The sequence below is a fragment of the Zeus faber genome (genome assembly GCF_960531495.2).
Source record: "Zeus faber genome assembly, chromosome: 15".
Taxonomy (NCBI): domain Eukaryota; kingdom Metazoa; phylum Chordata; class Actinopteri; order Zeiformes; family Zeidae; genus Zeus; species Zeus faber.
The window spans coordinates 3,316,514-3,371,620 of NC_137194.1; the positions used below are offsets into that span (position 1 = coordinate 3,316,514).

The window sequence follows — 55,107 nt, forward strand, 5'->3', positions numbered from 1 at the left end:
GAGGAACCTGGAGGATCCTGGAGGAACCTGAAGGATCCTGGAGGAACCTGGAGCAACCTGGAGGATCCTGGAAGACCCTGGAGGAACCTGGAGGATCCTGGAGGAAACTGGAGGACCCCAGAGGAACCTGGAGGAACCCAAGGATCCTGGAGGAACCTGGAGGAACCTGGAGGATCCTGGAGGATCTTGGAGGATCCTGGAAGAACCTGAAGGATCCTGGACAAAAGTGGAGGATCCTGGAGGATCCTGGAGGAACCTGGAGGGTCCTGGAGGAAACTGGAGGAACCTGGAGGAACATGGAAGACCTGGAGCATCCTGGAGGAACCTGGAGGATCCTGGAGGAAACTGGAGGAACCTGGAGGATCCTGGAGGAACATGGAAGATCCTGGAGGAAACTGGAGGAAACTGGAGGAACCTGAAGGTTGGATGGATGGATTGGATGTAGGATGGAAGGATGGATGGATGGAGAAAGGGATAGATGGAGGCAAAGAGGGGGAAATGGAGGAATGGAGGGATGGATGATGGATGGATGGACAGAGGGATGGACGGATGGATGGATGGATGGATGGAGAAAGGGATGGATGGATGGATGGAGAAAGGGATGGATGGATGGATGGAGAAAGGGATGGATGGATTGCTGGAGGGAGGGATGACAGGGCTCCTCTCCTGAGTGAGTGTGGGGGCGGGGCTTTTACCTGCTGCTCATTACACCCACCAATGAGCAACAGGTATGCAGCCACCCTGATCCCAATCACCTGGATCCAGGTCAGCTGTGACTGCTCAACCACACCATCCCCACACCACACCTTCCATCTATCCCTACCTCCATCCCTTCCTCCATCCCCCTATCCCTCTATCCTTCCCTCCCTAATCCATCGTTCCATCCCTCCCTCCCTCTCTCCCTCCATCCATCCCTCCCCTTCTCTCCCCATCACTCAATTTCTCCCTCTATCCCTCCATCTATCCCTAACTCCATCCCTCCATCCCTCTTTCCTTCCATCCCTCATCCATCCCTCCCTCTCTCTGCCAATCTATCCCCTCATTTCTCTCTCCATCACTCCATTTCTTCCTCTATCCCTCATCTATCCCTACCTCTATCTGTCCCTCCCTCCCTCCCTTCCTCTCTCAGACAGTAGTGACTAAGGTTAGTGCAGCGACCTGCAGTTTATTATTTAACACTCATGCATCATGAATGAGTTGCTCCGACAGAACGGAGAGAATTCAAACACAAACCAAAGTCTTTAAAAGGAAGAAAGAGAAGAAAGCAAAGGAGAAGGAGGAGAAGAACGGACGGACGGAATGAATAAACAAGAGGAGAGGAGAGGAATGTGACAGAGAAACTGTTAAAATATCGCTGATGTCCTGAATTTTAGTATTCATATTAATATGAATATGAATGTTTATGTAAATATTCATGCTCATATTGATGTTTACATTTATTTAGATCAGATCTGAAGATAAAACCCTTTTCTATTAAGTGTTGTAATTATTAGTTTTATTATCACTTATGTCAACTCTCTGAAACTGGTTTCAACTGGATTTACACTGGATTTACACTGGGTATAAACCTTACCTGTCAACCTGTCCATTTTACCCAGTTTCTCCCATAATTTTACCCTTCTCTCCCAATGCTTTCCCATTTAAACATTTGTCGTAAATCTCCCAAATTTTTATCGCAGAGATCGCTCCAGGAAACCAAAACAGATGCCAAACACAACAGATAAAACGTTGTTTTTATTGTAAACAGTGTTTGTATTGTAAATAGCGTGTTTTTATTGTGGACAGCGTGTTTTTATTGTAAAAATTGTGTTCATATTGTAAACAGTGTTTTTATTGTAAACAGTGTATTTATATTGTAAAATTTGTGTTTTTATTGTAAAACTGTGATTTTATTGTAAACAGTGTTTTTATTGTAAAAATAGTTTTTATTGAAAACAGTGGGTTTATATTATAAATTGTGTGTTTTATTGTAAACAGCGTGTTTTGATTGTAAACTCTGTGTTTTTACTGTAAACAGTGTGGCAGTGATGGCAGATTGGAGCTGGAGCCGATAAATACCTGTGATGACTGGAGTTAAAACCCGGGGGTTGACCATTCTCACTGAAGGTGTTTGCAGGTGTTAGTCGGTTTTTGGTGGAGTGGGAAAGGGCCTTGAGAGAGAGAGAGAGAGAAAGAGAGAAAGAGAGTTTGCGTGATAAGAAACTGCGAGACTGCTGAAGGTAGATCACTGACCTAATAGAGGTGTGTGTGTGTGTGTGTCCATGCATATGATTGTTTGAATGCATGTGTTTGCTGAAAGGCCTCCTTTTGAAAGTCAATGCGTGTGTGTGTGTGTGTATGTGTGTATATGTGTGTATGTGTGTGTGCGTGTGTGTGTGTGTGTGTATATGTGTGTGTGTGTGTGTGTGTGCGCGAGAGAGAGGGGGGGGGGGGTGGAGCTGTCAAGATACAGAACTGATCTGTAACCTCAACTGGTTTGGATTCAGTTGCACTAGTTATAACTGGTTTGGGTGGAGATAGATCACTTAACATAGAAGAGAGAGATGGAGGGTCTTCTTTATTTTTTTACCATGTACTGTCAGCGTGCAGGACGTACAACACAGAGTATTTGTTCCATTGCATCCAGGACAGAGTTAGTTGCAGGTGGAGTTCAACTTCTCCACCTGCAATGAAACTCTTTATTCATTCTTTAATCATCAACCACTGCTGCAATTACTCTTTCCTGTGTGCGACCTGTGGGAGGAGCAGAGCACACCACCACCACCACCACCAACCCCCTCTTTGGAAAACCATCTTACCATGTTTTGATCTTTAAACAACTGATCATCATTACTAATCCAAGAGGGAGAAGCACCACGGTGAGACAAAAAAACATAGAAACAAACAACAACGTGTACATGGAAAAACATAAACATAGAAACAAACAACATGTACATGGAAAAACATAAACAGAGAAACAAACAACAACGTGTAGATGGAAAAACATAAACATAGAAACAAACAACAACATGTACATGGAAAAACATAAACATAGAAACAAACAACAACATGTACATGGAAAAACATAAACAGAGAAACAAACAACGTGTACATGGAAAAACATAAACATAGAAACAAACAACAACATGTACATGGTAAAACATGTACTGTACATGTTTTACCCCCCCATGGGACGCAAAAGGACACACAAGCCCCACCACCCGTCACGCATTTCTAAAATTGCCAGGAGCAGCCAAATGAAAAACCTTTCTTGAAGGAAAAGGAAGAATGTTAAACCACAGAGTTAAATATTGCCGTTGGATTACATGGGGAGACAAGCTGAACAACGCAGCGCGATGGTTTCCTTTAAAGGGAGCGCCCAGGTGAAGATCATTCCTCCATATTCCATGTGATGTGAAGTCACAATGTGAAACCTTTTTGACAGTAATATTACTACTTTTATACACATGGAGACGTGGAGGGGGCATGTACCAACATATACGATAAAAGAAGAAATCCTGACGTGACTGATGTCACTTCCGTAAACATCTCCTTGTTGTTATGGATGAGGAGAAGCGGGTGGCGGAAGATCTAAATCATATCGCGGACCTTACTTAATGTGACCAGTGCGATAGATCCAAATCAGTGTAAGTAGCACGTACTGGACATTTTCTGCGATGATAGTCAGTTCTCCGACAGCGACGATGAATCTGATATTCTCCCGGACTTGGAGAACATTTCAAACAGCGGATTTCAACTTGAATGTGACGATGAAACAGAATATTTTCGAGAACCACCGGAGGAGACCCACGATACGCCCGCTGTTACAACGGAAGAAGCTGATGACGTGATGAAGTCCATTGAGGTTGGTGACAGATTTTCAGATTTTCTGAGACTGATGTTATTGATAGACTCTACATTATGTTGTGTTGTCCGCACTTTTAAAGTCCAAAATAATTCCACCTTTATAAAACATGTATGTACAGTTGGAGGAACTTCAGCTGGAGGGTCTTCAGTTGGAGGGTATTCAACTGGAGGCTCTTCAGTTGGAGGGTCTTCAGCTGGAGGGTTTTCAGCTGGAGGATCTTCAGTTGGAGGGTCTTTAGTTGGAGGATCTTCAGCCCACACAACATCAGTGTGCCTCCACAGAAGCCTGACATCCAACAAGTTGAGCTACAGTTTGTCATCATCATCATCATCGTCATCGTCATCTTCATCATCATTATCGTCATCATTGTCATTGCCTTCATCATCGTCATTATCGTTGACGTCGTCATGATCATCGTCATCATCCTTGTGAGAGTCCAAGGACTTCATGCTGAAGAATCTTCTTGAACATCCCACAGTTTGAGTTTCAGGTTTTTGAATTGCAACCCAAGGTGGGCGTGGCATCTAGATCCCAGTATCTCTTTCCTTTTTCACCCACCTGCCCATCAAGCCACGTGCACGTCAGACTCCAACGCAAGTGATCTGGAGTGGTCATGCGTGGTGGTGGACGGGGCACAAACAGCTGAAACATTGCTAACATTGTTCACTACCAAGTTCACCAGCTTGCTGGGCCTTCTTTGGGCAAATCTCCACCTCCTCTCTGGGCGGAGGATCAGCTGACTGACCCCTGGTCACATCTTCGGAGCAGAGGAAACCTCTGTAGTTGTCTGCAGGTCTGTGCCAACAGAGTCAAGACTTCCTGTTTCCTGGTGATTAGCAGAGATAAAGTCCTGCTCCCAGTTAATAGTTAAAAAACAAACTAAGTAAACTCCTTCATCTGTCATGGAGACCAGCTGAAACCAGACCTGGACCCTGCCACCCATACTGGGGGGTTTCACCAAGCAGCCAAGGAACTGGCTGCTTAGGGAAGTGAAGCGGACCACCGGGTGAAGAGCTGCCCACTGGGTCGAGCGCTGACCCTCAGGTGCAGCAATAACCACTGGGTGGAGAGCTGACCACTGGGGAGAGAGCTGACCACCTGGTGGAGCAGCTGACCAGTAGTGCAGGAATTAAACAAACATATTAAGAGAAGAACTGGTCAACATTGTCCTGATGAAGCAACGATGAACAAACCTCTTAAAAGTCGGGGGTCCGGAGTCACGAAGGAAGTGTTGGTTCAGTACGACTCGGCATGAAGGGTGTGTAGCTCCCTCGCTAACCGTTCGTTTCACCAAACGAATCAAACAAACCCAGCGTCAGAAATGGAATGACTCCGCGTGACCTGTCAAGAGACGGATCTCAAAAAAGAGCTGAACATCTCATCACTGGTCTGGGGCCCCGAACCACCACAACCACACCCTAACAATACTGGAGACAAACTGGACAGAGAGCGAGAACCTTCCTGACCGTCTCAAGTAATGAGACTGAAGCTGCAGCTTCTAGGATCGGCCTCCGGACATGTTTGTGTGTGGACGCTGTCAGTGTTGGACACCCATGCTTACTGTTAAATAATTGTATAAATTGTGTAATATAAGTTTTATAACTTATGTGTTGCTGCAGGCTTTCAACTCTGACGTGAACAAAACAATTCATTGGCCCCTGAGCTGACGACAACCTCCGCTGGAACCCTGGAGCAGCCAATTACATGATAGGGAGCGACAAGAGCCTCGGGGCTTCAGCAAACATGTCGTTCTGAAAAGCACCTTCGTAATCAGGTCGACGAACTTGAACAGAGAAAATGAGTTTCCTTCTCCACCTCTGACCTCCATCTCCCTGATTCCACTTCCTACCACTACGCTCTCTGCCATCACAGCAACATCCTGTTTTTCTACAAGACATTCACCTCGTAGATTTTAACCACTGACCACTCTGTTGGGATGACTTTCTTTCTGTCAATGGTGGTTTACAACATCTTGGATCAATCTTGAAAAAAAACAACTTTTAGAGGTTTTGCATGTAGAAGCAGTATAAATATATGAAAGAGTACTCCCACAGTACCGGTGCCGATGTATCACAGTACTCCTGAAACACACGTACACGAGCAAGGTATCTGGTGACCGTACACAGTCGTCCTGCAGGTGGATACACTGTATGTACCCTCTGTCTACCAGGAAACCAAACCCAGTCTTGTCACTGAAACCAATCAGATCACATGACAGAACGACAGGAATTACAAAACAATAAATAGAGAGCGGGAGGGAGAAGGAGGGAGGGAGGGAGGGAGGGAGAAGGAGGGAGGGAGGGAGGGAGGGAGGGAGAAGGAGAGGTAGACAGAAATCAACAGTAACCTGAGCTTGATGTTTGGTCAGGCCTGGTGTCACAATAACACTCACATACCAAGCCACGTGCACGGGACACCAAGCGCTCCAAAACGCGTGACACTTACACAACAGGGATAACCAATCAGGGCAACCACACCCTCCGACACCCAACCACAAACTGCTACCGAAGATGTTTATCTACTGCGGGAAGATGTGTAGAAGACACCAGCAATACATCAATGTCAAAGATGTAATAAGTAGCTCCGCCTCCACCTCGGCGACACCTGGCTTCTTCTCAAAATGCCGCACTACATCCTGAACTGGGACCTTGGAGAAGAAAAGCCTCCCGTTCTTGAAGGGATGGAGGAGGTAGAAGCCTTCTTCACCTTTTTCCCTGCAGAACTTCCATGAAGGTGTAGTGATGTTCAGAGCAGGTGACTAGGAGGTCCAGGTATCCTGGAGAATATGGAACATCATGAGGGAACCGGGTTTGCACACTAGGGTTCACATTGTCAGGTCAAATGGCTTCATAAGTCCTTGGCTGTTATACGACCATGCAGAGAAAATACTGGTCCCAAAGACTCCAACTCATACCATGTTGGCATCAGACATCGAGTTGAATGAATCCTTTGGTGTTCTGTAAATGAAAACCTGTCTGGATGTAGGGAACAGGGTGATGTTCAGCAGATCACATCTCTTTGTACCATTTGCTCAGGGCTCCGGGTTGATGTGTCTCCACTTGGACACCACAGGTTTCCAAACGACAGGCCCCATTGGGCCCCATCACGTCCAGTTTGAGCTGGGACTTCACAGAGGTCTCTGTCCGTCCATCGCTGTTGCGGAGCTTCTGATGCAGTTTGTCCGTCATGGTTTCCGGCAGCAGTGACGGCTGCTCCTTGGGTTCAGGCACCTCCTCTATTTGACCTCTTTCTGAATCTCTCAGTTGACAACTGTTCTGTCATTTGGAATCCCACATATTTAATGAGCTAAACGTCTCTTTTTGTCTCTTGTGGTATTTCCTCGTCCTCACTGTGAAACCTTTAAACTCTGATTGATTCCAACAATGTAATTCACTGGAGGGAAAATAATAGCACATTAAAAAAAATCTCAAAGTCATGACTGAAAACATGCATATATTATACCATGTACACACTGACTTCCTGTTTAAAGAGCTGACCTGACGTTAGCAGCACCTGGACTGATGTTTGATGATGAATTATAGAGCAGAGTGTTCAAACATGGTCCTACCAGGGTTAGGGTTCTTTAGGCCTAGACGCTCAGAGTAACATGTGGAGAGGATGAACACGCATACGAGCAGAAGGGAACACGCGCCAGCGGCTACTTCCTGTTAGAGTGGAGGACACAGCTGTGACACGAACACCAGACTCAGCTCCTGGACGACCAGAGGGACGGAGGAGCAGAGCAGATGGGGAGACTCAAGATGTTTATTTGGCAAATACGAGCAGAGACGCATGTAGTGAAATGACATCAGAACGGAGGGAGAGGAAGACGAGGAACGTCCTGCAGGAGGCGAGATCACTAGAGCCTGGTGCGAGCACAGTTGTGAGTGGACAGATCCGATGGCTGGTGGACAGCGGACAGCGCCTCCTGCAGGAGTCTGAAGGCAACCGCTTGGCAGGACGCAGCTGCTTGCAGATCTGACTTCATGGGAACGTGGCGGAACACATCGGCAACCGAACAACGTCTCGTTTGGCTCTAAACCGTGAGGATACCGTACGTTTTGCAGTTTGTACAATTGAGGTTGGCTGCCGGCGGCCACGTTTTCCTAAACAGCCCTAACCCCAGCCCAACCCCAGCCCATCCCTACCCAACCCTAACGCAGCATGAAGCCAGAGAACTGGGAACAGCTGGACTGACACAGGAGGGAACTCTGAAGACACCAGCTGACCAGGTGAGGAACTGCAGGTGGAGATGAAGACATGGCTGCCACACGCCAACAGAGTAAGAAGTAGAAGATGAAAGATGGAACGAGGAAAGGAGAGTGATCACTTCTCCTCCTACACGGAAACATGCGAGTGTGTTAATCAGTGTGTGTGTGTGTGTGTGTTACTGTGTGTGTGTGTTACTGTGTGTGTGTGTGTGTGTGTGTGTGTGTTACTGTGTGTGTGTGTTACTGTGTGTGTGTGTGTGTGTGTTACTGTGTGTGTGTGTGTCCTCCCACTCTGAAGCTAAAAACAAACACAGGAGGAGAGAGTTTGGTTTTCTCAGTTCACACTAGTTTGACTCCGTGCTGATCCAGTGATTAAGAAAAAACTAAAATTATTTCAGCGAAAGAGAGAATAGAAGGAGAGGAGAGGAGGAGAGGAGGAGAGGAGGGGGAGAGGAGAGGAGGAGAGGAGGAGAGGAGGGGGAGAGGAGGAGGAGGAGGAGAGGAGGAGAGGAGGGGGAGAGGTCTCCAGGTCTTTTACTCCTCTTCTCTTCTTTCAGTTGTCATGTTCTCTCCTCTCCTTTTTCTCTCTTCTTCATTTCATCCTCACCCTCCTCTCACCCTCCTCCACTTTCATCCTCCATCTCTCTCTCCACCTTGTTTTGACCCCTCCTTTCATTTCATCTCCTCTCCTCTTTCCTCCATCGAGGCAAAGCAACTTCAACCGACGTTGAGTGAACCCACAAAGTCAGTTTAAAGGTAAGTTAGTCCAACAACTATAACAGACAGGTAGACAGACAGACAGGGAGGCAGGCAGACAGACAGGCAGTTTCCTGGGGGAACTGACTTTTAATTAACTGACACTTTGAAAGACTCTGGGCCAGTTCACCTGCGGTTCAGCCAATCAGCTGCTATCTCGTTAGCGCGCTGCTCGTTAAAAGGCTGCGGAGCCCTCCGCGACCTGCAGCTTCCTGTGGGACAGGAAATAGCGACCTGCTAATTGGTGTGACCTGCCGGAGCGCTCCCCGGTGGACCCAGCCAGGACCGCCGCCCGTCCGTCACCACCAGCTGGAGCTAACGTGCTAACGCATGGGCACGAGCGCGAAGCAACATGTGACACACACACACACACACACTAACACTTACACAGTCACACACACACACACACACACTCACACTTGCAGTCACAGTCACACACACGCCCCACCCAAGCGGTGTGTTCAGGCACCTCCAGCACAGAGGAGGACGGGTTGTAAACAGCAGTTGATTGTAGACAGTGGCTCGGTGGAACAAGCCAGGAGCTGATGGAACATGTCATGACAGGGCTCCTCTCCTGAGTGAGTGTGGGGGCGGGGCTTTTACCTGCTGCTCATTACACCCACCAATGAGCAACAGGTATGCAGCCACCCTGATCCCAATCACCTGGATCCAGGTCAGGTGTAATGAGCAGCAGAACACCACATACAAACACGCACACATACACACACACACACAAACACACACTCCTTTCTGTTTGTGTTTTTACCTTCATAAAACATTGAACACTCTGCACCTCCATATTTCATATCACCATGCCCTACTTCTCCTTTCTCCTCCTCCACCTCCTTTCCTCTCCTTCGCCTCCACCTCCTTTCTTCTCCTTCTCCTTTCTTCTCCTCCTCCACCTCCTTTCTTCTCCTTCACCTCCTTTGTCCTCCTCCTCCAGTCTGAGCAGTAGGACCCTCGTGGCACCAGGGGGCCTCCACACCTTCACGTCGGGGCTCAGGGCCCCAACGCCGACAGGGACGCCGAACCCGGAGCCCTGACGTCCAGGTCCGGGGGGAGGAGGGACTTCCTTTATTTGGACCAATCAAAACATCAAAGTAAACAGGAACCCGCCCACATCTCAACGTGAGCCCCCCTGCTGGTCAGAGAACAACCTCCTCGAGGAGGAAGCAGAGAGAGGGAGGGAGGGAGGGAGGGATAGATGGACAGACGGACAGATAGACTGAGAAAAAAAAGACAGACAGACAGATAGATGGATAGACAGACAGGCGCTGTAGGAAGGACACGTTCAGTGTTTGAACATCATGTTTTATCTTGTTCCATAAATAAATCCGTTGCAGTGTTGATGTCCAGTATTTTACAGGATGAAAGCTTCTCCAGCACGTAGCCAGAGCCCACACGCTGCTTCTTCACCACCAGCAGCACAAACACTTTGCAGGTGCAAATTCTGGTTCCGGCTTTGGTTCCTTTTGGTTCCTTTTGGTTCCTTCTGGTTCCGCTCGTAGAGATGCACCGATACCACGACCTGCTCTGATGCTGCGTTCAAGTTCTAGTAAAAAAAACTCACGACACAAGAACCCTAAAGCAACAGAACGAAGCAGAGTGGAGAGCGCAGAGGAACCTGCAGAACCTGAAGGAACCTGCAGAACCCAGAGAACCTGAAGGAACCTGCAGAACACAGAGAACCTGAAGGAAAATGCAGAGTCCAGAGGAACCTGCAGAACCCAAAGGAACCCTGGGAGTCCCAGGTTCTGTTTTACGGAAACTCACTGAGTTCCATGCTCTGACCGGGAAATAAATCAGTTTATGAAAAATAATAAAAACAGTGTGAACATCGCAGTTCTATCCAAAGTACTGGTACTGGATGAAGTAGTAGTGCTACCCAAAGTACTGGTACTGGATGAAGTAGTAGTGCTACCCAAAGTACTGGTACTGGATGAAGTAGTAGTGCTACCCAAAGTACTGGTACTGGATGAAGTAACAACACAAAAATGACTTGAGTTGCAAGTCGTCGATACATACGGGTCCTGTCTATACATGGTTGATGTACTAGCTCTGTATTCCAGCACATAGCCAGGACTGGGTGAAGTAAAGAATGATCATTAAGCTAAAACACGACAAACTGCTTTTACAGGTGTGTATGTTCCAGGACATAGTCAGGACCACAGAGACGTGTCAGATTTAACTTTAAAATTTACATCTCTCTGCTGCAGCAAATAGCCACAGCCCAGCCTCAGACTCCCCTGTAACCCAAGATTTAGTCACGTTCCAACAGACAATACAAACATAAGTACGAGCAGAGCAAACGGACGCAGGCAGCGTTAGTTCAGTTAACGTGAAAGTGTCTTCCAAGATGTAGCCATGGCCCAAACACAAGAGAAGGTTTACATGTCACCCATTAAAATACAACAAGTCAGTCCATTACAACAGAAACCCAGAGTCAGATGAGTGTGCATTCCGGGATGTAGCTAGGGCCCGGTGGCCAGATAGAGTTTTACAATTTCAATAAATGACAGAAGTCTATGAGAGGCATGTGTTCCAGGATGTAGCCAGGACCCCACAGGTAAGAGACATTTAGTTTAAATAATGCAGATCGGTGCAGTCTAATTTCAGTACATTCAGTAGCAAGACAAATCTGGATCCAGGATCCAGCGTTTAGCCTGAGCCAAAATCAAAGCCATGAGTTGTGGAATGGTGGTGGCTCCAGACCATAGCCTGAGCCCAGAACAGGAGGGACGGAGGGTTCCAGGTGATACACCTATCCCGACCCAGAGACACCGTCCCCTGGACCGCCCTCCTTACTGAGACGGACTAATTCTTGGGACAAGACCTCCAAGTCCTGGAGACAGAGACAGAGAGAGAGAGAGAGAGAGAGAGAGAGACAGAGAGAGAGAGACAGAGAGAGAGAGAGAGAGAGAGACAGAGAGAGAGAGAGAGAGAGATAGAGAGCGTTACAACACCGTCATGCAGCAGAATTGCATGCCGGTAAATTCTATGAGAAGATGGAATTCATGTGAAGAGTGTGTACTGCGTGTACTTCCTGTGTGTACATCCTGGGTTCGTACCTTGTGCAGGTGCATGTTCTTGGTGTACTTTCTGTGTACTGTGTGTACTTCCTGGGTTCGTACCTTGTGCAGGTGCATGTTCTTGGTGAGCTGCTCCTCCAACATGTTCTGCAGCTTCTTGTTCATCTCCCTCAGGTTTTCGTCTCCTGGTTTCACCAGATCCCTGAGAACCGAACCCAGGCCTCCATGAGCGCCCAGACCACCTGCCGAGACATCTGAGGGAGAGGAGGTGCTTCACGTCAACACATTAAATAGTCTGTTAATCATATGCAAGGTTAATATTCCATAATAACACTATAATTACATCACTTACAGGCGTCCAGCTGACCCTGCACAGGAAGTTGTATAAGTCTGCCATCTAGGGGCCAAGCGGTCGCCATATTCAGAACTTTTATAGTGGAGCGCCCCCATCCGGCCAAACTGATGTGGCGGTTTTCGCAAAAATGTGTGCACCAGCGGCCGCCATATTGTGAGAACTTTCAGAGCTCTTAGCGAGTCCAGGGAATCGAACACCGCTGGGTGGGTTGAAATTGGACAAATTGCCGAGGAGAAGAAAGTTTGTTTTTCCAGAAAACTCTAAACGGCGGAAAATCTGGAGGTGGACGTCAGTGTCGGGCTTTGGCCTGACGGTGGACACAAGACACATTGGTCCAATCCAAAAAATTAGATTTTGGCTATTCAAATCAACATCCATCAATATGCCAAATGATGAAAAGATCGACCAGAGAGCATGGTGACAGAATAATAATAATAATGATAATAATCGTAATAAAAATAATAATAGTAATAACACACAGGGTCAAGTTTAGTTGTGTTAGGTATGTATTACAATTTTCGGGGTTCTCTGAAACGCAGCACAATTTAGCGCTAGAACATCGGTTCATGCCGTCACAAATCGCCCCGCTTCACAAACCAACCAAGGTAGATGGTAAATGCATCTTACACAGCGCTTTTCCGGTCTTGCGACCACTCAAGGAGCTTTGCAGTACACGCCACACGTTCACCCTTTCACACACACATTCATACGTCGATGGCAGCGCCAGCCGTGCGAGGTGCACAGCAGCTCATCGAGAGCACTTTAGGGTTCGGTGTCTTGCTCAAGGACACTTCGACGTGCCGCCAGGGGAAACGGATGATCGAACCAGGAACCCTCTGATTACTGGGCGACCCGCTCTACCTCCTGCGCCACCCTCGCCCCACGGTATGTAGATCGATATGGTTCAAACTTGAACCATGAGATGTCCGAGACGTCCAGGCTCTAACAAACCTCAACCGTGTCCGTGGGTTCAGAGATGGTCGTGTACCAGACACCTCGTGTACCAGACACCCGAAAAATGCCAAGGAGAATTACAATAAATATATTTGCAGGCAGCAATACACATGGTCCATTCAGTCCTGTTAGGTATGTATTACAGTTTTCCGAGGTTCCGTAAAGCACATGGTATTGCACTTATGTCACTGAATGTTCCCCATGTGTTAGTTTAAATATCCCTGAAGAACAGTGTTTTACCAATTACCATCGCTCCTGGATGATGCAGTGCAGACACAAAAGAAAAGGTCACTTCCTCCAAAGGTTCTTAGAACTTCCTGTGGTGTGAAAACGTCTCCTTTGAACATTTTTAGTTTTCATGGTTTTGTGAAACGCAGCGCGAGTTACAGTTTTCCCAGTTTCCTTAGAACGCAGCGCCGGCTCAAGCTGTCTGTCTGCGCGGGTTGTCTGCGATCGCTTTGCAGTCCGCAGGGCGCAAGTCGCCGGAGGGGGATGAGTTCCGAGAGACGAAGCTTGACTTATAGAACTGGGGATGATGATGATGATGATGTCACAAAGCTCCCCGCCCCTCAAACTCATCAGGTTGCGCCAACGTAAAATTGCAACAGTTTTTCACAAATTCCTGTTCCAAATGTACATCGATATTGATCAAACTCGAACGGCAAGACGTCTGAAATTTCCTGGTTCCGATGAGACCTCAATCATGTCTGTGGTGACCACTAAAAATAATAATTATATATTCATTCAGATTTGTACTTTTGGTGGTTCTCTAGATTAAATAAATGAAGAGGAGGGGCGGAGCCTAAACTGGAGAAACTGGATCCTAGAACCAGAGCAGCTTCACACACACACACACACACACACACACACACACACACACACACACACACACACACACACACACACACACACACACACACACACACACACACACACACACACACACACACGGCAGATGGTGCAGTGGGTTTTACTGCCCATTAGATTCACCATTATCACACTGTTAATGGTACTGCAATGCAATCTGACAGAGAGGGGGAGAGAGAGGGAGGGAAAATGAGAGCGAGAGAGACAGTATGTTTGTGGGTGTGTAAAAGCAGTCACACATGAAATTTAAGACGGCAAGAGAGGAGAGGGGTGGAGGAGAGGAGAGGGGTGGAGGAGAGGAGAGGGGTGGAGGAGAGGAGAGGGGTGGAGGAGAGGAAAGGAAAGCGGAGAAGAGGAGAGGAGAGGGGTGGAGGGGAGTCTCTTTCTCTCCGTGCTGCAGAAACAGTGAAGCTAAATATAGCAGAGGGAATATTTGAGATGGAGGTGGTTGTAAAAATAATAAAGAGAGAGGGAGAGCGAGAGAATGAGAGAGAGGGAGAGAGAGAGAGAATGAGAGAGAGGGAGAGAGGGAGAGAGAGAGGGAGAGGGAGAGGGAGAGAGAGAGAGGGAGAGGGAGAGGGAGAGGGAGAGGGAGAGAGAGAGAGGGAGAGAGAGAGAGAGAGAGAGAGGGATGGAGAGGGAGAGGGAGAGGGAGAGAGAGAGAGAGAGGGATGGAGAGGGAGAGGGAGAGGGAGAGAGAGAGGGATGGAGAGAGAGAGAGAGAGAGGGATGGAGAGAGAGGGAGAGAGAGAGAGAATGAAAGAGAGGGAGAGAGAGGGAGATAGAGAATGAGAGAGAGGGAGAGAAAGAGAATGAGAGAGAGGGAGAGAGAGAGAGAATGAGAGAGAATGAGAGAGAGGGAGGGAGAGGGAGAGAGAGAGAGAGAGAGAGAGAGGGAGAGGGAGAGAGAGAGAGGGAGAGAGAGAGAGAGAATGAGAGGGAGAGAGAGGGAGGGAGAGGGAGAGAGAGAGAGAGAGAGAGAGGGATAGGGATGGAGAGGGAGAGGGAGAGGGAGAGAGAGGGATAGGGATGGAGAGGGAGAGGGAGAGGGAGAGAGAGGGATAGGGATGGAGAGGGAGAGAGAGAGTATTTTGGTCTCTTGAGGTTGTGATGTCATGGTTTTTGGGTTTGTTCTGTCGTTTACTTCCTGGTGAAATCACACAAGCTGCAGCTGTTGCACACTCAGCCAATCAGAAGCTCCATGATTACCAGTCCACCAATCAGAGGAGAGATTGTTTGACCCATTCAATCAGCTTAAGGCCATGTGCAGCTTTCTACAGCAGGTGGAGATGGAGGTTGGAGACGTTCTATACCAGGTTTGGATGGAAGTTGGAAACATTCTACACCAGGTGGAGGTGGAGGTTGGAGACATTCCAAACCAGGTGGAGATGAAGACTTTCTACACCAGCGTTTAAAGGTGGAGATTGATGGGAGCCCGATCAGTGAGAACGGTTCATAAAACACACAAACAGATGTAGATCTGACAGTGCAAGGAACATGACAATGACGCATCACCCCCACCCAATTCTGAATATTAAAACTTGAACAGTGTATAGTGTGTAGTAGGGTGTGTACAGTGTGTAGAGTGTGTAGTAGAGGGTGTAGTACAGTTTGGATTATAGTGTGAACAGTGTGTAGTAGAGTGTGTAGTATAGTGTGTACATTGCATAGTACAGTGCATAGTACAGTGTGTAGTACAGTGCATAGTACAGTGCATAGTACAGTGTTTAGTTCAGTGTGTAGTACAGTGTGTGTACAGTGTGTAGTACAGCGTGTGTACAGGGTGTAGTACAATGCATAGTAGCGTGTAGTTCAGTGTGTGTACAGTGTGTAGTACAGTACATAGTAAAGTGTGTAGAACGGTCTATAGTACAATGTGCAGTGTGTAGTACAGTGGTTACACTGTGTGGTACAGTGTTTACCGTATGGAGTACATTGTGTAGTAGTGTTTTGAAAAGTGTGTAGTACAGTGTGTAGTACAGTGTGTAGTGCAGTGTAGTACAGTGAGTAGTACAGTGGGTACAGTGTGTAGTACAGTGTGTAGTAGTGTGTAGAACAGTGTGTAGTACAGTCTATAGTACAATGTGCAGTGTGTAGTACAGTGGTTACACTGTGTAGTACAGTGTTTACAGTATGCTGTACAGTGCATAGTACAGTGTGTAGTACAGTGTGTAGTACAGTGTGTAGTACAGTGTGTAGTGCAGTGTGTAGTACAGTGAGTACAGTGTGTAGTAGAGTGTGTACCTATCCTGCTGTCCATCACGTAGGTCTCTATGATGGAACTCTTCCTGCAGATGTCTTCAGCCATGGAGGAGCAGCTCACCTCCAGGTGTTTCACCTGAGGACACACCTAGTGTTACCATGACGACGCCTCAGTCAAAGCATTTTGACAGCTTTGTCATGACATCATCACAACAGGAACATGGCCATGACATCACCGTATTACAATGACATCACCGTATTATCGTGGACAATACGATACGTTGTTTTGTACTGTCCATGACGATACGGTGGGACATGGAGGGACCTGGAAGGACCCTAAAGGACCTGGAAGGACCTTGAGGGACATGGAGTGACCTGGAAGGACCTTGAGGGAGCTGAGGAGCTCACCTTCTCCTCCAGCATCCACTTCTCCTGCTGCACGACCGCCAGCCTCTGGAACAGCTCGCCCACCTCGTCATCCGACAGCTCAGCAGGACGCTGGGACTGAGGGCTCCCCCCGCTGGACTGGAGGACACAACACACACACACACACACACACACACACACACACACACACACACACACACACACACACACACACACACACAGTGTTTATTTTGAGGGACACACTACAATAGAAAGACTATTTTTAAAAACAGAGGGTTATTTCTAACCAGACAGGAGACACATTTCAGATCGTTGTAGAAAACTCTAATTCTGGTTGGTCATGAGTCTGAAAGGAGGCTGGAGGTGCCGTCTCTGGATGAACGCACCGTTAGAAATCCAGGTTCAGGCTTTTGAACACCACTCGGCACCTTGTTGAGGTGGTTTAATTTGACTTCTTAAGAGACCTGGACCTTCCACCTTGCGGGTTACTGCAGAGCCTCCCCTCCAGTCGTGTGTGGGAGGTTTCCTCCGCCCGTAAGCGCGCGTTAGGGGCGCGGCCCCTGTACTTCCTGGATGTCGTGCTTATCTTATTTATGCTGACACGGCAATGCTCCAACCCTGACAGAGACGCATTCCTTCAGTGTGAAAATGTAGTCCTTCAAACCCGCTCCACAGGGGGCCCCATGCTCCACCACACGCCTTCCATTAATTAAACTAGTTAGACAGGGTACGGGGCACAGGAAGGTCCGAGAGACCTCGCTCTAACTCCCAGCATGCATTGCACAGAGAGGGGGTGAGAGAGGGTGTATGTGCATTTATTTGTATTTTCTTGTTTTTAGTTTCATTCCACACTTGCTATGACATGTAAACGCCTGTTCCCCATGCCAATAAAGCCCCTGTGAACTGAATTAAATAGAATTGGGAGAGAGAGCGAGGGAGAGAGCGAGAGAGAGAGAGAGAAAGAGAGAGCGAGCGAGCGAGGGGTTATAAGAAGGTTTTGGAGTCCTGCCTGCCGTCCGCGTATCAGAATTTTAAAGTGGTAAACGCTGTCGAGGACTAGAGCCCAACTCCCCCGAGAGGTCACAACCCCATACTGAGAGGGGGGAGGGGGGGTGAGGGAGAAGGGGGAGGGCGAGAGAGGGCGGGAGGGAGGACTGGGCAGTAATTCTCAGTCATTGTGTATCAGATGGCCTCTGATGTCATACCTCTCGGAGATCTGAGCTCATTGTAGAAACTGTAGTTCATACTTTACATTATAATAAATACATATAATAGTACATTTAAATATATTTATACACATATATACTGTACATACACTAAATAACCAAACTGAGTTCATTATTAAGAGGAGAAACACACAACACATAACAACGTGAAGCCGTCATGAACACACACTCGTCTGAGCTTTCAGTTATTGTCTTTTAAAAATAGCAGAAGAAGTAGTAACAAGTAGTAATATGACCATCCAATAATTAAGACTATTATGAATGCAATTTAAGATCTATTCCCCTCTTTACTGGCGGCACAAAGGATGTGAAGGAAAATCAGAGTCCCACAGGTCTGACATACAGTTGTGGTGGTAGCCCCACCGGGGGGGAACTGCCACTATTAACAGTTTTCTGAGTTCCCGTGAACCCAGCATCACTTCCTGTTTGGGAGCCCTTCCCGCTGGAGAGCCGTGGCCATGTTTTCTAACCTAGTACCAGGAGTCCAGCTCTCTCGGATAAAAATAACTCTTCGGAGTCGGACGATTCACAAAAAACCAACGTGAAAAAAGCCAATGCATCCCTGAATTTCATAACACAATGGATTTTTAAGATCTGTCAGAATTGTATTTAAAACACTTTAAGACATTTTGAGACCTTAAATTGTGATCACGGGATTTTAGACTTATTGGGGCCCCGTGGAAACCCTTGACTGTTTGATTTTAAATGTACTTCCTTGGTGATGATTCTACATTAGTTTGGTGGTTTAGTCGTTTACTGATTTTATTTAAAATATCTATGATCACAAGCCTCAGCCCTAAAAAAACCCTGATCAATCACGATTAATCGGCAAAGTGAGCGATTGACCGTGTACTCCCCCCGTTGTCTCCAGCCTCAACAGTAAAACAAACGCACCCTGGAGTCCTTGGGCGGGGGCGTGTCCTTCACCGTGTCCCGGAAGGAGAACGAGGACACGGAGGAGGAATCTCCGCTCTGCTGGAAACGACTGGGACTGCTGATCTCTGAGAGGACCAGCTCCTCCAGACCTGCACACACACACACACACACACACACACACACACACACACACACACACACACACACACACACACACACACACACACACACACACACACACACACACACACACACACACACACACACACGTGTGGAAAATAGCAGAGAAAATGACTAAACTAACCTATGAATATACCAACACAAGCATAAATCAATAACAACAGTAAAATAAATAATCTTATAAAATAAATTGTACATTTAGAAACAATGAGCGAGACCAGAGCTACGAAATGCTCTGCTGCAACTACAGGACCCAGGGAGGTCCTCTTAAGAGCTCGGTCCCCGTCAGGACGCAGGGAGGGCCTCTTAAGAGCTCGGTTGGTCCGCGTAAGGACGCAGGGAGGGCCTCTTACCGGTCCTGGTCTTGCTGTTGGTCAGGATCTCCTGCAGTCGTTCTTGCAGTTTATCTGCTCGTTTCCTTTCCAACTGGAGCTGACGCTTCAGGTCCTTCAGCTGCACGCACACACACACATACACACACACACACACACTAATTGTGAGGACTGTGGTAAAATACTAAAATGTGCACTAAAACTCTCCTTCCAGTTCAACACTGTGCAGCACGTTGGACAGTTTCCATAATTATCAAATCCCAAATGGGCGCTCCGGGGGGGCTCGGTGGTGCTGTAGTGCTTGCATTGTGCACAGCAGCGGTGCAGCCCCTCCAAGGCTTTAAAAAGTGTGACAACTTTATTTTTTCAGTAAACACATAACATCAAAATAACTACTGTCTGACTCTTAAGACGGATCATTTGTGAAACAGGTGTAGAGCGGTGGTGTAGTAAGTGCTTCATGGAGCGTGCCCGTCCCTCCAAATGAAACACGTAAAAACAGTGTTTTCATTATTTCAGACGTACAGTGGTACCTTGATGTACGAGCGCACCAACGTAAGAGTTTTCCGAGTTACGAGCCGTCGTTCCGTTGATTTTTTTGTATTGATTTGCGAGCAAAAATGTGAGTCGGGAGGAGCGCGCTTCAGGTGCCGCCGCTGGTGGGCGTGGCCAGCGAATGCGGCCAAATCCCGCGTCTCACTCCTCCGCTTCACGTGGTGAGCTGAGCGTGGAAACATCGCTTTTGTGTTTAGTGCTTTTTGTGCAGTTATTTTGCCCCAAAAAAAAATTCTAACCGTGGGTCCTAAGAAAGTAAGTGCTGAGAAGAAGAAGCGCATGATGTCGACTGAATTAAAGCATGAAATCATAGAAAAAAAAAATCTTTACATTCTCTTTAATTATGTTTTTATACTAATTTGTTATTCATAAATACATTTTTCTCATTTAAAAACACGTAACAAAAAAAAACTGGGGCGTTTTTTAGGAGGTTTGAAGGGATTCATGCATTTCAATTAATTTCAATGGGGAAAATTGATTTGCTTTATGAGCAGATTGAATTACGAGCTCTGTCACGGAGTCAACTCAACTCGTAAGTCAAAGTACCACCGTACTTATTTGAAAAAGAGTGTGTGTCTGTGTGTGTGTGCCCCCCCCTCCTCCCCCCACTGGTGGTGGATTATTGCCTTCTCCACAGGGATCATTGAGATCAGACGCAAAACAGGAGCAGATTGCACTCAGACGCAAAACCTTATGACCGTGTTTGCTCCGTCATGTCATTAGTGGACGAGACGCCGAGACGGTGCAGATTGGGGACACAACCGACGAGCAATTCATGTTGCCATGAGCGACCGCAATCCGTCCTTTGGGAGTTCGCCCCTGTGTGCGTGGAGGAAGTGACGTGGAGTTACCGCGGTAACAGGCAGACTCACCGCTGCACTGCCTTTCTTCTCCAGGATCCTCTGACCGTCAACTGTGTCCTTTATCTCCTACAGACAGACAGACAGACAGGCAGGCAGGCAGGGAGACAGGGAGACAGACAGACAGGCAGGAAAGTTTTGTTGTCAAAACAATATAACCTTTCATATAGCTACAGACAGACAGAGCTACAGATAGAGCTAGACAGACAGAGCTACAGATAGAGCTACTGACAGAGATACAGACAGAGATACACAGATAGAGCTACAGACAGAGCTAGACAGACTGAACTACCGACAGAGCAACAGACAGATAGAGCTACAGACAGAGTGACAGACACAGCTACAGACAGACAGAGCTACAGACAGAGCTGCAGCCAGATAGAGCGACAGAGCTAGACAGACAGAGCTATAGATAGAGCTACAGACGGAGCAACAGACACAGATACAGACAGACAGAGCTAGAGACAGAGCTGCAGCCAGATAGAGCTACAGACAGAGCTAGACAGACAGAACTACAGAAAGAGCTACAGACAGAACAACAGACAGAGCTACAGACAGAGATACAGACAGATAGGGCTACAGACAGAGCTACAGACAGAGCTGCAGATAGAGTTACAGACAGAACGACAGATAGAGCTACAAACAGAGATACAGACAGAGCTGCAGCCAGATAGATCTACAGACAGAGCTAGACAAACAGAACTACAGATAGAGCTACAGACAGAGGGACAGGCAGAGCTACAGACAGATGAAGCTGCAGACAGAGCAACAGACACAGATACAGACAGAGCTACAGACAGAGATAGACACATAGAGCCATAGACAGACAGACAGAATTACAGAAGGAGCTACAGACAGTCACCTGTTTGAGTTTCTCGATGGTGTCGCTGTTTACATCTCTCTGTTTCTCTACCTCCATCAGCTGCTTCCTCACTCCCTCCATCTCTGACTCCTTCACCTGGAGAGGGAGGGGGGGAGGGAGGGAGAGAGGGGGGGGGCAGGGAGGAGAGAGATAGAGGGAGGGAGAGGGGAGAGGGAGAGGGGGGGTGAGAGAGACAGGGGGAGGGACGGAGAGAGAGAGTCATCCACTTGGTATGAAGTTGTTTGAGGGTCGTGCTTTGACCTTGTGTCCTCTCATTCCATTGATTCATCAGATCAGCAGCAACTGTCTCTCTGCATTAGAACATCCTGCATCACTCCAAACAGACAGGCAGACAGGCAGACAGGCAGACAGGGAACAGTCGACCTGCTGCCCAATGTGACACTTTAATTAACTTCATTAAATTAGTTTAACTTGCACACACAGACGGTAACAGTTAAAAAAAAGAATGTGCGTGTGTGTGTGTGTGTGTGTGTGTGTGTACCTCCAAGTGCAGTGTGTGTTCCTTGCCGAGTTTCTTCATTTCTTCCTGATGTTCCAGAACGTTCCTCTCAATGTTCTCCTACACGCACAGACGCACGCACGCACGCACACACACACACACACACACACACACACACACACACACACACACACACACACACACACACACACACACACACACACACACACACACACACACACACACACACACACACACACACACACACACACACACACACATCAATGGCAGCAGTGCCCTCTGGTGTTCATGAGACTTAACTTGCTCAAATAAACAATTATAAAATATATATAAAATATACTGTAGATATGATTTATTTTATATTAAAACTCGTTAAATAACAACATGACATGGGCCCAAATAATACTATCAATAATGATTTTTAAGAGCACTCAGGGATGAGCCGTGGATTGATAAAGCGTTGCTTCATGATGTCACAAAGTGACTGTCCTCAACGTGTTATTCAGTGTTATTCAGTTTTCTGTGAGTTTGTAAAGTTTGGGCGACAACGCGTATGAAACGTTCCTGTTGCTGTTTGGGAAAAGAAGGTGGAAACATTCAGCTTCATTGGTTTCATCTGCAGTAACACTGCAGGGTTGGTCCTTCTGCTGGTGATGTCATCAAAGTGCTGCGCTAACACTTCCTGTACGATATCAACTGATGGAAACACGTTGATAAACATTCCATCTTGTTGTTGATCACTTCATGTTTCATCAACATCTTCATCTTCTCAACTTAAATCTGCATTTTAAACATGATCAGTGCACATCCATTCATCACTGTTGTTTGTGGTTTTTGGAAAGAGGATTATTCTGGTCACTGTTTAATTCTACGTCCTTATAACACTTGTTATGGATTCTCAAATGCGCCACGCCCACTTTCGGCTATTTCTCAGCGAAGGAACAATAACAAAAACAAACTTTGGAATTACTTAACAGAACAATAATAATAAATACATTATATTTGAGAAATAAATACATGTTCATTTTAATTAGTACTTCATTGTATTATTTCTGTGAATTGTAAAATCCAGTTGAATAGATGACTTGTCTATATTTTTAACCTTAACATTTAACATTTATTATAATTATGATGGAAAAACTTGTCAATACTTAAAATTGTGTCTTTCCATTAAAATCTGCTACATTTATCTGTAGGAAACTGTTTATTCATGATGTTTCTTTCAAACAACCGTTTATTTGTTACTTTAAAGCAAACCTTGTCATTGTTATAACTTACCTTGTGTGTAAGTACATGTACAGCCTCAGTGACGGGAGGTGACGTTGGGTCTGGGGTGCCTCTATGAGGACGTATCTACGTAGGTTTACTTATTTACGTGGATTTATGATAGTATTATTAACATAACATTCAATTGTTGACTTTTTTTACCTGAATTACATTTTAAATAAGTTACGTTTCCATGAAATACGCTTCTATATTTCCAACACCTCGCTGGATCTTGAACACATCACTCAGTGGTACATTTGAGTGGATTCGACTTGACGTGGTAACGAGTTTTTGTAGGTTGATGTTTAACTTATATTTCATGAATCCACCAAAGTAATGGAACCAAAGAGATCAAATAAATGGAACAGATCCACAGACATCTACCAGGTAATAAAGTACATAAATATACACGTAAACGTATAGTTTGTGATCTCTAACCACTACAGAGTGACGAGTCTACACCGTACACTGGACATAGTCCAATGGACATTCTGAACCAGAACCTGTACATTTATAGTAAATAATATGATGACATCATAAAGCATCTTACTGTAAATATCATTTCTATTAAATAATATGATGACATCATAAAGCGTCTAACTGTAAATATCATTTATATTAAATAATATGATGACAAGCGTCTTACTCTAAATATCATTTATAGTAAATAATGATGTCATCAAGCGTCTTACTGTAAATAACATTTATAGTAAATGATATGATGACGTCATAGAGCGTCTTACTGTAAATATCATTAATAGTAAATAAAATGATGATATCATAAAGCGTCTTGCTGTGAATATCATCTCCTTCATTTTGTTTGTGAATAGTTAAGTGTCAGTCAAGCAGGACCAGCTGAATATTTGGGGTCAAAGTTGTTTGGTTTTTCACTCATTTCTGCTCCGTACGTGGATCCATTTGGATAAAACTCCGAATGTTTTCCCGAACAATATCAATAAAGTTGGGGTTAGGGGCTGGATCCCTAATTATCTTCATTATTAAACAGAAGTTCATATATTCATGTGTGAGAGTTTACAGATCCAGCTTCATTAAAAAACATCAATGAATATTGTAGTAATTAATATTAGTAGAGTCCTCTCCCTCTCACCTCCGTCTCCTTCAGTCGTCTCTCGTACCATCCCTTCGTTCCCTCCATCGCCTGAACCTGAGCCTGAAGATCCAGAACGTTCTGCTGGAAGCTGTCCACCTGCTGGCTGCGCACCTACACACAGTACACACACACTGCTGTAGTACTACTGTAGTACACACACACTGCTGTAGTACTACTGCAGTACACTCTAGACAGACCAGGTGGCCTCATCAGCATGTTGGTTGAAAAAGTATTTCATCTAATGAGGTTTGGAGGATTTTGTTGTTTTGTTGTTGTTTCATGTAGTTTCTTGTTGTTGTTTTCTTGTTGTTTCATGTTATTGTTGTCGTTTCATGTTAATGTTATCATGTCGCTGTTTGGTTGTTGGTTTGTTTTATGTTGTTGTGTTGTTTTCCTGTTGTGTAGTTGTGTTGTTTTCTTGTTTTGTGTTGTTTTTGTTGTTGTTTCATGTTATTGTTGTGTTGTTGTCGTTTCATGTTAAAGTTATCATGTTGCTGTTTGGTTGTTGTTTCATGTTGTTGTTTTGTCTTGTTGTGTAATTGTTTTGTTTTCTTTTTGTTTTGTGTTGTTTTTGTTGTTTTCTGGTTGTTTCATGTTGTTGTGGTGTTGTTTCATGTTGTTGTTGTCATTGTGTTCTTGTTGTTTCATGTTGTCATGTTTTCTCATTTCATATTGTGTTATTTTTGTTGTTTCATGTTATTGTTGTCGCTTCATGTTATTGTTATTATGTTGCTGTTTGGTTGTTGTTTCATGTTGTTGTTGTGTTCTTGTTTCACGCTGTTTTCTTGTAGTGTAGTTGTTGTGTTGTTTTCTTGTTGTTTCATGTTGCTTTCTTGTTGTTTCATGTTGTGTTTCTTGTTGTTTCATGTTGTTTTCTTGTTGTTTCATGTTGTTTTCTTGTTGTTTCATGTTGTTTTGTGTTGCTTTCTTGTTGTTTCATGTTGCTGTGTTTTCTTGTTTCATGTTGCTGTTGTGTTCTTTCTTGTTTCACGCTGTTTTCTTGTAGTGTAGTTGTTGTGTTGTTTTCTTGTTGTTTCATGTTGCTTTCTTGTTGTTTCATGTTGTGTTTCTTGTTGTTTCATGTTGTTTTCTTGTTGTTTCATGTTGTTTTCTTGTTGTTTCATGTTGTTTTCTTGTTGTTTCATGTTGTTTTGTGTTGCTTTCTTGTTGTTTCTTGTTGCTGTGTTTTCTTGTTGTTTCATGTTGCTGTTGTGTTCTTTCTTGTTTCACGCTGTTTTCTTGTAGTGTAGTTGTTGTGTTGTTTTCTTGTTGTTTCATGTTGTTTTGTGTTGCTTTCTTGTTGTTTCATGTTGCTGTGTTTTCTTGTTGTTTCATGTTGTTGTGTTCTTTCTTGCTTCACGCTTTTGTTGAGTTGTTTTCTTGTTGTTTCATGTTGTTGTGTTCTTTCTTGCTTCACGCTTTTGTTGAGTTGTTTTCTTGTAGTGTAGTTGTTGTGTTGTTTTCTTGTTGTTTCATGTTGTTTTCTTGTTGTTTCATGTTGCTTTCTTGTTGTTTCATGTTGTTTCATGTTGTTTTCTTGTTGTTTCATGTTGTTTTCTTGTTGTTTCATGTTGTTTTGTGTTGCTTTCTTGTTGTTTCATGTTGCTGTGTTTTCTTGTTGTTTCATGTTGTTGTGTGTTGCTTTCTTGTTGTTTCATGTTGTTTCATGTTGTTTTCTTGTTGTTTCATGTTGTTTTCTTGTTGTTTCATGTTGTTTTGTGTTGCTTTCTTGTTGTTTCATGTTGCTGTGTTTTCTTGTTGTTTCACGTTGTTGTGTGTTGCTTTCTTGCTGTTTCATGTTGTTGTGTTGTTACCTTCTCCTCTCTGAGCTGCTGCCTCAGCTCTTCCTCAGATCGGTTCTTCTCCTCGTGGAGGCCACGCAGCTCCTTCTCATAGCGAGCCCTGACACCCAGAACCTGAGGAGACGTTCTGAGTCAGACTACTTCCTGGGTCAGACTACATCCAGGGGAAGACTACTTCCTGGTTCTACTTCGCAGTTCTACAACATGGTGTATTGTGTGGTTCTACAGGCTGCAGCGCAGTCTAAGGCTTGGTTCTACAATCTACCTCCTGGATCCGTAATCTACTTCCTTCCTTCTGTAGTCTACTTCCAGCTTCTATAGTCTACTTCCTGGATCTGTAGTCTATTTCCAGCTTCTACAGTCTACCTCCTGGATCTGTAGTCTACTTCCAGTGTACTTCCTGGTTATACAATATACTTCCTGACTTCTTGGTTCTGCAATCTACTTCCTGGATCTGTAGTCTACTTCCAGCTTCTATAGTCTACCTCCTGGATCTGTAGTCTACTTCCAGCTTCTATAGTCTACCTCCTGGATCTGTAGTCTACTTCCAGGATCTGTAGTGTACTTCCTGGTTATACAATATACTTCCTGACTTCTTGGTTCTGCAATCTACTTCCTGGATCTGTAGTCTACTTCCACGTTCTACAATCTACGGCCGTTTCTCAATACCAAGTACGCAAAGTCCGGACTTGCGGACTTGGTAGTTCAGACTTGGTAGTTCAGACTCGGGAGTACAGACTCCCGGGAGGACAGGAGGACGCAGGACGGTCATTCTCCAAAATGCATTGTGGGATACTTGGCTGTCCCAAGTCCACACAAGTCACCACCGATGCATCCTCCATAAAATGAGCGGAGCAAGTCCACACCCGGGCATTTGGACTGGACTTGGCTTGATGCGGACTTTGAATTGGAACAGTACTTGGGCTGCGACTGATGACGTTTCAGAAGTACACAAGAACGCAGATTGAGAAAGGGCCTACTTCCTGGATCTGTATTCTACTTCCTGGTTCTGTAGCCTACTTCCTGGATCTGTAGTCTACATCCTGGTTCTACAATCTACGTGCTGGTTCAGAAGTCTATTTCCAGGTTCGGTAGGCAACTTCCTGGATCTGTAGTCTACTTCCTGGATTTGTAGTTTACTTTGTGGATCTGTAGTCTACTTCCTAGATCTGAAGTATACTTCCTGGATCTGTAGTCTACTTCCTGGATCTGTAGTCTACTTCCTGGATCTGCAGTCTATGTTGTGGATCTGTAGTCTACTTCCTGGTTCTACAATCTACTTCCTGGATCTGAAGTGTACTTCATGGATCTGAAGTGTACTTCCTTGTTCTACAATCTACTTCCTAGTTCGACTTCCTGGTTACCTCCTTCTCGTGCTGCAGTTTGAGGTCGGACAGCGCCTCCTTGTGTTCAGACTTTTCCTGGTTCAGCTGCGTGGCCATTTCATCCAGCATGGCTTTACGCTTCTCAGCCGTCTACACACACACACACACACACACACACACACACGCACACGCACACGCACACGCGCACACACACACACACACACACACACACACACACCACACACACACACAGTTAAATTGTCCTAAATGTATTAGTGTGTGTGTGTGTGTGTGTGTGTGTGTGTGTGTGTGTGTGTGTGTGTGTGTACCTTCTTGCTCTCCTCCAGCTCTTTCAGGATTGTCTCTCTCTCCCGACCTTCCTCTGAAAGCTGCTCCAACAACTTCCTGTTAGCGAAGCTGGACTCCTTCAGAGAGAGACAGGTAGAGAGAGAGACATGTAGAGAGAGAGACATGTAGAGAGAGAGACATGTAAAGAGAGAGGTAGAGAGAGACCAGGAAGTTTAAATGTGAGTCAACATGGGGTCTCAATTGTTTGTGTACACCAGTAGTTCTCAATGTGTGTGTGTACAACTACAGTGTGTAGTACAGTGTGCAGTACAGTGTGTACTGTGTGTACAGTGTGTAGTACAACGTGCAGTACAGTGTATAGTGCAGTGTGTACAGTGTATGTGCACAGTGTGTGTAGTGTGTAGTACAGTGTGTAGTATAGTGTGTGAACAGTGTGTAGTACAGTGTGTGTAGTACAGTGTGTGTACAATGTGTAGTACAGTGTGTGTACAGTGTGTATGTACAGTACAGTATGTGTGTACACTGTACACACAGTGTGTGTGTACAGTGTTTAGTACAGTGTGTGTACTGTGTGTACCTGCAGCTGGGAGTCCAGGTCGTCTCTCTGTGCCAGCAGACTCTCCTGTTCACTGCGTGTGTGTTGCAGTTCGGCAGACAGCGCCACCTGCTGCTCACGGAACAAACTGAACTCCTGTGTCTTCACTGTCTGAATCTACACACGCGCGCGCGCACACATACAGACAGACAGAGAGACACACAGACAGACAGACACATGTAGAGGACAGAACGTGATACTTTTTAACAGTGATTACGCATATTTTAGTATTTTTTGTATTTTTAGAGGTTATTGTGTGTAACCACCGGGTGTCGTGACATTTCACTGTATATATGTATGACCCTATCTATATGTATGTGTCTAAAAAACCTCTCATACTTGAACTTGATGTCAGTAGATCACAGCAGACGCCAGCAGGGGGCAGTATAATACAGGGGTATGACGACGCACTCAGCGCACGGTTCGCTACGATTTACCATACTTTCAACAACTTTTTTTTTAATGTTCGTAGGAGATTTCATCATCTTTCCCCCGTTGAAAGGAACTATTATGAAAAAGTCACCACACATGTCCTGAAACCAGCCCTTCAAATTTGTGTCTCAGCACCACGTAGCTTTGAAACACAAAGACAGTAGAATTAGAACCGCCTCCATCTGAGAAAAGGTACACTTAATAGGACGCAAGGACATAAGACATTAGAACCACCAGAGAATATGTCCCAGAACACCGTCAGCAGGATACTCAATGAAAGCTCGGTAAGAACTAAACAGGAACTCAATAAGAACACAGTAAGAACACAATAAGAACCAAATGAGAACCAAATAAGAATCCAATAAGAACTCGCTAAGAACTCAATAAGAACTACATACGAACACAATAAAAACTCTGTAAGAACTCAATAATAACTTCATAAGAACTCAATAAGAACCCAGTATATAACTCAGTAAGAATTCCGTAGCCACTCAATAAGAACTCAATAAGAATTTGACAGCGAGAGGAAGTGGGAATGGTTTTGTTTTATATTTTTAAAAAAAAGTCCTGTTCAATAGATGGAACAATAGATGTAAAATAAAAAACACAGTAGAACTGGAACAGGAAGTGCAGGGGACGGAACAATAGATGTAAAATAAAAACACAGTAGAACTGGAACAGGAAGTGCAGGCGATGGAACAATAGACATAAAATAAAAACACAGTAGAACAGGAAGCGCAGGGGATGGAACAATAGATGTAAAATAAAAACACAGTAGAACCGGAACAGGAAGTGCAGGGGATAGAACACACGCTGATCAGATCCTGCCTTGTTTACCGCTTTATATTTGAGGAGATACGGTTTCTGTAAAACAGGATTCAAGGCTGTTGACCCGGGAAAAGGAGGAGGTTGAATGACCCGGAAAGGGAGGTGGAAGTCCGTCCCCTGACGTGATGCAACAGCATTTGGACCAATCACGACAAGGGGAGGAGCTCTCAGAGCGAGCGAAAGACCAAAGGCAAAGTTCTGCTCTGGGGCTTGTACAGAGAACACGGCAAGAACCCGGATCACCGCGTCACGTTGTTCTGGTCTTGTTCTGAACACGTCTTTTTGGTCCAAAACGTCTACTTCTTTTTCAGCGTACCTCCACCTTTACTCCGCCCACGGCTGGAGTGCCACTGCATCGGAGCTAAGAGCCCCGCCCCACCCTGTTTAACGCTGCTTGGGAGCTCAGTGACCTGTTTAACTTGTTGAAAAGGAACATTATAAGTCAGTTTTAAATAGGCAAAAACAATAAATTCAATTGTAACAAGTTCTTATACGTTTATCGATATGTTTTTCCTTCCTTATACAGTTTTAATAAATAAAAAACGGTGTTCTAACTTTTCCTGCTGATTCTCAGGAAGCTGCAAATGCGTCTCCATATTTGTTTGGTCTGTTCATATATTTCAGTCTGACAGCGGCTGCTTTCATATTCTACAGTTACGTAAATAATAATACGACAGAACTCTGCTGCTCTGTGGAACACCCGGGCCCTGAGTGTTGGCCCCACCCACGGCTGGTGGTGGCCATGGGCGCGGGACGGCTCAGCCTCCCCCAGAAACCCGACCAATCAAAGGTCAAGAAAAAATAAAACAATTTCTGAAGTGATGTGCGCGTCCCAGCGTGTCCAAACAAAACAAATAAAAACGTGTTTATATTACAGACGATTTTCTTTTGGAGACCAGAAGGGGGCGTCGCCTCCTGCTTTCAGGTTCTACGTCTACAGCGTCGACGGCCATCAAGTCGAGCCGAGCTGGTGGTTGCGCCACCCCAAGTAGACTACAGCAGAGGATTCTGGGTAATGGTACGGTCACACCGCCGGCGAGGAGCGGCGCCGGGCGGCAGCCAATAGGAGGGAGGCACGCTCTCAACGGCGCTGGTGCTTGGAAAAAGGACGCTCGGAACACCGCGTTTTTCCGATTATATTGAAATAAAGCTTCACTTAAACCACAGTGGTACTTTGATGTACGAGCGCACTAACGTACGAGTTTTCCGAGTTACGAGCCGTCGTTCCGGCGATTTTTTGTATTGATTTGCGGGCAAAAATTTGAGTTACGAGGAGCGAGCTTCAGGTGCCGCCGCTGGTGGGCGTGGCCAGCGAACGCGTCGACATCGCGCGTCTCACTCCTTCACTTCACGTGGTGACCTGAGTGTGGAAACATCGCTTTTGTGTTTTTTGTGCAGTTATTTAGCCAACTTTTTTTTTTCCCGAACCAAGGGTCCGAAAAAAGTAAGTGCTGAGAAGAAGAAGCGGATGATGTCATTGACTTAAAGCGCAAAATAATAGAAAAACATGAGCGAGGTGTGCTGTGATGGAATTGGCGAGGCAGTACCAGCGTAGTACTTCTACCATATGTACCATACTGGAGCAGAAGGAGACGATGAAGGGTACTACGCCAGCCAAGGGCGTTGAAATAATGTCTAAGCTGCGGACTGCTGTCCATGAAAAGATGGAGAATCTGCTGTTGGTGTGGTTGACGGAGAAGCAGCCCGCAGGAGACAGCGTGACGGAGGGTATCATCTGCGAGAAGGCAAAGATGAACTACACATTCTCTTTTATTGTGTTTCATGATGTTTTTATACAATATTTGTCATTTATAAATACATTTTTCTTATTTAAAAACACGGAACAAAAACAATTAGGGTGTTTTTGGGGGGCTGGAACGGATTAATGGCATTTCAATTAATTTCAATTGGGAAAATCGATTTGCGATACGAGCAGATTGAATGACGAGCTCTGTCACGGAACGAATTAAACTCGTAAGTCAAAGTACCACTGTATCTATAAAATAAGGAAAGCGTTGTTTTATGTTTCTCCAACGAGACAATTCTTTATCTTAAAGTAAACAAACGACAGCATTTTAATGAAAAATGAGTAGACTCGGCCCCATCAATCTATATAATGTATATCAAATATGGAAAAGGGGAGGAGTTTGAAATGTGTGACATCATCGGGGATTGGGGCGTCACGGGGGAGCATGTTACCTGTTCTAACGCTGCGAGGTTAGTCCTCAGAGCATCGTTCTCCTGCAGGATGTTGTCCACCTGCTCCTGACTGACTGCATTCTGACTGGCAACCTGCAGTACCAGCACAGTGCGGCCAGGGGGCAGCACACACAGGAAGCAAGGGAGGAAAGATCAGTACAGCAGCAGGACAGACTGTGTGTATTAACGTGCGTGTACGTGTGTGTGGGTACGAGTGTGTACGTGTGTGTGTGTGAACGCCTGTGCGTACGTGTGTGTGTGTACGTGAATGTGTGTGTATGTGTACGTCTGTCTGTGTGTGTACGTGAGTGTGTGTGTCTACATGTTTGTGTACGTGTGTGTGTGTGTGTACGTGTGTGTGTGTGTGTGTGTGTGTGTGTGTGTGTACGTGTGTGTGTGTGTGTACGTGTGTGTGTGTGTGTGTGTGTGTGTACGTGTGAGTGTGTACGTGTGTGTGTGTGTGTGTGTGTGTGTGTGTGTGTGTGTGTACGTGTGTGTGTGTGTACGTGTGTACCTGTTCTCTCAGCTCTGCAGCCGTCTGATAAAATAAAAAACAGATGTTACTTATAAAATACTTTCTAGTAATTCATAACGTAAATATCACTTAAAAAAAAAAAAACTATTACTCTTGTAAACATCTCATTGGATCTGATTCACTGTCACCACCTGAGATGGAAGCTCTCACCTGATTGGCCGTCGTCAGGTCGGTCTGCAGCTTCTGGATACGAAGGTTCATGGATTTCAGTTCTTCCTCCTTCTTCTGGTTGATCTCATCAATCTTGGTCCTAAGAAGAGGAAGAGGAAGAGGAAGAGGAGGATGATGAAGGAGAAGAAGAAGATGAAGATGAAGATGAAGAAGATGAGGATGAAGATCCTTCTAAATGGATTTCAGTTTTCTCGTCCTTGGAGTCGAACCTGCTGTCGTTATAGAGGGTTTCCTTCTCTGCCTGGAGACGCTGAAAACTGGAGAGAGACACAGAGAGACAGACAGTGAGAGAGAGACAGAGACAGACGGAGAGAGAGTACATCTGGGTGGACCCGTCTCACCTCTCCTGCTTCTTCTTCAGTTTGTCCGTCAGCTGCAGGGAAGGACGTCACGCTAACGTTAGCAACGTTAGCTCTGACTGTTCAGTTTAAATAAAGTTTTTCACCGGGCTCCATGTTCTTACCTTAGTTATTTCTTCCTCTAGTTTGGTTGTTTCTGTCTGTTTGGACGCCTGCGGACATGAGGACACGCACATCTTCACACTAACTACATCCAGAGGACCTTTAACATCAGTACATACAGTGTGTACCTCGAATGTGAGGACCTGCTACCCCCAGTGTGTCTGATGTGTGTACCTCCAATGTGAGGACCTTCTATCTCCTGTGTGTGTGTGTTGTGTGTACCTCCAATGTGAGGACCTGTTACCTCCAGTGTGTGTGATGTGCGTACCTCCAATGTGAGGACCTGTTACCTCCAGTGTGTGTGATGTGCGTACCTCCAATGCGAGGACCTGCTACCCCCAGTGTGTGTGATGTGTGTACCTCCAATGTGAGGACCTGCTACCCCCAGTGTGTGTGTGTTGTGTGTACCTCCAATGTGAGGACCTGCTATCTCCTGTGTGTGTCAGTGTGTATTAGAGTATGTTTACCTCCAATGTGAGCACCTGTTACCTCCAGTGTGTGTGTTGTGTTAACCTCCAATGTGAGGACCCGCTACCTCCAGTGTGTGTGTTGTGTGTACCTACAATGCGAGGACCTGCTACCCCCAGTGTGTGTTGTGTGTTACTCCAATGTGACGACCTGCTACCCCCAGTGTGTGTCAGTGTGTACCTCCAATACGAGGACCTGCTACCCCCAGTGTGTGTGTGTTGTGTGTACCTCTCATGTGAGGACCTACTACCTCCAGTGTCTGTGTGTGCTGTGTGTAACTCCAATGTGAGGACCTGCTATCTCCTGTGTGTGTGTGTGTTGTGTGTACCTCCAATGTGAGGACCTGCTACCTCCAGTGTGTGTGTGTTGGTGTGTACCTCCAATGTGAGGACCTGTTACCTCCAGTGTCTGTGTGTGTTGTGTTAACCTCCAACGTGAGGGCCTGCTACCTCCAGTGTGTGTGTGTGTGTTGTGTTTACCTCCAATGTGAGGACCTGCTACCTTCAGTGTGTGTGTGTGTTGTGTGTACCTCCAATGTGAGGACCTGCTACCTCCAGTGTGTGTGTGTGTTGGTGTGTATTAGTGTTTGTGCGTTTACCTCCAATGTGAGGACCTGCTGCCTCAGGAGCCTCCTCGCCTCCTGCTCCGTGTTGAGCGCCATCTCCAGCTCTGCTCCAAAGCAGTGAGTTATTGGACAGAGAGCAGCTGACCATCCTGCCTGTTTACCTACAATGTCCTCTACGCTCTTCTCAGACCGGCCTAAAGGGGGCGCACACACTGCGGGAGCTCAGCCAAACTGACACCTCTGATGACATCACTTCCTGCCCTAAAAACACTCCTTTTTACAAGATGGAGGCTCAGAGAAGCAACGGACTCCAGCTGGACTCGGACTTGCTTTCTTTTTATAAATACAGTATTTCTACTCTCTATATATTTCTTAAAATTTGATTTCACCACCTGGTCTGAAACAGGAGTGCGATGGTGAAGAATGTCTTTATTTTTCCACCGAGTTTCTACCCAGTTTGATTTCCTCATTTGGTGGAAACTTCCTGTGATCTGAGCCAATGAGCTCCCATCCTCCAGTCAAGCCAATCAAGGTTATCGTCCAAATTGAAGGAGAGTTTTGTTTAAAAACACATGTTTGGCGTCGGAGCTTGGCCAGAAAAACAGTGGACTGATTTGACCTCTGGTCAGTTTGCAGTGTGTGTCTGCCCTGAGCCAACGGCCCTACACTGGAAGACTGGTTGCCATGCCAACGCTGGTCACAAAGTTTACCTCATCAATCTCACAATATCAGCCTTGAATATTCTGAATATAATCAGAAAGAATCCAAGCGAAGTTCACCAAATGTAGTTGAGTTTGATTTTAACTCTAATATTTTCTAATATTCAGACTCATATTGTGAGAAATGTTCTGTCGTTGTTCATTTAAAGGAAAATTCTGGGATGTTTTGACCTGAACCTTGTTTTTCCATCACAGGGTTCCATCATGATGACGGAAAAACAAGGTTTGGCTGAAAATGAATCCCAGAATCTTTCTTGAACTTAAGATCTGTGAAGATGATGTTCCTAAGCAGGACGTGAGAGCGCTGCAGCAGGAGCAGGTTCATGCAGCGATCCAACACCATCCCAGCGTCCAACATGTGCTACATGCTACATACTACACACTACATGCTACATGCTATGTACTAAATACTAAACACTACATGCTACATGCTGGGACTATGGTCCAGCTACATTAATATGTGAGTAAAAGAAAAACGTTGTCACGATGACTCTGAATAGAAACTGTTAGCGGCGTCTCGCCCTCACAGTGCATTGTGGGATACCCTCGCAGTGTTTCAGACAGAAGTACGTTACTCGGATACTTTTCACAAAGTATTTGATGCATAGTATGGTTTCAAACACACTAAACATGCTCACATACTAATCTGGCGTACTAAATAGTCTGCTAGTCTGTAATCAAAAGTCTAGTAGTGTGTACTAAATAGGCTAGTAGTTGCATTGTGGATCTCAGACTGCTCAGAACGTCCAGGTTTTGGGTGTTCCTCCGGGTCACATGTTGCCGGTGTCTACTAAGTCCTCCATTCTGTTCCATGGAGAACCTTGGTTGTTCAGCAGAGGTTCTTAACGTGGGGTCCTTTCAGGGGTTCCAGCAGATGATTACTAGTTAAACTTCATTGTTATTCCAGTTCCAAAAGGAGTTTCCAGCACTGACTGAGTCACTGTTACCTCCCTGAATCACATCTGATCAATAACAACCTGATCAGACTGGATCCAGAGACTCAATCTGATCAAACTGAATAAACTGAGGCTCCTGGATGTGAAACAGGGTGAGGATCCTTAGTCTAAAGGAAATAACAGACCATAATAACCGTTTTGTTTCTATACAAGGATCATACTGCTCCGTACGTTCACTCAACACAAATCTGCAGCTGTTTCATGAGACGAGAGGGAGGTAGTGACACGTTACGGGGAGGAAGTGGCAACCCATTTACTGTCAGCAACACTGTTTACACCGCTGTTACCAACCTCCGCCGCAAGAGGGGGCTGTTGTGATCTTTCATTCTAAATCCAAAGTGTGGTCAAACTGCAAAATGACAGAACATGTCAAAGTGCACTTCAGGGAATTTAAAACAGTTTGAGTTAAGACTCAATACCAGTACTGATGAAAAACAGAAAATAACAGCGTGGACTTAATTAAAGCTGCGGCGCGTAACTTGGCCGTCCATCCGGCTGTAGGTGCGGCAGCGCGGCAGGTGCATTTTGCGAGGGGTGAACATCAGCTTAGCATCATTTGCTAAGTGTCGTTAGCTTAGCGTCGTTAGCTTAGCGAAACGCACACAGTGACTTCCAGCGCCAACTTCCAAGTTTCACTTTAGCATTAGCATTAGCAGAATATAGCTCGATATGTCTATGCTGAAGTTCCTCTGCTGTTCAGACTCCGGTCTCTGATTGGCTGAGACAGACAGGAAGCAGGTACTCACCAGTGATCTGATTCGCTCTCTGTCCGGACTCCGACTAGCAACAGAAAAAAGCAGTTTAGAGACAGACAGGCAGTCAGAGAGACAAACAGGCAGCCAGAGAGACAGACAGTCAAACAGACAGATAAACACCTGTTCATCTGACTCCGCCCCTGTGGATGTGACATCCGAGGCTCCGTTGGCACTGGTGGCTCCGTCGGTCTCCGTGGCAGTGCTCTGGTTGCCCTGGGCGACACTCTGTATTTGCAGATCGTGGTCGTAGCGCTCCTGGAGGGCTGGAGGGGAATAACAGTGTTGGGATTGAAATATTCAAATTATATTTCAACTGTGCATTTTAATTTGTTTGGATGATTTTTGTAATTTGTATTTCAATGAAAAGTGTTTTTGTTTTTTTTGTTTGTTTGGTTTTGTTGTTGTAAACCAAAACCCCCATCTTTCCATCACCGGAAGTTGACCCGAGCGAAGGGAATCAGAAGCTTCTAAGTGGTTCCAGTACCTGTCATCTTCTTGTGCAGAGCAGCGTTCTCCGCCTGCAGTCGCAGCTGCTCCCCATCCTCCTCGGCCGCGGGTCCGGGACCAGAAGAGCCCTGGTTTTGCTTCCGGGTCTGAAGGCTCTGGTTCTGCTCCTCCAGCTGTTCAATCTGCGTGCACAGCTGGACGCACAGAGACGCATGATGTAAAACGTGGATTTCACTCACGTTCCTGATGGTTAAACCTCCTGCAGCGACGCGCCGCATGGATTCTGGTTGCTTGATGGGCTCGTCAGGGGGCGGGACTTTACATTTAAAATTACAGTGGACAAACTTTCATGTTTAGAAAAAATATGTATTTGATTATTATAACGTCACCTTTATTGCAGTTTCTAAGCCACATGGATGCACGTCGTCAGCGTACAGTGTGTATTAATCGGGGCCCAGAACGGATCCCTGTGGGACGCCACACCCACATAAGGCTCCAGGAGCAGCCCCTCAAAGCCAACACAACCAAACTATATGATCTATTTGATTACTATCATTTCTCTTTCTATCTCTGCTTTTTAAATATTTATCCTATCGATCCATCCATCCATCCATCATCCATTCATCATCCATTCATTGTGAAAGTTTAGTAGAATGTGATTCCTTTAAGCAGCATAACAGTAAAAGGGAAATGGTGTGAAACCAGAACCATCTCCGTAGCACGAGGAAGCAAAGTGAAACCATTTAACACTAGTCCACGTTCAGACTACTTCAGTACTACTACACTGCTGTACTACTACTGGACCTAAAGTAAAACCAGAACAAGTAGAACATGCCCTGGTTTTTGACCTCTAACCCTGTCATTTCTCTAGCTTTTAATTTCTATGCTTTGTTTCTGATGTTTTTTGGATTCCCCTGATGTGTACTTTAATGCGGCAGCATTGCGTGTTTAGAAGAGCAGTATGGGGTGTTTAGAACAGCAGCATCGTGTATTTAGAACAGCAGCATCACGTGTTTAGAACAGCAGCATCGTGTGTTTAGAACAGCAGCATCGTGTATTTAGAACAGCAGCATCGTGTGTTTAGAACAGCAGCATGGGGTATTTAGAACAGCAGCATGGGGTTTTTAGAACAGCAGTATGGGGTATTTAGAACAGCACTATGGGTTGTTTAGAACAGCACTATGGGTTGTTTAGAACAGCATCGCGTGTTTAGAACAGCAGCATTGCGTGTTTAGAACAGCAGAATTGTGTATTTAGAACAGCAGCATGGGGTGTTTTGAACAGCAGTGGAAGTGGCATATTGCACACCTCCTGTGTTCCCGTCCACAGAGATGTATGAGTTTCAGGTGCCAGAGAGCAGAAGCTGAATGAGAAGACAGGTTCTCTGACTGTTGTGCGTTATGTATTTCTTCCTCCATGGGAGTAGAATAATGTTTCACAGTTTGAGCATGATGTTTTTTAGATGGCTAGGTTAAACAAAGTGCATCCGGACAAATGTATTAACAGCGAAGTTGTTTAAGAGAGGGAAAAATATCGGATTGGTGTCAGTATTGGCAGTGATGCACGGTCGCGGTATCGGACAAGGTATCGAGCCATCCCTTGTCATAAGGAAATAAAGTTGAAAAGCTGAAGACATTTTGTTCAGTTTTTACCTTTTTATGATTCTAACATGGAACCATTTAAACTTTTATTACAGCAGACAGACAGACGGGTAGTCAGACAGACAGTCAGACAGACAGGTAGTCAGACAGAAAGACAGACATACGTACAGAGAGGCAGACAGACAGACAGGTAGTCAGACAGACAGCTGGTACCTTGGACAGCTCGGTCATCAGCGTGCTGTTCTGCAGTCTGAAATCCTCCTCCTGACTGTGAAGTTTCCCCTGAAGCATCTCGTTCTCACTGAGCAGCGCCTCCACCTCCTGAAGTACATCATAATCATCATCCTCATCATCATCACCACCATCATCATCCTCATCATCATCATCATCAGTGATCCAGCCTGCAGGGCTAATCGCTCAGCGTTTTTAAAATTTTATTCTTGGCATATTTTGGGCTAAAAGTATCTGAAACAGCAGTACACACAGACATGGGACGTTTCAGACATCTTGTCATTTAAGTTTGATCAATACTGATCGACATTCGGAGCAGAAATTAGTAAAAAAAAACAGTTTAAGGGCTGTAGTTTCAGAACCCGGGCGCTTTGTAACATCATCCCCCTTGGAACCCCCTTCAGCCACTTGTGAGTACGACACCTGGACAGACAGCTTGAGCCGGGGCTGCGTTTAAAGGAAACTTAGAAAACTGTAACTCGCGCTGCATTTTACAAAACCCCCAAAACTATAATGGCTCCAAGAAGTTTTCGCACCGCGGGAAGTTCCAAGAGCCACTGGAGGGGCCGACCTTTTCTTTGTGCTGGCCCTGCGCCATCCAGGAACGACGGTAATTGTTAAAACACCATTCTTCAGGGACATCCAAACCGAACGACACAAGAGCAACATGCAGACGGAAGTGACCGTTGATTGGTCGTAACACAAACTGTAGCAGTGGAAAACCGTCCAAAACATAGAGCAACAACACAGAGCAACGAGTCCGAATCATGTCTGTTTAACTTTAGTCCCAAAAGTTAAAAAAGTTTATGAAATGTCTGTGAGGGACATGCAGTGTTGAATCTGTTTGAATGGAACTTCCACACGGAGTGATTTCCTTCCACAGAGACACTGTGAGGCAGGACTCTGTGGACGACAGGAAGTAGACAGGGACCTGACAGGAAGTAGACAGGGACCTGACAGGAAGTAGACAGGGACCTGACAGGAAGTAGACAGGGACCTGACAGTAACTACACAGAGACCTGACAGTAACTACACAGGGACCTAACAGGAAGTAGACAGGGACCTGACAGGAAGTAGACAGGGACCCGACAGGAAGTACACAGGGACCTGACAGGAAGTACACAGGGACCTGACAGGAAGTACACAGGGACCTGACAGTTACTACACAGGGACCTGACAGGAAGTAGACAGGGACCCGACAGGAAGTAGACAGAGACCTGACAGTAATTACACAGGGACCTAACAGGAAGTAGACAGGGACCTGACAGGAAGTAGACAGGGACCTGACAGGAAGTAGACAGGGACCTGACAGTAACTACACAGGGACCTGACAGGAAGTAGACAGGGACCTGACAGGAAGTAGACAGGGACCTGACAAGAAGTAGACAGGGACCTGACAGGAAGTAGACAGGGACCTGACAAGAAGTAGACAGGGACCCGACAGGAAGTAGACAGGGACCCGACAGGAAGGAGAAAGTGACCTGACAGGAAGTAGACAGGGACCTGACAGTTACTACACAGGGACCTGACAGGAAGTAGACAGGGACCCAACAGGAAGTAGACAGGGACCTGACAGTTACTACACAGGGACCTGACAGGAAGTAGACAGGGACCCAACAGGAAGTAGACAGGGACCCCACAGGAAGTAGACAGGGACCAGACAGGAAGTAGACAGGGACCCGACAGGGAGTAGACAGGGACAAGACAGGGAGTAGACAGGGACCCGACAGGAAGTAGACAGGGACCTGACAGGAAGTAGACAGGGACCTGACAGGAAGTAGACAGGGAACCGACAGGAAGTAGACAGGGGCCTGACAGGAAGTAGACAGGGACCCGACAGGAAGTAGACAGACACCTTCTCATTTTTAGGATAAAGTCACAACACGCAACAAGTGGATCCTTGTATGTGTGATTCTGTGTCACCAGGACTCACCGCCTCACTACGTCAGCCGATGCTGCGTTCAAGGGAAACTCGGAAAATTGTAACTCGTTTTAGACGTAATGCTGACGAAAAGGGGAGCGACAGCACGATTTGTAGGTGGTGTCGATACGAAGTGATGGTGTGTTTTAGGGGACGACTAAGGTGGACCACGTGTATTGCTGCCTGCAGCTATATTTATTAGTGTTAATATTATCATCATCATCATCACTGTGTGTGTCTCGGTCATAATACATCCACAACACAAGTCACTCCCTCCAGGAAATTGAGATTATAAAAATTAATGCAAAATGCAACCAAACTCAAAAATATTTGCGCAACCTTGAAATTTTGCAAAATCGCTGCAACTTTTCTGCATCAGACGTCCAAATCAACAGCGAGCACGGCCGCCCGGGCTTTGATTTGACAGACAGACAGACAGACAGGCAGACAGACAGGCAGACTGACAGGTAGGTACCTGAGCCTTCTTGCTCTTGTTCAGAGCCTGTGAGGAGAAACAAGATGATGGAAATTAAAAAAAACATTCACATCCATATAATAATTTTAAAGATGTGGCGTTTAAGTCCCGTGTGAACGATCGGTTTGTACCTTCTGAGCTTTGACGAAGTCCCGCTCCAGCGCCACGCTCTTCTGATGGACGCCGCTCAGCTCTGATGATGTCATTGGGGGGGCGGGGCCACAACATTTCACTGATTAGAACTTCACACACAGCGCTCACACGGTGACGTCACGGGGTTGGATTGAGGAAAAGTAACTTTACTAAAAAACAAGTTTTAAATTCAAAGGCAAATTCTGTCACGATGGAATTTAAAACCACCACGTTGCTTGGACGTCATGATGATGTCAGAGCTAGGTAATAACAACAACAATAATAATAACAAAAATAACAATAAGATCCTCATCCTAAATTCTGTAGGACCCTAATAACAACAATAATAACAACAACAACAACAACAACAACAATAATAATAATAACTGAAAGTCTTACCAGCAGTTTTCTTCCTCAGATCATCAGAGAGCTGATAGTTCTGAGTCCTGAGCTCCAACAGCTGAGCCTGAACACACACATTATACACGTACGCATTATACACACACACACACACACACACACACACACATTATACATATACACAAACACAGATTTTTTTTTACACAAACACAGATTTGTTTCTTAATAATTATTATATGTTGTATGTAAATATGTTGTATGTAGATTTGGAGTTACAACAAAAGTAACAAAAGTAATTTCCCCCTGGGATTATTCAAGTATTTCTAATTCTGATTCTGATTCTGATTTACACGCACACATTGTACACACACACACACATACACACAAACACACATTATACACGCACACATGTTATACACATACACACATTATACACACATGCAAACATATTACACACACACACACACACTACTCACACACACACATTATGAACACATACATCATACTCACACACTATATACACAAACATTATACTCACACAAACATACTCACACATTATACTAACACAAACATACACACACAAACATTGTACCCACACAATATACTCATACAAACATTATACTCACGCAAACATTGTACACACACATTATACTCACACAAACATTAGACACACACATTATACTCACAAACATTATACACACACACACACACACACACACACACACACACACACACACACACATTACACTCACACAAACATTATACTGTGAGTATGACAATACACACACACACAAACATTGTACACACACATACTCACACAAACATTACACACACATTATACACACAAACATGTTATATAAATATACACATTATCCCCCACACACAGCTCTGAATGTGTTTGTGTGTCAACACAGAAGTACACATTCAACTTGTTTCTGTTTCTTTTTTTTTAACTAAATAAATGAAACAGTTTGTCTCCATGATCCAGGAGCTAGCCGCTAGCCGCTAGCACCTTAGCAACACAGCGCTGCGGCTGCTCCCCGCCCCGGACCCTGTTCCGGTTCTACCGACAAACAGGCACCCGGTCCGGGGATAGAGATTAGAAGGTGAAGGTGTCATGTTAGTCCGACCTGCATGCGATGGAACTCCTCCTCGGACAGAGCCTGCGCCATGGTTAGCTGCAGCTAACTAGCCGCTAACTGCTGCTAGCAGGAAGCCCCGTGCTGCATTCAAGTTCCTCTCTCTGCCTGGGAAATACCAACATCCTGTCATGTTTTCACATTTTGCACATAACAGAAAAATATAATCCTGATATTTACAATAAAATACCAATAGAATCTAAGTCTGACAATTTATAGCTCAGTCCATGGAAATCTCTTTTCTATTGCTTAATTTCCCCTCTTGCCTAATTTGTTTGCACTGATATAGATATATATGTATATATTAGTAGTAACGCTAGTATTTGTGGTAGGTATTATAGTGGCCCTGAGAGCTCAACGCACTGCAACTTAAAAAATCACATGCAAATACACAAAACATTAGCAAATTTCGAAAAACATTAACGAACAGCATTAACAGAAAACACAACCACATAAACAGAAATCACAAATGCATTAACAGAAAACACAACCACATAAACAGAAATCACAAATGCATTAACAGAAAACACAGCCGCATTAACAGAAAACGCAAAAGCATTAACAGAAAACAAAACCACATTAACAGGAAAAACAAGCACATGAACAGAAAACACAACCGCATTATCAGAAAACACAACCGCATTACTAGAAAACACAAAAGCATTAACAGAAAACACAACTGCATTAACAGAAAACACAAACGTATTAACAGAAAACACTCATGCATTAACAGAAAACACAAACGCTACACAGGAAAATACAGCTACATTAACAGAAAACACAAGCATATTAACAGGAAACACAAACGCATTGACAGAAAACACAAACGCATTAACAGAAGAAAAAAAACGCATTGACAGAAAAAAAAATCACAATAACAGAAAACAACTGCATTATTGGAAAACACAAACGCATTAACAGAAAACGCAACAGCATTATTGGAAAACACAAACGCATTAACAGAAAAAAACAAAAGGCGGTTGTGTTTTCCATTAATGCTGTTGCGTTTTCTGTTAATGAGTTTGGGTTTCCTATTAACGCAGTTGTATTTTCTGCTCATGCAGTTGTGTTTTCTGTTCATGTGGTTGTGTTTCCTGTTAATGCGGCTGTGTTTTCATTTAATGTGACTGTGTTTTCTGTAAATGCGTTTTGTGTTTTCTGTTAATGCGGTTGTGTTTTCTGTTAATGCGGTTGTTTTCTGTTAATGCGGTTGCGTTTTCTGTGAATGAGCTTGTGTTTCCGGTTCATGCGTTTGTTTTTTGTGTCAATGCAATTTGTTTTCTCTGAATGCTTTTTGTGTTTTCTGTTAATGAAGTTGTGTTTTTGTTAATGTGTTGTGTTTTCTGTTGATGCGGTTGTGTTTTCTCTTGATGTGGTTGTGATTTCTGTTAATGCGGTTGTGTTTTCTATCAATGCGGTTGTGTTTTCTATTAATTTGATTGTGTTTTCTGTTAATGCAGTTGTGTTTTCTGTTAATGCAGTTGCGTTTTCTGTTAATGAGTTTGTGTTTCCTGTTATAGCGGTTGTGTTTTCTGTTAAAGCTTTTGTGTTTTTTGTTAATGTGTTAAGTTTTCTGTTAATGCGTTTATGTTTTCTGTCAATGCAGTTTTGATTTATTTTAATGCATTTATGTTTCCTGTTAATGCAGTTGTTTTTTCTGTTAATGTGGACGTGTTTTCTGTTAATGCGTTTGTGTTTTCGATTAATGTGTTTGTGTTATCTGTTAATACTGTTCTTTTTTTGTCAATACATTTGTTTTTTCTGTTAATGCGTTTTTGTTTTCGGTTAATGTGGTTGTGTTTTCTGTTAATGCAGTTGTGTTTTCTGTTAATGCATTTTTGTTTTCTGTTAATGCGTTCGTGTTTTCTGTTAATGTGTTTGTGTTTTCGCTTTATGTGATTGTGTTTTCTCTTAATGCATTTGTGTTTTCCATAAATGTGGTAGTGTTTTCTGTTAATGGGGTTGTGTTTTCTGTAAATGAGTTTGTGTTTTCTGTTCATGCAGTTGTGTTTTCTAGTAATGCGGTTGTGTTTTCTGATAATGCGGTTGTGTTTTCTGTTCATGTGCTTGTTTTTCCTGTTTATGCGGTTTTGTTTTCTGTTAATGCTTTTGCGTTTTCTGTTAATGCGGCTGTGTTTTCTGTTAATGTGTTCGTGTTTTATGTTTATGAGGTTGTGTTTTCTGTTAATGCATTTGTGATTTCTTTTAATGCGGCTGCGTTTTCTGTTAATGCATTTGTGTTTTCTGTTAATGTCGGTGTATTTTCTCTTAATGCATTTTTGTTTTCTGATAATCCGGTTGTGTTTTCTCTGAATGTGTTTGTGTTTTCTGTTAATGCAGTTGTGTTTTCTATTAATGGCTTTGTGTTTTTTGTTAGTGTGTTCGTGTTTTCGGTTAATGCGGTCGTGTTTTCTGTAAATGTGGTAGTGTTTTCTATTAATGTTTTGTTTTTTGTAAATGTGCTTGTGTTTTCTGTTAGTGTGTTTTCTGTTGATACGGTTGGTTTTCTGTTAATGCTTTTGTGGTTTCTGTTAATGCGGTTGTGTTTTCTGTTAATGCTTTTGTGTTTTCTGTTAAGTGAATGGAAAAACATTTATTAACTAATAAACATAAACATTTATCTCAGCTCATTTTGATTGATTATCCCTAATATACAGATACATCGAACCCCAGGAGTCTCAGTTCCACATCGTCTCTTGTCAGGATCATAGCGTTCCAACGGAAAATCTCTGCAGTTCTGGATCTGCTGCAACATGTGCAACACACACACACACACAGACACACACACACACACACAAACACACACACACACACACACACACACACACACAGACACACACACACACAGACACACAGACACACACACACACACACACACACACACAGACACACACACACACACACACACACAGACACAGACACACACACACACACACACACACAGACACACACACACACACACACACACACACAGACACACACACACACACACACACACACACAGACACACACACACAGACACACACACACAGACAGACACACACAGACACACACACACACACACACACACACAGACACACACACACACACACACACACAGACACACACACACACAGACACACACACACACACACACACAGACACACACACACACAGACACACACACACACACACACACACACACACACACACACACACACACACACACACACACACACACACACACACACCCGCATCCATAAGGTGGTTAATATGGAGCAAGTAACACTTACTAGCGATGCTAGTGATGTGATGTACAGTTCTACTGAACAATCTGTCCGTGTGTGTGTGTGTGCTTGTGTGTGTGTGTTTCAGTGCAGGCTGTGGGAGAACAGGCGTGATATGTGCTCTGGACTTCATCCATGACCTGGTGGTTTCCAAGGTAACTGCCACACTACGGGAAAGTTGCATATTCTGATCTGTTGGAACCGGTTACCATGGTAACCACGGTAATGGGGTCTGAGTTCTGCTGCTTCAGCAATAAGATACATTTGGGAGTTCAAAGAGAATATAATATAATATAATATAATACAATACAATACAATACAATACAATACAATACAATACAATACAATACAATACAATATAATACAATATAATATATTATAATCTAATATGATATGATATTATAATATATATTATTATATTATATTATATTATATTATATTATAAAGGGATAATGTAGAACCATACGTTCATTATCTGTAAATAACCGATGGATAGAAGATGGAGAGGAAGTGTGAAATGTGAACGGAAGTGTCCTGAGCCCCACCCCTCTGCAATAAGCTCTGTAATGTAACGTAATGTAATGTGATGTAATGTAATGTCATCTACCCTTATGTTATGTAATGTAATGTAATTTAATGTTATCTACCCTTATGTAATGTAATGTAATATAGTGTAATGTAATGTAATCATCTACTGTTATGTAATGTAATGTAATGTAATGACATCTACCGTTATGTAATGTAATGTAATGTAATGTAATGTAATGTAATGCCATCTACTGTTATGTAATGTAATGTGATGTGATGTGATGTAATGTCATCTACCGTTATGTAATGTAATGTCATGTCATGTAATCATCTACCGTTATGTAATGCAATGTAATGTAATCTACCCTTATGTAATGTAATGTAATGTAATGTAATGTAATGTAATCTACCCTTATGTAATGTAATGTAATATAATGTAATGTAATGTAATCATCTTCTGTTATGTAATGTAATGTAATATAATGTAATCTACCCTTATGTTATGTAATGTAATGTCATCTACCGTTATGTAATGTAATCTACCCTTATGTAATGTAATGTAATATAATGTAATTTAATGTAATCATCTACTGTTATGTAATGTAATGTAATGTAATGTAATGATATCTACCTTTATGTAATGTAATGTAATCTCATCTACCGTTATGTAATGTTATGGTATGTTATGTTATGTTATGTTATGTTATGTCATCTACCGTTATGTAATGTAATGTAACGTCATCTACCGTTATGTAATGTAATGTGATGTAATGTCATCTACTGTTATGTAATGTAATGTGATGTAATGTGATGTCATCTACCGTTATGTGATGTAATGTGATGTAATGTAATGTCATCTACTGTTATATAATGTGATGTGATGTAATGTAATGTAGTCTACCCTTGTGTAATGTAATGTAATGTAATCTCATCTACCGTTATGTTATGTAATGTAATGTAATATAATGTAATCTACCCTTATGTAATGTAATGTAAGGTAATGTAATGCAATATAATGTAATGTTATCAGAGACAGGGGGGTGAGGGAGGGGAGCTGCTGCATAAAGAAGAAGTGATGTGGGAGAAAAGAGGAAGTGTCAACTCTTTTACTTCCTGTTTGCAAATGACTGACAGAGGGAGAGAGACAGAGAGAGAGAGAGACAGAGACAGAGAGAGAAACAGAGACAGAGACAGAGAGAGAGAGACAGAGACAGAGAGAGAGACAGAGAGAGAGACAGAGACAGAGACAGAGAGAGAGACAGAGACAGAGACAGAGACAGAGAGACAGAGAAGGTGTAAAGATCGTTTCTCGGTCCTAAAGTTGCTGTTTCTACAGAACAGTGTAATTTGTGTTTCTGTGCGTGTGTGTGTGTGTGTGTGTGTGTGTGTGTCGGACTGAGCTGCGTCAGGTAGGTGCTTTAAAACGAGGATAAATTCTTCCTTTAAATTTCCGTTCATACACATTAATGTGAACATTTGCGTTGGACTGAGCTCTGTGTTTATTAATATTGATGAAAATCACACGTCGACGCACGGACTCAAACTGCAGCTTCCACCGTCGCTTTATTATTTATCGTTCTCATGCGATTTTACTGCATCTACTTAGAACTGTGAGAAGAGAGAAGAGAATGGTGTTCCATGAAGGCTTTCCTAACTGTCTCTCTCTCTCTCTCTCTATATATATATATATAAACGTATATATACTGTATAAGATATATAGTGACCGACTGTTAGAAAAATTGTTTTGCTGAACGCCTTGTTTTCTAATAAACAATGAAGAGGAAAAAGGTTTTGGTCTCAAAGTGAATTTATTATCTTGTACAAGGGTCATTGTACAGTATATACAGTATATATAGGCAGATACTGTGTATATATATATATATATATGGATGTGTATTCTTGATATATTTGGATTGGTGTGTATAAAGTATCCCGTCTTCTTGTCGTTTCCCAGGTTTCTCCAAGACGAGATGAACGACACGTACGCTGTGGTCAACAAACACAAGCAGCCCCCTCCCACAAGCCCCGCCCTTTCTCCTACCCAAGCCCCGCCCACAACCACGGAGGAAAATAGGTATGAACGCACCTGATTGGACGGTTTTGAGGTTAAACGCCCTAATTGGCCACCGCTAGAGGGAGCGCTGGTCCATCATAACCTGATCAAAACAAACCAAGAAGCCAAGGGGCAAAATCCCAGAGGACGAATTGCGGTCGCTCATGGCAACATGAATTGCTCGTCGGTCGCGTCCCCAATCTGCACCGTCCCGGCGTTCCGTCCACTAATGACATGACGGAGGAAACACGGCCATAAGGTTTTGCCGCTGAGTGCAATCTGCTCCTGTTTTGCATCTGATTGCAGATCCACGGACATGCCAATTCAAACACGCTACACTTTGAGATAAAAATGTACCTGGTATTTTAAAGTTGATGTGCAGAGACTATAAAACATTTAAATAGTTTGAGTGAATCTATAATAAAACGTACTCCTCCCGAGCAGTTCATTTATTGCATAAATGTGTATATATATACATTTTCACAGAAGAAATTCTACTTCCCACTGAATCTCAATATTACTATGTAGAAATGATGATTTCACATATTTTACTCGACCACAAAGTTCATTTATTCAGTGCGGGCCGAACGTGGGGGGGATTGAGCAGAGCTGTCCACGGTCTCATGAGGTTCGATGCTCATGTTGTACTTATTTATCCTCGAGTTGGAATCTATTCCAACCTTGGCGGGCGTGGCCGTCGTGGTCATGGTCATCGTCATGGGTTCGGGTTAGGGTCAGGGTTGAAACTTTCCTGACGTCCCCGCACTCAGTACATACATGTTTGCTTGTCAAACTAGTGGATGTTATTATAGAAATTATTTCCAACACTTCATGTCACTTGAATTCTCTGCGTCCGAGAGCTGCAACTTCCTCCAATGTGAGTTGTCATTCTGCACTGGGAGGTTTATGGTTGAGTTACTCAGAATGTGTAGGGAACATAGTTTGTCTTGTGGGCACTTCTGTTGTTGTCACTTCATCTCTTCCTGGAACATTATAATTTATTCTCCCGGACGTTTTCGTCCCCTGATAAAGATTATTTTCTTTCATCAAATCATCACCTTGGTCGTTTTGTGTCCGTGTGCAAACATTCTGGATCTTGTTCTTAAGAACTGCTGTTAAACTCATAGCAGCACATTGTTTATTTGTGGAGTCTCCACGTTGTAAATCCTCCTGGTGAAATGAGCGTCAACATTGCTCTGAACAATCTGTGAACTGTGAAATCTCTGAACATATGTTTTTTTCACAACAAATACGACTTTAATTGAAGTGAAGCGCATCGTTTATAGAAGTGTTAAACTCCGGTTTTTGTCAGCATTCCTTCCTACGTATTTGAATCGGCTCGGTCTGAACAGATTTTATATCCTTTTATAGAATTTATGTCCTTCATCCAAATTTAGAATTTTTTGTAGTAGTAGCAGTATTTTTAGTTCTAGTAATCCTAGTTTTTTTGTGTTTGTCATAACCTTTTCTCAAGGCAATCGACACATTTGACACAATTTGATCAATTTTAGATAAATATTGTCCATAGAAAATATTATCCAAATTTTTGGCAAATCAATCTTCGGGATTTAGAATTTGTGCCTTTGAATACCTACTCAATGTCATTTTTTATTTTCCAACGTCATGAAAAGTATCACTTGTTTCAGGAAAAAGAAGGTGGAAACATTCAGCTTCATTGGTTTCATCTGCAGTAACACTGCAGGGTTGGTCCTTCTGCTGGTGATGTCATCAAAGTGCTGCGCCAACACTTCCTGTACGATATCAACTGATGGAAACACGTTGATAAACATTCCATCTTGTTGTTCATCACTTCATGTTTCATCAACATCTTCATCTTCTCAACTTAAATCTGCTTTTTAAACATGATCAGTGCACATCCATTCATCACTGTTGTTTGTGGTTTTTGGAAAGAGGATTATTCTGGTCACTGTTTAATTCTACGTCCTTGTTATGTTATGGATTCTCAAATACGCCAACGCTGTTTTTATTTGATCTGTATGAACATATTGATATTTACTTATTCCTCTTCAATTTGACACAAATCATTAGGTCCTTATCTTCAGATCTTGGAAGTACATTTGTTGCATTGGTGTTATCATTTCACGGGTTCTAGTTTTCCGACACCTCCCTGGCACATGAACGCATCATTCACTCCCAAAGTCGGGTGGAGACTCGACTCCACGTGGTCGCGGCTTTCTGTGGATTCATCTTTTCCCGTGTCCATCTTTTTTCTCCAATGGGTTCTCGAATCCATGAAACCGGAAAACCGTTGATGTCTTGATTATTTGTCGTGATTATTTTTTATTTTCAGGATATGTCTTATTTCTGATTCGTTCCGAGAATAAGAACTCATCATGGACTCGCACGTTTTCTATCTCACGACTGCCTGGAATCCTGTAGCGTAATGAAGATCACAACGCTGCATCTAACACGGGCTTATATCACAGTACAATGTCTTCATTTACAGAAGGACCAAAGAGATCACGTATCACTTTGGTCGTCGTCTTGGTCATTCTTTCTCTGCAGACGGGGCGAGCTGCTCTCACTGGGCGTGGCTTTAAGCGCCGGTGTTTGTGAATTGGACGTTTTTTGCAACGAGGCTCATTTTCAAAGGAAGGAGCCACTTTTGCACCAAATGTATGAATAAAACCTCATTTAACCTTACGTCGCACCGGCAACGGGACGCTGTTTGCGTGGCAGTGCAGTTGGCGTTGCATTTCAACGTTTGCGGTGCTTTGTGTATTCGACGATTTCTCTGCTGTTTGCACCGCTTTAGCGGCCGCTGTTCCTGGAGTGATGAAGTGTTTGTCATCGCGTTGTGTTGTTTGTGTTTTTGTCTGCTCCCAGGGCCCCACCCCCTTCCCAGCCACTCTACAGTAAAGTGCAACCGCGGGTGAAACCAATCAGCGTGGTTCCGTCCATCACGACCATCTACGACAAAATAGCAGTGACCAATCAGCAGCTGGGGGCGGAGCCAGAGGACCACACAGGCTATGAACTTGTAACAGGTAGGAGCAGGGGGGAAGGGTTAATATGATCAGATTAGATCAGATCAGATAATATCAGATCATAACAGATTAGATCAGATCAGATCAGATTAGGTCAGATGAGATTGGATCAGAGTTGATGTTCTGTCTCTTGTGTCCAGATGTCTGTCGTCCTTCACCTGTAGATCATTATGAATTTGTATCCAGTCCCACAGCCCCGTTGCCCACTGCTGGGATAGGTGAGTCTGTCCGCCTGCCTGCCTGTCTGTCTGTCTGTCTGCCTGTCAGCCATTCTGTCTGTCTGTCTGTCTGTCTGTCTGCCTGCTTGTCTGCTTGTCTGCTTGTCTGCCTGTCCGGCTGCCTGTCTGTCTGCCTTTCCGTCTGCCTGTATAACACTTCTCAATTTGAAATGGAAGAAACCATTTGGATGTTAAGAGTGGTCATTTCTGACCTAAATGACAACCAGTCCATCAGGATGCCCCGAGTCACTGCCTCATTTGAACACTTGAAAATGTTCATCACACATTGTTATGTTTTATTATATTATATTATATTATATTGTATTATATTATATTACGTAATGTTATGTTATATTATATGGCGTTTTATTATGTGATGTTATGTTATATGTATTATGGCCTGAAATTAAGTGTTATGCTATGTTATGTTTATTATGTTATATTATAATATGTTATGTTATATCATGTTATGTTATATAATGTTAGGTTATATAATGATATGTTATATTCTGTTATTATATTATGTTATGTTATATTCTGTTGTATTATATGTATTATATTAAATCCAATTATATTACATGATGTTTTGTTATGTTATATTATATTGTATTATATTCTGTTATACTATGTTATGTTAGGTCATGTTATAATATGTTATATAATGGTAGGTGATATTATGTTATATTATGTTACGTTGTGTTACATTACGTTACAGTACATTGTGTTATGTTATATTAAATGGCATGACATGACATGGCAGTATATTATATTATATTATATTATATTATGTGGTGTTTTCTCCAGGTTTTAACAGTCGTATTAAGAAACCCAGAGGACCCAGAGCGCCCCCTGCTGAGTGGAGCTGCCTGGAGAGATGAAACACCCGGACTGGGTCACACTGGACTGGACTGGATCCCACTGGACCCGGAGCGCCCCCTGCTGGGTGGAGCCGCCTGGAGTGGATTGGAATGGATAGAACTGGACTGGACTGTAATGAACTCAACTGGCGTTGACTATTTCATTTTATATATTAAGTGGCACCTTTACATTTATAAACCTCGTTACAAACTAATAAATGATCAGCATCTATTTACTAGCATGAGCAGCGCTGACTCTGATACTAGAATACTCAGATGGAAGTTTAAATCCATGCAATTGTTAAGAAATCCTTCAACTGAATTTAGGAATAAAAGGCACCAAAACGTGGAGACGCGCGTCCTGCTCGATGATTATTTTAAAAGTTGAACACTGTGATGCCCCGCCCCCTCGAGTCTTCACTTCCTGCTGGTGTGGTTCCCTCCCGGTGTCGTCCGTGTGTGTTTTTGATGCTCTGCTGCTCTGTTTCCTGGAACGGTACTACCTGTCTAGCTGTCTAGCTGTCTAGCTGGCAACCTGTCTACCTGTCTACCTGTCTACCCCATGCACCTATCCTGTTCAGTAAACACTCTTTTCTGTGACTTCCTGTCTCCGAGTCGTGCTGAGTCCTCTTTCCTGTCTTTCCAACAGTCCTGTCTGTCCACCAGTCCTGTCTGTCCACCAGTCCTGTCCGTCCATTAATCCTGTCTGTCCACCAGTCCTGTCTGTCCACCAGTCGTCACAGCAGCTTCCTCTCCTGGAGACGTAACATGCAGCACATGCATGCATAATGTCCTCTAGGAAATAGGAGGACATTATGGTTCAATAGAGACCTCGAACCACCTCCTGGAACTCCTGTCGGAGGAGGTCCTGCGGGTGGGGTCCTCATGCCCACCAATGCCCCTCCCAAGGGCGAGGCCCACCCTACCACAACCGGCCAGATGCCCCGCCCGGCTGCAAGCTCCGAGCACGGAGCTGAGTGTTCCAGGACGTCAGCCCCCCCGCTGACGGGGCCCTCCAACCCCCCCGGGACCCGGGGCCCCCGCCGCAGAGAAGCCAAACAGTGAGAGCAAAGGCCGACAGCCGCCCCCCGTGAACCCCAACCCACACCCACCACAGCCAGCAGCATCCAAGGCCCCCAGAAGGGCCACGGAAGGCCCCCGGCGGCGCTCTCCGCAGTGGGTCACGGCACGCCGGAAACCACTCGGCACCGGACCCCGCCACCAGGACCCGGACACCTTGTTTTCTACCTTCATTTACGTTCATTTCCTCAAAGCGTAAATATTAGTTTGCATTGCAACGGAAACATTGAACCTGGAGGTCTTCATGCTGTTCCAGGTCCGACCAGCAGGGGACGCAAGAGCTGCACACGCACTGCTTTGGTCAAATACATATAGTATTAAATCTAACACTGAGTGTTATATAACATATTAAGTAATAATATAATATGTTGTAATATAATATCATATGTAGTAATATAATATCATATGTAATAATATGATATCATATAATATCTTTTTTTTTTGCATGGGGAAATTTAATGAAACAGAAGAGCTGCAGCTTCATTTCTCCCGAGTCCAGGAAACACACACAGAGTGAACAGCAAGAGCCTCTGTGTGTGTTTAAAGCCACAGCTCCTTTCTGCCATCACTCCCATCATGCCTTGCTGCTGTAATCATAGGATTCTGTCAAACCAAACACACACACACACACACACACACACACAGCTTTTTCTGTTCACCATTCTTTCAGATTTTCAAACCACTAAGTACAAACGTTCGTTCTCACAACCAGCTGTGTGTGTGTGTGTGTGTGTGTGCGTGTGTGCGTGTGCGTGTGTGTGTGTTACTGTAAAGTGCTACTTGGAATCTTTCTGAGGGGAAGGATAGAGAATGACGAAAATAGACGAGAGGAGGAAAAGGAAACAGATGGAGAACAGCTTTAAGGTGGAAAGAGGATGGAATGAGAAAGTGGAGAGGAGGGAGAGAGAGAGAGAGAGGGAGAATGAGAGAGAGAGGGAGGGAGAGAGAGAGGGAGAATGAGAGAGAGAGGGAGGGAGAGAGAGAGGGGAGAATGAGAGAGAGAGGGAGGGAGAGAGAGAGGGAGGAGAGAGAGAGGGAGAATGAGAGAGAGAGAGAGGGAGAGAGAGAGAGCGGGAGAAAAGGAGGGAGGGAGGGAGAATGAGAGAGAGAGGGAGGGAGAGAGAGAGGGAGGGAGAGAGAGAGAGGGAGGGAGAGAGAGAGAGAGAGGGAGAAAAAGGAGGGAGGAGAGAGTATTTAGTTCTTGTACAAAATAGGGTTGCTAGGCAACTGAGTGGTTTTTCTTTGAAGTTCTGTTTTCATGTTGTCAGAACAAATCAGGTCATAGACTGTAACCATGGAAACGACAGCATC

General features: G+C 44.3%; 2 protein-coding genes and 1 long non-coding RNA gene across 4 annotated transcripts in view; 2 read left to right on the top strand and 1 right to left on the bottom strand.

Moving 5' to 3' along the window:
• The window catches only part of LOC307241674, a 1,351-nt gene extending 175 nt beyond the window's left edge, over positions 1–1,176 (top strand). Inside the window, exon 2 of the long non-coding RNA XR_013844563.1 lies at positions 1–1,176. This exon is cut by the window's left edge and continues 64 nt beyond it. This is a non-coding gene — a long non-coding RNA (uncharacterized lncRNA).
• An 8,964-nt stretch (positions 1,177–10,140) lies between these two features.
• Positions 10,141–42,870, bottom strand: gripap1 (GRIP1 associated protein 1). Of its 2 annotated transcripts, none has more exons than XM_080016006.1 (29): positions 42,778–42,870; positions 41,687–41,753; positions 41,287–41,348; positions 41,156–41,182; positions 38,742–38,849; positions 36,965–37,121; positions 36,601–36,743; positions 36,472–36,505; positions 34,084–34,154; positions 33,020–33,067; positions 32,898–32,929; positions 32,766–32,813; positions 32,536–32,635; positions 32,365–32,388; positions 31,851–31,943; positions 28,374–28,508; positions 27,817–27,912; positions 27,527–27,637; positions 26,175–26,276; positions 24,358–24,471; positions 22,005–22,082; positions 21,503–21,598; positions 20,653–20,709; positions 19,247–19,346; positions 18,732–18,862; positions 16,633–16,749; positions 16,267–16,360; positions 11,949–12,100; positions 10,141–11,659 (listed from the first exon to the last, which is right to left on the bottom strand). In XM_080016006.1, exons 1-29 carry the CDS (start codon positions 42,817–42,819, stop codon positions 11,579–11,581), a joined length of 2,520 nt encoding a protein of 839 aa, XP_079872132.1. In that variant the 5' UTR covers positions 42,820–42,870; the 3' UTR covers positions 10,141–11,578. The 2 variants fall into 2 exon arrangements, with proteins under 2 accessions (XP_079872132.1, XP_079872131.1); XM_080016005.1 differs by having other exon boundaries at positions 34,084–34,244.
• A 4,984-nt stretch (positions 42,871–47,854) lies between these two features.
• ptpn18 (protein tyrosine phosphatase non-receptor type 18) lies at positions 47,855–53,061 on the top strand. Its single transcript, XM_080016067.1, has 5 exons — positions 47,855–47,989; positions 48,535–48,654; positions 51,481–51,641; positions 51,782–51,859; positions 52,664–53,061. Exons 2-5 carry the CDS (start codon positions 48,551–48,553, stop codon positions 52,735–52,737), a joined length of 417 nt encoding a protein of 138 aa, XP_079872193.1. The 5' UTR covers positions 47,855–47,989; positions 48,535–48,550; the 3' UTR covers positions 52,738–53,061.
• The last annotated feature ends 2,046 nt before the right edge of the window (positions 53,062–55,107 follow it).

Bases quoted from the DNA above. Each gene is read 5' to 3' on its own strand.
- ptpn18 (XM_080016067.1), top strand. From the start codon at position 48,551: ATGAACGACACGTACGCTGTGGTCAACAAACACAAGCAGCCCCCTCCC. The intron at 48,655-51,480 runs GTATGAACGCAC...GTCTGCTCCCAG, and splicing joins ACAACCACGGAGGAAAATAG to GGCCCCACCCCCTTCCCAGC. The intron at 51,642-51,781 runs GTAGGAGCAGGG...TCTTGTGTCCAG, and splicing joins AGGCTATGAACTTGTAACAG to ATGTCTGTCGTCCTTCACCT.
- gripap1 (XM_080016005.1), bottom strand. From the start codon at position 42,819: ATGGCGCAGGCTCTGTCCGAGGAGGAGTTCCATCGCATGCAG. The intron at 41,183-41,286 runs GTACAAACCGAT...TTCTCCTCACAG, and splicing joins ACTTCGTCAAAGCTCAGAAG to GCTCTGAACAAGAGCAAGAA. The intron at 32,814-32,897 runs GTGAGACGGGTC...GTCTCTCTCCAG, and splicing joins CTGAAGAAGAAGCAGGAGAG to TTTTCAGCGTCTCCAGGCAG.